This window comes from Nicotiana attenuata, unplaced genomic scaffold (assembly GCF_001879085.1).
Source record: "Nicotiana attenuata strain UT unplaced genomic scaffold, NIATTr2, whole genome shotgun sequence".
Taxonomy (NCBI): Eukaryota; Viridiplantae; Streptophyta; class Magnoliopsida; order Solanales; family Solanaceae; genus Nicotiana; species Nicotiana attenuata.
This window is the reverse complement of record NW_017670296.1, coordinates 265,709-331,360: the sequence shown is the minus strand read 5'-3', so window position 1 is coordinate 331,360 and position 65,652 is coordinate 265,709. Positions and strand designations below refer to the sequence as shown.

Sequence of the window (65,652 nt, the reverse complement as noted above, 5' to 3'; positions counted from 1 at the left end):
CCCCTTGGATTGGAAAATAACTAATCGTTGCTACCTAGTAGACTCTAATGGATTTCGGAGTAGATCTTGATAATCATAATTCACCTAAGTTAATTTGAAAGAGTTTCAGGCAACAAATTTGAAACATACCAAGTAGTATAAAACAATCCTATCATCGTTGTGATCCATGCAACAACCAACTAGAGGTGAAACCAGAAATTTTAATAAGATGCTAAAGATTTAATATATATATATATATATATATATATATATATATATATATATATATGCATAAAAAATAATTTTTGACCTATATATACGCTATAATTTTCTGTGTATACAATATAATTTTCCAAACGAAGTGTATTCAATTGACCATCCTTCCGTCTATATGGCTGCCGCCATTGCGTTCAACTAGAATCTTGTCTAACATAACTCTTCGGCTCACTGCACTTGATGCTTGGCAAACCTTAAAAGTCATTTTAACATCAATCTACTACAATTTCAAGTACTACATGTAATATTAAAAACTTCACTTTCAAAATGTTGAAAAAAGGGCAACCTGTCAATTCATGCTTGAATGGCTAATCAAGACGAGAATTGTCACGACCCGGATTTCCCACCTTCGGGAGTCTTGATGGCGCCTACTCGTAAAAGCTAGGCAAGCCACACATTTAGAATCCATAATACTTTTGTTTTAAATCTATGTTTACCAATTAAACTAACAGGAGATAAATAATAAAACAACAGCGGAATTCATAATTTAGCGGAAGACTTAAACGGAGTAAACCAAAATAATAAGGAAAATTCACATATGCCTCTACTCAGGACTGGTGTCACAACATTCACGGACCGTCTAAGATTTCTACAAATAAGTGTTTGAAAGAAAAGAACATAGTCTGTCTCGAGTACAAATGACAACAGAACATAAAAACTGAAAGAGGAGACGTCGGGCCTGCGAACGCCAACAGGGCTACCTCGGAGTCTCGGACTGAAGGATAGCTCCCAATCTACTGCAGATGACCAAATGCTACTCCGGAACCTGGATCTGTGCAAAAGAGCACAGAGTGTAGTATCAGCACAACCGACCCCATGTGCTGGTAGGTGCCTAGCCTAACCTCGGCGAAGTAGTGACGAGGCTAGACTAGACTACCACATAAACCTATACAATTATATAATATACAACGGAAATAAAGCAGAAATAAACAAGTACGGATGAGAGGGGGAAACATGTTGCGGGGAGATAACAGTCCCGAATAAAGTATCAAGTAAGGAAAGGAACAAATAGCTACAATGTCAACAAGAAGCAGAAATCAAACAAGTGCACGGCATCACCCTTCGTGCTTTTACTCTCGTCCTCACCAAGCAATAATATAATGAAAACGTGCACGGTATCACCCTTCGTGCTTTTACTCTCTTTCCTCACTAAAGCAATTAGAATAATATAATGTGCACGGCATCACCCTTCGTGCTTTTACTCTCTTTCCTCACATATAATCAATAAAATGGGCACGGAATGGTACATCGTGCGGCACGGCATCACCCTTCGTGCTTTACACTCTTTCCTCACCAAAGCAAACAATGCACGACATCACCCTCCGTGCTTTAACACTCATCCTCACCCAAACAACAATCACAAACAAGGGCAAGGGAAAATAAACAAGAACATATAGGAATCCCGGCAAGGGAGCAACAATTAAATAATTAAATCCCGGCAAGGGAACAACAATTAAGTAATTAATCCCGGCAAGGGAACATTTCAATAACTCTTTCTCTATCTTTCAATTTTACTTCATAACTCGCTTTACCACTTGAGCCAATGCTCCAAAGGGTTCAATCATCTCATATACTTTCACAATTCACAATATAACTCGAGCCAATGCTCCAAGATGTTCAAAGGTCTTAATTCTTTCCACAAACCTTTTCACAACAACTAAAAATCATCACCAAAGCATGAAGAATACAATGAAATCAAGATATTCACAATATAAAGACTCACGATCATGCTAGACACCAACGTATAGATACTCGTCACCATGCCTATACGTCATACTCAACAATTTTCGCATAGCAAATAGGACTCAACTCCTAATCCCTCAAGCTAAGGTTAGACCAAACGCTTACCTCGATGCCTTGAACACAACTCAAGTCTCAATTATAGCTTTACCCCTCGATTCCACCGTCAATTCGCTCGTATCTAATCACAAATGACTTAATTACATTAATAAACACTAAATGAATCAACCCCAATGCATGAAAATGAGCTTTCCAAAGTTTTACCCAAAAAGTCAAAAATCGCCCCCGGGCCCACGTGGTCAAAACCCGAGGTTCGAACCAAAATCCGATTACCCATTCCCCCAAGAACTCAAATATATAATTTGTTTTGAAATCGGACCTCAAATTGAGGTCCAAATCTCCAATTTTTGAAAAACCTAGGTTCTACCCAAAACACCCAATTTTCCCCATGAAAATCTTTGATTTTAAGTTGAAATCATGTTAAAAGATGTTAAGAAGTGAAGAAAATGAGTTAGAAATCACTTACCAACGTTTTGGAGAAGAAAGGTTGTTTGAAAAATCGCCTCTTATGTTTTTAGGATTTTGAAAAGTGAAAAATGACTGAAAATCCCGTTTATTTATACCCCTCTGAGACTCCCAGTGCGGACCGCATTAAATGGACCGCGGCTGCACAGGCTTACCTGAAGACCTGCAGTTCAGCACCCTGTGCGGACCGCACAAAGCCGACTGCGGCCACACAGCCTTCACCGCGCCCCGCACAAAGGCGACCGCGGCCGCGCTGGCCCCTCCGCGGTCGCGCGCGGTTTCTCGCGGACCCCGTTAGAGGGTTCAGAGACCTGCAACTCCTGAACCTGCAACATCTGATTTTCTAAGCCTAAGGCATCCCGGAACCCACTCGAAACTCATCCGAGCCCTCGGGGCTCCAAACCAAATATGCACACAACCTCAAAACATCCTACGGACTTATTCGTGCGATCAAATCGCCAAAATAACATCATAAACATTGAATTAAACCTCAAAATCCATGAATTCTTTCAAACTTCAGAAAACATCAAATTTCCCAATTTAGGTCTGAATCACGTCAAACGACGTCCGTTTCTTACCAAACTTCACAGGAAGGACGTAAAACATATATAAGACCTGTACCGGGCGCCGGAACCAAAATACGGGCCCGATACCATCGCTTTCTAATCAGATTTCATTTTCAATTTCCTTAAACAATTTCAGAAAACAATTTTTACTAAAAAATTCATTTCTCGGGCTTGGGACCTCGGAATTCGATTCCGAGCATACGCCCACGTCCCATATTTTCCTGCGGACCCTCCGGGACTGTCAAATCACAGGTCTGGGTCCGTTTACCCAAAACGTTGACCAAGGTCAAATTTATTTACTTTAGCATCAAAATTTAGCATTTTTCACAAAATTTCATATTTAAGCTTTCCGGCTACACGCCCGGACTGCGCATGCAAATTGAGGGGACTCTAAATGAGGTTTTTAAGGCCTCGAAGTCATAGAATTTAGTTAAAAATAGGTGATGACCCTTTTGGGTCGTCACATTCTCCACCTCTAAAACAACCGTTCGTCCTCGAACGGACAGAAGAAAGAAGTACCTGAGTCGGGGAAAAGATGAGGATAAGGGCTCCGCATGTCGGACTCGGAGTCGCAGTTCGATGCTTCAGGAGGCTGACCTCTCCATTGAACACGAACAGAAGGGAAACTCTTGGATCTTAACTGACGAACCTGCCGGTCTAGAATAGCTACCGGCTCCTCCTCATAAGACAGGTCCTTGTCCAACTGGACAGTGCTGAAATCTAACACGTGGGCTGGATCGCCGTGATACCTCCAAAGCATGGACACATGAAACACTGGATGCACGACTGATAAGCTCGGCGGCAATGCAAGTCTATAAGCCACCTCTCCCACTCGATCAAGGATCTCAAACGGACCAATGAACCTAGGGCTAAGCTTGCCCTTCTTCCCAAATCTCATCACGCCCATCATAGGCGACACTCGGAGCAATACCCGCTCACCGACCATGAATGCCATATCTCGAACCTTGCGGTCTGCATAGCTCTTTTGCCTGGACTGAGCTGAACGAAGTCTATCCTGAATGATCTTGACCTTGTCAAGGCTTCCTTAACCATATCCGTACCTATCAACCGAGCCTCTCCCGGCCAAACCATCCGATCGGAGATCGGCATCGCCTACCATATAAAGCCTCATAAGGAGCCATCTGGATGCTCGACTGGTAATTGTTGTTGTAGGCAAACTCCGCTAAAGGCAAGAACTGATCCCACGAACCTCCAAAGTCAATAACACAAGCTCGGAGCATATCCTCCAAAATCTGAATAGTCCGCTCGGACTGACTGTCCGTCTGGGGATGAAATGCTGTGCTCAACTCAACCCGTGTGCCCAACTCTCGCTGAACTGCTCTCCAGAAACGCGAGGTAAACTGCGTGCCTCGGTCTAAAATGAAGATACTGGCACACCATGAAGGCGAACAATCTCCCAGATATAGATGTCAGCTAACCTCTCGGATGAATAGGAGACTGCCACAGGAATGAAATGCGCTGACTTGGTCAGCCTATCAACAATGACCCAAACTGCATCGAACTTCTTCCGGGTCAACGGAAGTCCAGTAACAAAGTCCATAGTGATCCTCTCCCACTTCCACTCGGGAAGCTCAATCCTCTGAAATAAACCACCAGGCCTCTGATGCTCATACTTAACTTGCTGACAATTCAAACAACGAGCCACATATGCTACGATATCCTTCTTCATTCTACGCCACCAATAATGCTGCCGCAAATCCTGATACATCTTCGCGGCGCCCGGATGAATAGAGTATCGGGAGCTATGGGCCTCCTCCAAAATCAACTCTCGAAGTCCATCCACATTGGGCACACAAACTCGCCCCTGCAATCTCAAGACTCCATCAGCATCCAATGTAACCTGCTTGGCACCTCCTCGCTACACCGTGTCTCTAAGGACACACAAATGGGGATCATCAAACTGCCGATCACGGATACGCCCCAATAATGAAGAACGAGCGACCGTGCAAGCTAATACTCGGCTAGGCTCAGAAATATCCAACCTCACAAATCGATTGGCCAAAGCCTGAACATCCAAAGCAAGCGGCCTCTCACCGACCGGAATGTAAGCAAGACTGCCCATACTGGCTGACTTCCTACTCAAAGCATCGGCCACCACATTTGCCTTCCCCGGATGATATAAAATGGTGACATCATAATCCTTCAACAACTCCAACCACCTCCTCTGCCTCAAATTCAACTCCTTTTGCTTGAACAAATACTGAAAACTCTTGTGATCCGTGAACACCTCACATGCCACGCCATACAGATAATGCCTCCAAATCTTCAATGCGTGAACTATGGCTGCCAACTCCAAATCATGAATCGGATAGTTCTTCTCATGAATCTTTAACTGCCTCGAAGCATAGGCAATGACCTTGCCATCCTGCATCAACATTAGCCCAACACGGGAAGCATCACAATAGACTATATAAGGCCCTGAACCTGTGGGCAAAACTAACACCGGTGCCGTAGTCAGAGCTGTCTTGAGCTTCTGAAAGCTCGCCTCACACTCATCCGACCATCTGAACTGGGCACCTTTCTGGGTCAATCTGGTCATCGGGGCTGCAATAGATGAAAACCCCTCCACGAACCGACGATAGTAACCTGCCAACCCCAAGAAACTCCGAATCTCTGTAGCTGATGCTGGTCTAGGCCAGTTCTTGACTGCCTCAATCTTCTTTGGGTCCACCTGAATACCCTCTGCTGATACGACATGACCTAGAAATGCAACTGAACTCAACCAGAATTCACACTTCGAGAACTTAGCATATAACCGACTATCCCTCAGAGTCTGAAGAACCACTCTAAGGTATTGCTCGTGCTCCTCCTGGCTGCGGGAATATATCAATATATCATCAATGAAGACTATCATGAACGAGTCCAAATAAGGCCTGAACACTCAGTTCATCAAGTCCATGAAAGTTGCTGGGGCATTTGTCAACCCGAATGACATAACCAAGAACTCATAATGCCCGTACCGAGTGCGGAAAGCTGTCTTAGGGATGTCGGATGCCCTAATCCTCAACTGATGGTAGCCCGATCGCAAGTCAATCTTTGAAAATACCCTGGCACCCTGAACCTGGTCAAACAAATCATCAATCCTCGGCAACGGATACTTATTCTTGATTGTAACCTTGTTCAATTGCCGGTAATCAATACACATTCTCATTTTGACACATCCTTCTTCTTGACAAATAACACCGGCGCACCCCAAGGCGAAACACTGGTCTAATGAAACCCTTCTCAAGCAAATCCTGTAGCTGCTCTTATAACTCTTTCAACTCAGGCGGCGCCATACGATACAGCGGGATAGAAATGGGCTGAGTGTCCGGAGCCAAATCAATGCAGAAATCAATATCCCTGTCCGGTGGCATACCCGACAGCTCTGAAGGGAAAACATCAGGAAATTCACGAACAGCGGGCACAGAATCAATAGAAGGAACCTCAGGGGCTGAGCCGAGCCCTCGGGGCTCCAAACCAAATATGCACGCAACCTCAAAAACATCCTACGGACTTATTCGTGCGATCAAATCGCCAAAATAACATCATAACATTGAATTAAACCTCAAAATCCATGAATTCTTTCAAACTTCATAAAACATCAAATATTCCAATTTAGGTCCGAGTCACGTCAAACGACGTCCGTTTTCAACCAAATTTCACAGGAAGGACTTAAAACATAAATAAGACCTGTACCGGGCGCCGCAACCAAAATACGGGCCCGATACCATCGCTTTCTAATCAGATTTCATTTCCAATTTCCTTAAACAATTTCAAAAAACAATTTTACTAAAAAATTCATTTCTCGGGCTTGGGACCTCGGAATTCAATTCCGGGCATACGCCCACGTCCCATATTTTCCTACGGACCCTCCTGGACCGTCAAATCGCGGGTCTAGGTCCGTTTACCCAAAACGTTGACCAAGGTCAAGCTTATTTATTTTAACATCAAAACTTAGCATTTTCACAGAATTTCATATTTAAGCTTTCCGGCTACGTTCCCGGACTGTGCACGCAAATCGAGGCGACTCAAAATGAGGTTTTCAAGGCCTCAGAGACACAAAATTCAATTAAAAATAGGTGATGACCCTTTTGGGTCGTCACAAGTATGTTGATGTCCAGTCCTATCCCATGGTAATCCAATCAATCTATTCAAAAATAGCTAGATTTACAACTGGTCATTCAAAAATAGCCCAGTTTCAAAAGTAATAGAAATTTAGCCACTGTTCATGTAAAGATAAATCTGAGCGAAAACACTGTTCAAAACTCGGAAAATACGCCAGTATATTATGCTGGAGTTCCAGCGTAAGTATACTTTAACTCCAGCATATTATATTGGAGTTCCAGGATAAGTATGCTGGAACTCCAGCATAATATGATGGAGTTCTAGCATAAGTACACTAGAGCTCCAGCATAATATACTGGAGTTCCAGCAAGTATACCGGTCCAGCATAATATACTGGAGTTTGGAGCACCGGTGCTCCAGTCTCCAGTATATTATACTGGAGCCAGCAAAGTATACCGGTGCAGCATAATATGCTGGAGTTCATACACAGGTGCACCGAACTCCAGTATATTATGCTGGACCGGTCTCTGTTGCAGCAAAATAGTGGCTATTTTTCATTGACTTGGTAAACGCTGGCTATTTCTGAATGACCAGTCCGAAAACTGGCTATACCGTGCCATTTTGACGTTTTTCTCCCTACACACTATGCTCTTACTTTGGACCAACTCGAGGCCTAGTTGTTAGATTGTTTCCTGTCACAAAGGATAAAATAGGCTGCGGAAAGGGTAAAGAATGTTTAAATATCCAGAAGAAGAAGATGTCCGAAGAGTGAAGGTGGAACATGACAGTTCCTGTATACAAGAACAAGTTGATATCCAAAATTACAATAACTATCGGGATATCAAGCTCTTAGCCATACTATGAAAGTCTGAAAGAGAGTGGTTGAGCTAAGGGTAAGGAGGAGTGTGTCTATTTCTGAGAACCAGTTTGGGTTTATGTCGGGGCATTCGACTACAGGAGCCATCCACCTTGTTAGGAGATTGATGGAGCAGTATAGGGAAAGAAAGAAGGACTTGCATATGGTGTTCATCGACTTAGAAAAGGCGTATGATAAAGTTCTGAGGGAGGTTCTGTGGAGATGTTTGGAGGCTAGAGGTGTACATGTTGCCTATGTTAGGTTGATTAAGGACATGTATGATGGAGTAAAGACCCAAGTGAGGACGGTGGGTGGGGACTCGGACCATTTTTCGGTTATGAAAGTTGCATCAAGGTTCGGCACTCAGCCCTTTTTTGTTTGCTCTGGCAATGAATGTACTGACGCGCCATATCTAAGGGGAGGTGCCGTGGTGCATGCTATTTGCAGATGATATTCTATTGATTGACAAGACGCGAGACGGTGTGAAGGCGCAATTAGAGGTATGGAGGCAGACCCTGGAATCTAAAGGTTTCAAGTTGAGCAGAACCAAGACAAAATACTTGGAGTGTAAGTTCAGTTGCGAGACTCAATGAGGGAAAGAGGAGGTGAGGTGGGACTCGCAGGTCATCCCTAGGAGAGGAAGTTTTAAGTACCTTGGGTCGATTATTCAGGGGGATGGGGAGATTGATAAAGATGTCACACATCGTATTGGGGCGGGATGGATGAAATAGAGACTCACTTCCGGTGTTTTGTGTGACAAAAAGGTGCCACCGAAACTTAGGTTAAGTTCTACAGAGTGGTGGTCATCCCAACGATGTTGTATGGGCCTGAGTGTTGGCCAGTCAAGGTCGTTCATGTTCAGAAGATGAAGGTAGCAGAGATGGGGATGTTGAGATGGATGCGAGGGCACACCAGGTTAGATAGGATCAGAAATGAAGTTATTCATGACAAGGTGGGTGTGGCCCCTATTGAGGACAAGATGTTGACATTGGAGGGCCTACGGAGAGGTAGAGGTAGGCCAAAGATGAGGTGGGGAGAGGTGATTAGGCAAGACATGGCGCAGCTTCATCTGACCGAGGACATAACCCTTGATAGGAAGATATAGACGTCAAGGATTAGGGTAGTAGAGTAGGTATTCTAGAGTGTTCATAACAGTAGTATTGGCTCGCAATCTTACTTTCTATTGGTGGTAAATTTTTTTGACTAACCGTTGTTTTCTTTCATTGTTGATCACCTTACTATCTTATTGTTTTTATTCTGCTTTTGTATTGCTTTTTGATACTATCCCTTCTTGTCTATATTTCATTAATGTGGTGCTTATGCTTTCCTGAGCCAAAGGTCTATTGGAAACAGCCTCTCTATCTTTACAAGGTAAGGGTAAGATCTGCATATACACTACCCTCCCCACACCCCACGGTGTGGGATAATACTGGGTATGTTGTTGTTGTAAGAAAGAAAGAAGAAAAGATAAACTTAGACGAGAAAGTACACAACCTCTCACAAGATTCAAGCCCTCCAAACAGACAGAAGAGACGTAAACTAGACATGAGGCAAGGGTGTGGTTCCATTTGGAGTTTAACTTTGATACGAAGAAGTATAAAATAATTTTTACACTATTAAATCTACTACAGTTCACTTTCAATAAAAACTAAAAAGTGTATCTGCCAAGCTAGGTACAAAAGAGAGAGTGAGCTCCGTTACACGAGTGCTCTCTAACATAAAATCAGAGAGCTAACAAAGTCCAAAATATGATCACTATTATGTACAGGAGACAAGTAGCTTCAGCAGAATAAATTGTAAAGACATTTAGCTTATAGGGAGTGATTTGGAGTTGCAACTCCATCAAAACATCTGCGATTTAATTTCTGTCCATACCCACACAAAGTTACTTGCAGGGACCATTTCTCAGACGTAATTTCCAACTTTTGAATACATCCCTGATAGTGTCTGGCATAACCCAGTTGAGTGCTAAAAATGAATAAAACATGTTCCATAAGTCTGCAGCCACTGAGCGATGTAGGAATAAGCTACTTTCTGAGCATTGATGGCACATATAACACCTGTTCCCAAGCTGTATGCCCCTCTTTTTGAGGTTGTTTTGAGAAAATTTGAAAGCTTTAATCGGTTTTATCTTTCAAATTAGCAGAATTGGAACTCCATGTAAGGTTCATCCTTGAATCTTGTGGCCGGATTTAGAGTTACAGGTTGAGACTGTCATGGGGTAGAAGATGGTGGCTTAACCACAACTACACAAGAACGTCGCCCTTGTGGAGCAGCATGATTATTTCTTTAAAGACAGTAGTGTTCGGGCCAGCTTGTGCACTTTGACTACTCCACCATCTCCCACCAGCATAAATACCGTGTAACTATGCAAGAAAGTTGTCTGTGTGGAGCAGCATGATCGACTAAGCAAATCTTGCTGCTCTTAATATCACCGCTCACACCAATCTATCTTTAATGAACTGCATATGAAAAATATTGTATGTGCTACTGAATCAATTACTATAAAGGCAGAAAGAAAGTAGGAAACTAATCATGGATCATTTTTTCTTTTCTCCCCTCAAACAAAGTAAATATTTTTAGGCAGATAGAGGAATTGCTTTTGCTAGTGAAACAACAAAGGACAGATCACCAGAAAGACATGAAGAAGAATGAATTGGTCGTTTAACCATGGAGTCTCAGTATTAGCCTGGCCAATGCATCCTGACTAGTCAATTGTAACCTCACTGATAAATGATAATAGATGTTTTAAAAGTTGGCAGCCAGGTAAAGACCAAACAAAATGAATGGAATTAGTTACCTCACCCATCAATTGATAAAACTGTGAAGTGTGAACAGAGTGATCCCAAGGAGCTAAGAAAATATTGAGAAACTGGGTAGAGCAGTCCAGCAGTCTACGGATAGAAGTGTTTCTATTCTGGCAAAGAGCTAATACCTTTATTTTTTAAATGGACTTTTTATTTTTTATTTTTTGAAATGGAAGAGCTAAATACCTTCATTGCTCAACTTATTAACATATACTAGATCACTTTCAACTAGAGTTTCATCATCGTAACATGTATGGTAGACAATACAGCTTTTACAACATTGACGAAAAAGATGATAAGATCATAGGACTTGCTATAAGCAAAGGAGACAAGGTCCACCTAAATAATGTTTTGCAATTACACAATGGCGGAACATCAATTCACAAACTTAAAATTCAAAATTGTACCATAGCTCTTCTCATCGCATCACAAGATTTGCATTCGTTACTCGAACGGATCATGGAAAGATAGGAAGCTCAACTTTGTTGAATGAGAAAAAGCTCACACGCCCATGCTCAACCAGACAAAATTTCAAAGGAACACCATGAGAATGTCCCTCAAGATCTTCAATCTCTTCTTTGGAAGGTGGATACTCACTGCACAAAAAAGAAAAAAAGAAGTGCATCACTCAAAATAAAGCTACTGCGACAGTTAATGTGGATCAACAAAGTCAGATAAAGGAGTGAAGAAAATTAGATGGGTCAAGAGTGAGGGATGAGGGATACAGTGGAAAATATCAAAACTACATTCCAGAATTCCATCCAATCCACCCATCCGTCTTACTCTTAAACATTCACCAATACTTAACAAATGGAATTGCTGATAGGCACTAGGCACCATTATATAATGAACCGCATTAACAAGGTACAATACCTAGCAAGACAAAGTACAAAGCAGGGATCACCAGGAGTAGACTTTCTGAATCTGCTATTAGGAGGGTAAACGTCAAAAGCCAGTCTCAATCCACCAATTTGCATATTACTGAACATTCAGTGATGAGAATGTTGTTTCTTGATTCTTCATCTCCACTTTGAGCAGTTTCCGGGGGATCTTGGCTAATAACAGAGTTTACTTTTGATCTTCTCACTGACCAAGGAATACCATGACGCCCGACTATATAACCAAGGGATTTCAACTGCTTATATGCTTCAAAATATTCTGAGGAACATCCTCTATTTCCTTCTGCAACCTTGTTGTATATGTGTTCCAAAGAAAGGGGTGTGTCATCGTTGCTGAAGAGATGTAGAGCCCCAATTTCGGCAAGATATCTACATGACAAAACCATTATCATTCTTTAAACACTGAAAATTGCAGAAGATAATTCTGAAATGAAACATAAATTTTTCATATCAAATTTATAATACAACTATAATTGTAAAATGACAAAACACCTTTAGTAGAATACTTTGTTATCTATCTTTTTATGTACTTTATCAAGTTGCTTTTACCCCCCTTTCAAGACTACTATTTCTATAATGTTAAAGCAGTAAACAAAAGTGCAATTAAAGTACACAAGCATAACTTAGAGGGGTAATGAAACTAACACTTAAAGAGTATGAGAAATCTCTGTACCAAATTAGCCTCCAAATCCAATGATGAGGCAAGATCAACAGAAAAAGTATGCCAACCCGACCTATGTCCTATACAATTTTTAATTTTTGCAGCCTATCAAAACGAAAGAAATAATACCTCTTTCAAGGTTCATTAAGATACTAAAGAACAGTACTTGCTTGCTTTTTTTCTCAGCCAAACAGATCTGAAATTTGAATTCTGACCAAATATGCTTAAAAAAAACCGTATTTGTCCCCGGTCCTTAATTTCTCATGGTCTATTCTCAATTATGTTTGACTCTACAACTACAGGAGATAACAACAAAAGAATTTTCATCACCTACAAAATCTCTTCAATGAAGCAATATATCTTGCCGTTACGAACTATCCCAGTAGTTGTCCACAATCCACCCTTCCTCTCCACGACCTCAGCCATTCCTAATTGGTCAAGCCACCGCGATGTTGAAATATCTTTCCTGAACAAAAGGATGCACATTCACATTCCTTATTCAAATTTATTTTTCATAATGAAGATAAAAATTCCAAACAGAAGAGCATGCTTCTATATCATGAGATGAAACCTGAACTGCAACTGGGGTATATCAGCGGACGCGTATGCACAGCAATGGTCATCATCATCAAGATCCTCCCCATAGCCTTCAGAATCACTCGTTCCTTCTGAAAAACTTGCCCACTTATCACTTCCCATATCTGCACTAAATTGCAAATCCCTACAGGCCTACCAGGAAAAAAAATTCAGCATAAGTAACAGTCGTCCTACCAACTAGAGACACTAACATTTGATTATTTAAAAAGGTTTTAACTTAATACATTATTACTATGTAAATAACTCCAGTAATCTCAACAAATACCAAGTAAATGTTATACTATGTGGTATAGTATAGTTGACGTCTTGATGATTGTGTATATTCTCTAAGCAATTAAAAGTTATTTACTTTAACAATAGATTGCAGAATTCCAAATGAAGTAACATATTTAAATATCTTTTAAGAAAAATAAAAAACAGAAAAAAATGTAAGCCAAATAATAAACTTTAATTAACCATAAAGAGAATGAGAGCTTATAAACTAAACTAAACTAACACGAATAATAAAAGAACAGTGTTTAAAAAGTAAAATAATAATTTCAATATGAAAAAATTAAACAATTCCAATAAACTCCTCACACAGACAAAACCTGGAGATATTTCGTGCTTGGTTAGTTTTTTGACTTTTTGGGTGATGAAATCATCAAAAAAAAAAAACGAACTTGTTTGCCTCTGAGATGTTTTTGGGATCTCACTTCTCTATGTTGCTGCTGTTATTCATTAACAATTTCAATTTTAAAACATAATAAAAATATTTAAAAAGACCAAACGAACAATAAAGAAAAAGAAAAATTAAAAAGTAAAAGAGAGCTATAACGTTTAATTCACGGTTCTAATGTTGGGAATTTGCAGCTATCCTGCCTACGCACAGAGTACTACCTAGTTTTCTATCAGTACATTGGGAATGTTGGGAGCCTTTTCTTAATCCTTTGTATTTCCCTCATACTGTTCATTCAGCTCTATAAGAGAGAGAGAAGTGACCTTTTTGTGGCGGTGGGCGGTGGCGAGGGACGGTGGAGACGAGGACTGAGAGCAGAGAAGGAAACGAGAGTGAGACCAATTGATTTCTTACAAATTGTTGTATTCTGGTTCGGATTCTAAGAAAGGAGAAGTGTACATATTATTTAATAAAATTCTAACTATCACTTTGCTTTTATTCCAATGTCAAATATGTCTTATTCATCACATTATTCTTACGCAAATACTTTTTTCTTTTTATTTTTTTCTTACAGTTATTATATTATTTATTATTTAATATTATCATACTATCATATATTTTTTATTAGCTTAATAATGAACTTAATGTCTTACTTTTTTTTGGTTAAATATCAAAACTTTTATTTAATCAGTAAAAGATAATTACAGCACCTCTAACTCCTTGGGACTAAAGAGTTAGAAAAATAGCAAAATATCAGAAACAATTATTTACAGCTTAATAGTTCCTCTACTACTTATAATATCAACCATTCATAAAGGAAAGTTATTCACTCCTTCTAAAATCTTCTTCCATTTAGTCTTCTGTTGCCCTTTGATATGAAGTTGAAGGACAATGTCATGAATTCTTCTCTTGGTATCAGTCTTTCTCCCCTGAAATCTGCGCTTGTTTCTTTCTGTCCATGTATGGTAAACTGTTGCAAACAGAAATGCCAATATGCTATTACGAGGTCTACCATTCTTTGTTCTTTCTGTCAACCATAAGACTTCCTCTTCCCAAAGTCCAATTTGATGTCTCTCTCCCAACCAGTTGAGCAACGTACTCCAGATATTCCTTGAGTATTGACATTCAAAGAATAGATGGGCCATTGTTTCTGTTTCCCCACTACTGCACAATACACAGCCATTAGCTACCTCTATCCCTTAAGCTGCCAGCCTATCCACAGTGGTGATTCTATGACGAAGCGCTAGCCATAAGATGAAGTTATGTCTAGGTATAGTTGAACCCAATATTAAGGCCTTCCAATGAACCTTTGGAAATTGAGGCCTCACTAATCTGTAAACCTTCTGAATATTGAACTGTCCCTTTCTACAGAAGTTGTTAATGTTGGCAAAGGAGTCTATACTCAGGTACCAATTTACGTCAAATACTTTCCTTACCAGCCAGCAAGCTTGACTAGGAGTGCTCATTGTAGTGAAGTCCTGCTTCTTTATATAAACTGCATGTATCCATTTGATCCAAAGCGCATCCTTTTTTGTATGTATAGCCCACATTAGTTTACAAATTGCTGCTTTGTTCCACCATATGAAATTAATGACATTTAGACCACTAGCTGAACTAGGCATACAAATTCTATCCCAGGAAATCAATGCTCTCTTTGAAAGGTTTTGACTGCCAGTCCATAGAAATGTTCTGCACATAGTAGTCACTAGTTGTATGATCTTTTTTGGCAATAGAAACACTTGTCCCTAGTATGTTGCATTTCAAATAGGACACTCTTTATCAGTTGTAGTCTTCCACTGTAAGATAGAAACTTTGATGTCCAGCACCTTATTCTGTTGGTTATCTTCTCCACTAATGGCATACACTGCTGAATTGTTAACTTTTTTGATGATAAAGGCACTCCCAAGTATTTGAATGGTAAGGCTTCCATCTTGAATTGATAATCAGCACTAATCATATCTTTGAATCCCTGAGACACTCCAGCTACATAGATAGAATTCTTGTCTAAGTTAGCTATGAGCCCAGTCACCTTTGAGAAATGGTTGAACTTATCCAGCAATAGTTGGATAGAAATCTTGTCAGTTGTGCAACACATTATCAGATCATCTACAAAACAGATATGAGTAAGGTTCAACTTGGCACATCTTGGGTGGAAATTGAAGTCAGGGATGTCTTTAAGAGTCTTCAATGTTCTACTCAGATACTCCATTACTAGTACAAACAGGTAGGGGGACATTGGATCCCCTTGTCTCAGCCCCTTCCTTGCTTGAAATCTATTAGTGAGTCCACCATTTATTAGTATAGAATAATTCACAGTAGTCACACATTCCATTATCCACTGTACCATCTTATAGGTATCCCATATTCCAGCAAGACCATACGTAAGAATGGCCATTCAACTGAATCATAAGCCTTTCTTATGTCCACTTTTATAATGCACCTAGGCGCGACTCCTTTTTTATTATACCCCTTAACCAACTCATGAGCAATAATTACATTATCCAGTATGTTTCTCCCTTCTATAACGGTTGACTGAGCTGGTCCTACTATGAAATCCACCACTGTTTTTAGCCTTGATGTAAGAATTTTGGCAATGAGCTTGTAAATGGTGGTACAGCAGGCTATTGGTCGAAATTCTTTTACAGAAGAGGGACTAGTCACCTTTGGCACCAAAATGTAATAGTAGTACTGTTGACATTCTTCAATAGTTTCCCTGTCTCAAAGAATTCCTTGACTGGCTTCATAGTTTCTTCTCGAACTATATTCCAATATTTCTTGAAAAACTCAACTGGAAAGCCATCAATGCCAGGTGCTTTATCACTTGGCATATCTTTAAGCCCCTGCACAATCTCCATATCAGATATACTCTTGACAAGAGTCTGTTGCTGTTCTCTATTCAAACAAGGTCCATTCCTGGCAATTGTAACATCAAGACAGGGCAATTCAGAAGCCCTTGTTTCTAGCAAGCCTTTAAAGAATGATATGAACTCTTATTCTACCAATAGGGGGTCAGTCAGTTTTTTCCCAAGATCATTACAAATGGTAGACACTCTATTTCTAGCCTGTCTTGCTTTCAGCTGACCATAGAAAAACTTTGTGTTAGAGTCCCCTGCTGATATCCACACTACCCTTGATTTTTGTCTATACACCTTCTCTTGGATACCTTCCCATTTCTCTAGTTGCATTAATAACTCTTTCTCCTCCAGAATCAGTGTACTATTGAATAGATCATCATCAATCTCCCTTTGCACCTTCTGCAGTTGCTCCTAAGGTTTTCAATCCTTTTTTCCACTGAGTTATAGGCTCTGTTCATCTCTTTTGCTTTGCTCCCTAGAACCTGCAGTTTCCGCCAGACTGAATACATAGTATATCCAGTAATATTTTGAGTCCACACCTTTTGAACCATCTTGCTGAATTCATCCTCCTCTAGAAGCACAGTAAGTAGCCTAAATGGCTTAGCTAAAAAGTTTCTAGTGATCTCAGTGCACAATATTATGGGTGAGTGATCAGAGACCCCATAATTATCATACACTGCCTCTATATTACTATACTTCATGAACCAGTAAGGATTCCCCAAGGCCTAATCAATGTTGCTGTAAATTCTATCAGCAGCTTCCCTTTTATTACACCATGACCATTGGCAGCCCTTTCTATTCAACAGTCCCAGACCAGTGTCCTCAACACAAGCTGGAAGTCTTCCACCTCATTCTGGCTGACAGGGTTTCTATTAATTCTATCAGTGATAGAGAGCATAGTATTAAAATCTCCTATCACAAGCCAAGCCTCCACCATAGTATTGTTAATCTGTCTTAGCTGACTCCATATTTCCTGCCTTTCTACTATTGTATTACACCCATACACAAAAGTTAACCAACAGTTAAATGTTGAGTTTTTGTCCCTAACTTCACAGTGCACCAGTTGGGCTCCAGTATGTATTATTTTAATGTCTACCTGTTGAGTCTTCCACAATATCCATATTCTTCCATTAGGAGCATGTGTATAATTTGCAAACACTTCCCATTCATTTCCAATCTTCCTTCTAACTCTTTTTTCATTCCATATTTCACTTTTGTCTCAAGGCACCCTAGCACTGTTACTTTATTTTGAAGCAAAAAGGCCTTGTGTTCTTTCTGCTTACAGGGCTTATTAAGCCCTCTAATATTCCATGAGCTAATAATCATGAAGGGTGGACAAGGGGTACTCTTCCTTCCTTAGATGCCTGGCTAGCATCCTCTCTTTCCTGAATTCTCAGTGCATTGAATCTGTTTTGATGTAGCATAGCTTCAATATTCTCCTTAGACAGACCATTCCTTATTGATGTTTTCACGTTGGGACTTTGCACCTGTTTCCCTTTTGATTTTGCTACCTGGAACTCATCATTTTCATTCTGTTTAATCCCTTTAAAAACTACTTCTTGCCTTATCACTACTGATGTTGTTGCTTTTTCATTACTTGGTTCAGACCTTACTTCTTGTTCTAGAGTTTCCATGACTGCCTTTAGCTTAGCAATCCACTTAGTGACTTGTTTCCTTCCCCTTCTATATTGTTCACCTTGCTTCTTATTTCCTACCTGACCTTTAGGAGCAGGGCCAGGTTGCTTCATTAATTCTGCTGGAGCACTACATTCCCCTGTACCATGCCCAATTTGGAGGCAGTCTTGACAAAAACATGGTTGCTAGTCATAACTCAAATTTTGCTCCCTATTTTTACCATCAGTAGTTTCTATCAGCACTGTTTCAAGCAATGGTTGAGACACATCCATTTCGATCAACATGTGTGCATATGATATCTTTGCTTCTTGAGCTGTTAATTTGTTTGTCAAATTGGATTCCTTATCGAACTTGCAATTCTTCCCAAATTCTCCACCGTCCAGTATTGTATAGGTAACCCAGGGAAGTTTACTCATACTGGAATATTGTTTGTAGTTTCGTTGCTCATTTGGAAATCTGGTTCCCATTGTTTCAAAATCATTGGCCTATTATTGAAAGTGTATAGCCCATTTCGAAGCACTAGATCTCTATCATCATCATATTCAAATTTAAAGATGAAGTAACCTTCGTCATGGAGTAATACTTGTGGAGTCGATACAAATGCCATACCCCATATACAAACTTCAACATCTCCTTGAATTGAGGGGATCCACCTATTACATATCCAATTAAGCTTGTCCTCCATTTCCTATTCTGCTCTTCCACCTCTATATAGTTCAGTCTAACTATTTTCCTTCCGTCCTTAATGATAGGAGGATAATAATTCAACTTCAATCCTTACTGTATAGATCGATTACCTTGGACAACTTTAGCTAAGGTTGGTTGTGAAGCCCCTAAACCCTTCGAGAAGGTTAATTTCCTTGCCGACGTAGCCATATCAGTCTCATTTTGTACTAGATCTGTAGGTGTCTTTACCACTGGTGCTACCGGAGCTTGAATTTCCACCGACTCCATCGATTCCTTCCTCTCCTGGCCATGCAGTATAGTTGGAGCACTACCCATTCCTTTCATCCAATGGAACAGTTGAACCGACCCTAGAGTTGGGGAATTCCCGTTCTCTGGAGCCTAGTATCATCTTCTTCTACCTTATCTTCTTCATCCGAGTTCTTCATCCTAGCTATGGAGTTCCTCTTCTTCTGTCGAGCCATCCCTACCAGCGTATGTTAGCTATCCTTGCTTAACATGCGCCGAGAGAGAATTCTTGATTCCCCCTTATTATAAAAAAAATTATTTTTTATATTCTTGAAATTTGATATATTTTTATGCTTGTATCCTCTTATTTGGAATTTATTAATCATTTAAATCTATCAATAGTATTTTTAAATATCATTTAATTATTTTATTTTATTTATTTTTAAATTAATTTAAAGTATAAGTATCCTCGCACTACCTCTATTTTTTATACATTCTCTTCCCTACTATAAAATTTAATTAGTGTTATATTAATATTTACCTATAACCAAAATAATATCATATTTTATTTTAAATTGTAACTTTGAATTAGTCTAAAATACTAATACATAAGTTCTTTGATTATTATGTTCCAAATGTATTGAGTTCTCTTATAATTATTATTGTATTAGATGCAGTTAAATTTTCTTTATTTTTTAGTTTTAAAAAACAAATTTAATTTTTAATTTCTAATTTTCATTAGTAAAATTATCTATATTAGAAATTTATTTTGTATTTTAAAATTTATTTTAATTATAGAAAAATATTTTCTTAATTGTTGTACACATGATATCTAAATGTTCTACTAATATTTTTACGATCATTTTATTTCTTTGCGTAATATTTTCAAAAAAAAATTATGAAATATAAAAAAAAAATCTCATTTCAAATTCAAATAATTCTTATTATTCTATTTTCTAAATTGGACCGCATTTTTAAAAAAATATGCTATGCTTTCAAACTTAATCTAACTGCAATCAATCCTATATTAATCATAGAAAAGTATTTCCTTAAGTGTTTGAACACATTATATCTAAATGTTATAGTAATATTTTCATTGACATTTTATTTCTTTACGTAAATTTGCTTTCTTTTTGCTTTTAAGACACAAATTTAATTTTGAATTCTCATTAGTAAAATTACCTATATTAGAAATTTATTTTATATTTTTAAAATTTTATTTTTATCATTTTTTATTTTTTTATAAATAAGACTTCAATTTCGTGGTATTATTCATAGTTTGAGCATTCTTATCATAATTTTAAGAACTTTCTAATCTCCAATTCAAATAGTCTTTCCCTTTCATTTCTAATAATAAATTATTAATAATTTCTTTAATTTTGCTATTTTTTAATCTAATATATAGTCTTATTACGTTTTATGTGGCTTTTCATTAACTTGTAACTTTATTTAATATCATTATAAACTACTATTCTTTAATATAATATAGATAATATATAATTTCTTTAATCATAAAATAAATATTTATTTTGTTTTAAAAATATTGCTCGAAATTAAATTATTTAAATTTTAATAATTTTTTTGAGGATTGTATATTTACTTTATTTTATTTTCTAAACTTATGATTTATGAATATCCTCACATTATCTCTAATTTATTTTTATTATTCAATACTTTTCTTTTTTGATTTTATCTATTAGACTTGAGTTGCGTGGACTTATCCATATTATGACCTTTCTTATCGTAATATAAAAAACTTTCTCATCTCAAATTTAAATAAGTTTTACCCTTTTTTCTCCATGATAAAAATCTGAATTTTATTTTTTCTCTATTTATTCTTGTGATGACCCAAAAGGTCATCACTTGTTTTTAAATTAAATTCTGCGTTTTGAGGCCTTTTAAATCTCTTTTAGCATCACCTCGATTTGCGTGCGCAGTCCGGGCGTAGCCGGAAAGCCTATATGTGAAAATCTGTGAAAAATGATAAATTTTGACTATAAAATGAATTAATTTGACTTCGGTCAACGTTTTGGGTAAACGGACCCGGACCCGTGATTTGACGGTCCCGGAGGGTCCGTAGGAAAATATGGGACTTGAGCGTATGCCCGGAATCGAATTCTGAGGTCCCAAGCCCGAGAAATGAATTTTTGAAAGAAATTATTTTCTGAAAAATATAAAGGTTTTTGAAAGTGAAATGTTATGTGAAACATGTGGTATCGGGCCCGTATTATGGTTCCGGAGCATGGTACAGGGTCAATATGATTTATATGTGTTGTCGGTGAAGTTTGGTAGGAAACGGGATCCATTTGACGTGATTCAGACCTTAAATGCAAAAAATTGATGTTCAAAGAAGTTTTGAGAAATTTTATTGATTTTGAGGTTTAATTCGTTATTTAAGAGGTTATTTTGGCGATTTGATCGCACGGATAAGTTCATATGATGTATTTGAGTTAGTACGTATGTTTGGTTTGCAGTCCCGAGGGCTCGGGTGAGTTTCGGATGTGTTTCGGAAGGTTTTTGAACTCATAAAAGTTGCAGGTTTTTCAGTTTCTGGTGTTCTGATATTTTCTTCTTCGCGTTCGCGGAAGGACTCTCGCAAACGCGAAGGGTTTGGTCAAGCTGAAGGAAATCTCCTTCTACGCGAACGCGAAGCTTTGGGGGCGTTTCCCTTCGCGAACGCGGTCCTGCTATCGCAAACGCGAAGGCCTTGGGCCAAGGCAGGGGGAAGGGAAGTTTGTGCATCGCGAACGCGGCCACTGGCCCGCGGACGCGAAGGCTCGAGGAGCCAAAGCTCCGTAAACGCGAGCCTGATGTCGCGAACGCGAAGGTCATAAAAGTTGGACTCATCGCGAACGCGACAGGCCTATCGCGAACGCGATGAAGGCCTGTCCAGTGATTTTTAAAATAGAAGAAAAACGGGACTTAACCAAAAATTTCATAACTTCTTCTTCCAAACCCCAAATTGGGCGATTTTTGAAAGGGGATTTCACCACCAATTCGTAGGTATGTAATCTTAGACTCGTTTTCTTCAATTTCCATTAACACCCATTAGATTTCTAGGCTTAAATCATGTCTTTAAGGGTAGAAAGTTAGGGATTTGGGTAGAGTTAGGGCTTTTTGTATATTTGGGAATTTGACCTCGTTTTGGGGTCGGATTTCAAAATAAATTATATATTCGGGCTCGTGGGTGAATGGGTGATCGGGTTTTGGTCCGAACCTCGTGTTTTGACCAAGCAGGCCTGGGGTCAATTTTTGGGTTTTTCGAAAGAATGATTGGAAAGTTATAATTAAGAATTGGAATTGGATTGTTTGACGTTTATTGATGTTATTAAGTCGATTATGTCTAGATACGATTGATTTGGAGCCAAATTTGAAAGGGAAAGCGGTGTTTGAGGCTTGAGTTGGCTGTGGAAGTTCGAGGTAAGTGTTTGGTCTAACCTTAGCTTGAGGGATTAGGAGTCGTGTCTTATTCGCTACGTGTTAATTGTGGAGTACGACGTATAGGCATGGTGACGAGTATCTATACGTCGGTGTCAAGCATGCCCGTGAGTCTTGTATCATAATTGTTATGACTCCGTTGTGGTTTATTGTGCCTCACATGTTACTATCATCATTGTTCCCTTGCCGTGATGTTTGTTTTAGTATTATTGTTCCCTTGTTGGGATGTTGTCTAAATATTATTGTTCCCTTGCCGGGATGTTGTTATATTGCTCTTGTTCCCTTGCCGGGATGTTGTTATATTGCTCTTGTTCCCTTGCCGGGATTCTTTGTGGTTGTTGTTGATTTGTAACTAGGATCGGGTGGCACGCCTACCACGAGATAAATAAAATGGGAGCGGGTGGCACGCCTGCCACGAAATAAATGAAATGGGAGCCGGCGGCTCGCCTTCCACGAGATAAATGAAATGGGAGCGGGTGGCACGCCTACCACGAGATGAATGAAATGGGAGCGGGTGGCATGCCTGCCACGAGATAAATGAAATGGGAGTGGGTGGCACGCCTGCCACGAGATATATGAAATGGGAGCGGGTGGCACGCCTGCCGCGAGATATATGAAATGGGAGCGGGTGGCACGCCTGCCACGAGATATATGAAATGGGATCGGGTTACGCGCCTGCAACGAGATACGTGAAATGGGAGCGGGTTGCACGCCTGCAACAAGATGAGAAATGAAAGTGAATTCTGTCTTTGTTTTCCTTATCCTTGTTAGTAGTTGGATTCTGGTTCCTTTATAATTCTCTTGATATTCTGTTTTACCTGATATTCCCCGAAGCATGCTTTCCCCCTCCCATCTTTACTTGTTTATTTCTATTTTACTTTCCGCTGTATATTATATAACTGCACAGGTTTATTTGGTAGTCTGGTCCTAGCCTCGTCACTACTTCGCCGAGGTTAGGCTAGGCACTTACCACCACATCGGGTCGGTTGTGCTGATACTACAATGCACTCTTTTGTGCAGATCCCGGTGTTGTGGATTTCGGACCGCAGTGAGGTTGCTGCTTCTGGTCCATCAGGCAACCCGAGGTAGTCCTGCAGGCGTCCGCAGGCCTTGGCGTCTCCCTCTAGCTATTATTTCTGTTTCTTTCTTGTATTTCCAGAGACAGTGTTGTATTATTTCTTTCAGACCTTTATTTGTAGTAATCTTAGACAGTCTGTGAAGTTGTGACACCAATCTTGGGTAGTTTTGTCATGGAATGGTATTAGCAGTATTATTAAACTTGAGATTTAAGTCTTCCGCTTGTTAGATTTTGTTGATTATTAACTGTTGGATTATAACTATTACGAATTTAAAAATGGATAAAGGTAATCTGTTCAGTAATTGGCTTGCCTAGCTCGCACTAGTAGGCGCCATCACGACTCCCGAGGGTGGAAAATTCGGGTCGTGACAATTCTTTATTTTTACTATTATATTATTCAATACCTAATATTATTACTTTGTCATGTGGCTTTTTATTAGCTTGTTTGAATTTAATATCTATTTTTACACACTCATTTTAATATAATATAGATAAAATTAAAAAACTTTATCATCTCAAATTCAAATAATTCTTATCATTCTAGTTTCTAAATTGGATCGCATTTAAAAAAATAATGTTATGCTTTCAAACTTTTTTTTTTGGTCGAAAGAAAGAATTTTATTTCAACCAGTAATCACAATTTACATCACCTGTACTATTGGACTCTAGTATCAGGTCTCAAGACTGAACCAATAAACAAAAAAACTCTACAACCAAGTTGCTTACTAAGATCTCAAAACAATTCTGGATCTTTATCCTATCCTAGTTGCTATGGATTACAAGTAGGATAACTATTTAGTGTATTCAATATAGGTGTCCATTTACAATTCTTCTGTCCTGATATATGCACCTGCCTAGCAATTTCTTTTGCTCTATCTTGAACCTCTCTTCTCTGGCCTTGAAATCTTCTTTCATTTCTTTCCATCCAGATGTTGTATACTACTGCTGCAAACACCACTCCTAGCAAAGTTTTCTTTGGATTTCTGTTGTTTACACTGGTAGTTAGCCATTGCACTTCAACTTCCCATTCTTCAATCTTCCTCTTGTATCTCAACCATTCTTGTATTCCTGTCCATAAACTTTGTGAATATGGACATTCAAAGTACAAGTGATCATGTATCTCTTCTATGTCTCCTCCACACAGTACACAAGATTGATTCACCTGTATTCCCCATCTTGCTAGTCTGTCAACTGTGGCCAATCTTCTTTGCATTGCCATCCACAAAATGAATTGTTGCTTTGGTAGTATTCCAGTTAGCATGATTAGAGACTTCCGGTGGACTTTGAGATATCTTGGAGTAGCATGGATATAGGCCTTCTGAATGCTGAATTTCCCATTCTTAACAAAAGAATCAATTGTTGGTATGTCATTTGCCCACCATTCCCTTGCTGTAAACAATTTCCTTACTAGCCAACTAGCCTGCTTAGGGACTTCCATTGTATTAATGTTCTTCTGTTTTATGTAGTGGCAGTGTATCCATCTAATCCAGAGCTTATCTTTTTTAGCCATTATAGCCCAAAGGAGTTTAGTCAGAGCAGCTTTGTTCCATCTCTCATAATTGATAATATTTAGACCCCCAGTAGCTTTTGGTTTGCACAATGTTTCCCATGCTATAGGAGCTCTGTGGGAATTCTCATGACTCCCAATCCATAAGTAGTTCCTGCATATTCCATTGACAAGTTTGATAACTTTCTTAGGAATAAGAAATACTTGGGCCCAATAGGTCTGCATTTCAAACAGGACACTCTTAATGAGTTGTACTCTTCCAGCATAGGACAAGAATTTTGATGTCCAGCTTCTTATCCTTTCCACAATCTTCTCCACTAATGGCATGCACTGGTGAATAGTAATCTTCTTTGAGGACAAAGGGACTCCCAAGTACTTGAATGGGATGCTGCCTGCTGATAGCTTAAGTTCTGATAACATTTTGTTCTTGAATTCCATAGACACACCTGCTATGTATAGTGAGCTCTTTTCTAAGTTTGCTTGTAAGCCTGATACTTTGGAGAAGTGATCAAAGACTTCCATCAGTAGCTTCATTGAGATCTCATCTGCTCTGCAACACATCAATAAATCATCTGCAAAACAGATATGTATGACTTGCAGTCTAGCACATTTAGGATGAAAGTTGAAGTCTGGATTCTGTGCTAGTGTCTTCAGGGCTCTGTTAAGATACTCCATTGCTATTACAAACAGGTATGGGGACATAGGGTCCCCCTGCCTTAGCCCTTTTTTTGCTGCAAATCTGTCAGTTAATCCTCCATTCAAAAGTAGAGTATAGCTGACTGTGGATACACACTCCATAATTAGTGCAACCATCTTGTAAGGTATCCCAAATTCCAGTAGTATTGCTTTCAAAAAACTCCATTCAACTGAGTCGTATGCTTTTCTGATATCCACCTTGATCATACATCTTGGAGAGACTACTTTTTCAGAGTACCCTTTAATCAACTCATGGGCTATTATGACATTGTCGAGGATGTTCCTCCCTTCTATAAAAGCAGATTGAGCTGGTCCAACCAAAATATCCACAATTAGTTTGAGCCTATTTGTCAGTATCTTAGCAATAATCTTATACATTGTTGAGCAACAAGCAATTGGCTTAAAACTCCTTCACATAGCTAGGATTTTTCACCTTAGGGATCAATGTAACAGTAGTGGAGTTGATTTCTTTCAACAGTCTGCCAGTTTGAAAGAATTGTTGTACTGCTTCTGTGACCTCCTCTCCAATGATTGGCCAATATTCTTTAAAGAACTCAGCCGGGTAACCATCCAGCCCTGGTGCCTTGTCATTAGGCAAATGCTTTACAGTTTGCCAGATCTCCTCTGCTGTTACTGCCTGTAGTAGTTGCTGCTACTGATTTAGTGTTAGACAAGGACCATTTTGTGCTATATTAACATCTTTCTTTTCCTTTTATGCTTCATTTGTTCCTCTTCTTGCTGATTAGCTTGTTGACATTCTCCAGTGTCATGCCCAAATTTGTTACAATCTAAACAGAAACTTGGTTTCCACTCATATTCAACACTTTGCATCCAGCTTCTATCTGGTGTCTCAATACAAATCTCATTAGGCAATGGTTGAGTAATGTCCATATCAACGAGCACTCTAGCATAGGACACCCTTTCACATTCTGCTGTAAGTCTATCAGTGCAAATAGGTTTGCCTAGTAGGCTAGCAATCCTACCTAGGTTTTCCTCAGCCCAGCACTGTATTGGTAATCCAGGCAGATTGATCCAAATTGGAACAATTCTCATAGATTCATCCTTCATCTGAAAATTTGGATCCCAATCCTTTAACACCATAGACCTACTGTTGAATGGTATGGGCCATTTTGCTTTATAAGGTTTTTGTCTTCCAGATATTCAAATTTAAAGATGAAATACCCGTCATCATGCAGCAACACTGTTGGAGTTGTGACTGTATTCCATACGCCATAGACAAATTTGAGAATCTCCTTGAATGACGGATTTCCCCCTAGAACATAGACTATCAAAGCTGTTTTTCCACTTCTGGGTCTATTTCTCTATCTCCGTTAGGTTTAATTTGGCCAATTTCACTCCGTCTTTGACTGTCGGAGGGTAATGCTGTATTGTGGGCCGGTCTGGGACCGGGCCCGCGGTCTTAACGGGCTAAACGGTCCCGGCGGGCCGGTCCTGGTGGGCCGGTCCCTGATGGTGTAGAAAGCCCGTGGCGGGCTGGTCCCTTGCATGAGGCCCACGAGACCGGGACCGCTAAGCCCGGGACCGGCAGGCTGTCCTGGGCCGGTTCAACCGGGCCTAACGGTCCTAACGGGCTCCAACGGCTCTTTTTTAAAAAAAAAAATTTTTTTTTTTTGAAAAAGACCAACGGTCAGATTTTAAAATCTAGCCGTTGGCCTTTAATTTTCAACCGTTTGGAACTTTAAAAAATAGCCATTTGGCCCCCAAACTTTATTTTAACCCCAAACTTTATATAATTACACTTTTTCCCAATTCTCAACTATAAATACCCCTCATTCTTTCATTTTTACTCACCAATTCATCAATCTATCTCAATCTCTCTCAATCTATATCTAATTTCTCTTCTATAATTGCTTATTTTATTATTGCAATTTCGTGAAAAATTGTGAAGTTGGTGAATTGAAGTATTCAAGTCTTCAAGTCTTCAACGATTTTCAATTTTCAAGAAGTTGTTCGGCAATTCGGTAAACTCGTTCCAACTCTTAAGTTTTAAGAATATATTTTTGTGTGTTTAGTTTGCATAATTGTAATTAATATGACATTTTCTTTGAAAAAAATATTTGGTTGTAAGGGAAAAGCTAAAATTGGTGAAAGTAGTCTCCAACCTACTACCCTTCCCCCGGCTCCCCGACCCAGACCTATTACCCGTCCTGCTGCTCCTATTATTCTTGATAGTGATAACCCTTGTTTTCAATTTTCCGATAGTGAATTTTGCCATAATGTTGCACCAGGTGAACAATTAAATGAAGAAGTTATGAATGCTCTTTATCCTAAGCAAACTATCTTAGAAAATGATGAGGAAAATGAGGATGTAGATGAAACCCAACCGGATTTAGATGATTCACCTAAGGCTGTTTGGTGGGCCGGTCTGGGACCGGGACCGGACCGGGCCCGCGGTCCTAACGGGCTAAACGGTCCCGGCGGGCCGGTCCTGGTGGGCCGGTCCCTGATGGTGTAGAAAGCCCGTGGCGGGCTGGTCCCTTGCATGAGGCCCACGAGACCGGGACCGCTAAGCCCGGGACCGGCAGGCTGTCCTGGGCCGGTTCAACCGGGCCTAACGGTCCTAACGGGCTCCAACGGCTAATTTTTAAAAAAAAAATTTTTTTTTTAAAAAAAACTTAAGCCAACGGTCAGATTTNAAGGAGGCATATAAAGTATTAAAGTGTTTGACGAAAATGTAAAATAACTAATCAATAGTAAAACTAAATTGGCATGCATAATAAATTATTAGACGTATTTATGCTTCATGTTGTACTTTGTTATTAATTTATTATGCATGCCAATTTAGTTTTACTATTGTTTTGTTATTTTACATTTTCGTCAAATACTTTAATAATTAGATTTCTATATTATATATACCACATATATTTATATAGCCATGCATAAGAGCAATTTATATATATACATACACATATGGTTTACAAGAAATTGCCCTAAATAAAAAAAATTAAAAAAAAAGGCCCGGAAATAAAAAAAGCCCGTTAGGCCCGCTAAGCCCACGAGCCCGGCCCATTTAGCCCAGGACCATATGGGCTTAGGCCCGTCACGGGCTGGTCCTACCCGTTGAGCCTACGAAGCCCGGGACCGCGAAGCCCGGGACCGCTAAGCCCAGGCCCGTTTAGCCCATTTAGGCTCGGGCCCGGGACCACATACAGCCTTAGATTCACCTACTAGTCCTGTTAATAACCCAACTGATGCCCCGCCCGACCCACCTGTAGAAACCCCTACTTTTAATAGACAACCTTCTAAACGCCTAGAAACATCAATAGTTTGGAATTTTTTTACTCAAGTAAGAGAACAAAATAAGGCTAAGTGTAAAACTTGTGGGAAATTGCTGGCGCATAAATATACTGGAGACCGTAGCGGTTTGTAGTTTGGCTAGGCACATACAAACACACCCTAGAGATAAAGTTAAATATTTACAAATGAAAGCGCAGCAAGAGGGGACAAGTGTAGATACTGCGGTTAACCCTAGTACAGGTTCAAATCTAGTTCAACCAGGAATTAACACTGTGACCGGTAGTATTTTATATTACGATCCTAATAAAGATCGTGAAGAATTAGCAAAGATGGTTACAGTTATGTGCTTACCATATACTTTTTCTTCTAACCCTAATTTTGTGCATTATATTAGAAAAGTTTTTAATCCTACTTATAAAGGTTGGCCTCGCGCAACAGTTAAGAGCGATATTTATAAATATAAACATGAATATGAACAATATTTGCGATTTACTCATATAACTAATCGGATTTCTATTACTACTGATATTGGTAGAAGTAATAATGACTGTGATTATCTAGCTGTTACAAGTCATTGGATAGACGAGGAGTGGATAATGCAAAAACGCATTATTGCGTACAGAATAATTAATTCACGTCACACAGGTAAGTTTATTGCTAACACCGTTGCAGATATTTGTAGATATTTTTGCATTAGAGATAAAATAATGGCAATTTCTATGGATAATGCTTCTATAACACTAGTGCTATAGGCATACTTACAACAACACTAAATCCTGCATTTAGTAATTGTTTCCATGTGAGATGTATTTGTCACATTTACCATTTAATCGTCGGTGATGGTATGAGAATTTTAAATTTAGAAATTGAAAAGGTTAGAATGGCTCTTAATTGGCTTTTTTATTTAAACCGTAGAAGTAGACTTAGAGAGTATTTTAAAAAATGTGATGAATTTGGCCTTAGAGAAAGAAAGGTTCCTAAACCTTGTCCAACTAGATGGAATTATATGTACGAAAGTTTAGTAGTTGCATATGAATATAGAAACTCAATTAATGCAACGTTTAATGCTCGTGTTGGTGGTGAGGATGATGATGAAATCCTTACAAATCAAGATTGGACGAATGTAAAAATTCTTATAGATTTTTTAGAACATTTTCAAATTGCTACAAATACATTTTCTGGACAATCAGCACTATGTGATTTGTTTGTTGAATTTTCGGAGGGTGGGGAAATTTATAAACTTGCTATAAATGCAATGAAAGAAAAGTTTAAAAAATATTTTTTCCCTATCCCCCCTATTTATGGTGTTGCTGCAATGTTAAATCCTACAATGAAATTAGGAGGTCCTCACTTTTGGTACTCAAATATTTATAAGGCTTTAGATCTTTCAGTTGAGGAATTTTCTACACTTGCAGAGGCAAAAGCCTCAATTAAAATAAATGCTCAAACAATTTATAATGCTTACCAACTTGCGTTAGATCATGCTAGGCCAAATGTTCCAACCCCTACTTCGTCTAGTTCACAATCATCTAAAAGAGCTGCGGGCCTAAAAGCACTTAAATATTGGACGGAGTTTAGGGGTTATCAAGGTGATAATTTTGATGAGACTTCACATCTAAATGAGCTTCAAGTTTATTTGTCGCAGGGACTTGAAAAGGAGAATCCAGACGGCACCTTTGATCTTTTGGAATGGTGGAAGACAAGGGAAAAACATTTTCCGGTTCTTGCAAGGATGGCTCGGGATATTTTATCTATTCAAGCTTCAACAGTTGCATCAGAGAGCGCTTTCAGTCAAGCAAGACTTCAAATAGGTGATCATAGAGCGTCTATGAGGGAGAGCTTGGAAAAATCAGTACTATTCAGAGATTGGATCCGCTCGGAAAGAAGAAACTTTGGACTTGCAGAATCACAACCGGAGATAGACGAAGCTTATGAAGAAATGATAGCGGAACTTGCGGAGGATGCTGCTTCGCCCGGAAGCGGTGATGAACAAGCTTCTTTTCCGCCACCACCAACGGAACCTCCTCCGAACCTTGAAGGATTTATGAGATTTGTTAGAGATACAATGTAGATTATGGTGTAACTTGTACTTTGGCATATCTTCTTTAGTTTTTTTTCCTTTTAATGGTGGTATTAGTACCTTGTTGTGCTCATTCCATTGGGGGGAAGAAGACCAAGAAAGATATGCCATTTTTGGTAATAAAAATTATAAGACATGCCCTTGAATATCTCTTCGCGATATTTTTTGTCTTTAACTTGCAATTATTTATAAGCTATAATATATATACATAACATACAATATATACTACAAGAAAATATATAAGGGAATATATATACATAACATACAATATATACTACAACAAAATATATAAGGGAATATATATACATAACATACAATATATAGTACACTATACTAGTATACTATACTAGTATACTATATATATTATATTTACATGAAGAAGTAGTACTATATATACTACAAAACAAGATTTTTCAAAATGAGGGCCCCACCCCCAATGACCACCAACGGTCATATTAATTGCACAAATAGCCGTTTTTTTTCCAATTTACAAAACTAACCTTCTCTAACACTATAAGTACCCCCTCCCTCTTCTTCATTTCAATACTCAATACTCATTTCTCAATCTAAATTTCTCTCAATCTCTCAATCTCCAATTTTCAAGACTTCAAGTCTCAATCTCAATTTTCAAGTTAAATCATGCCTCGTTCGGAAAGAGTGCGCTTATTTGTTTCGCAATACTATGAAGTGCTTGAAGAAAATGAAGAAGGCCAAATATTAAAGTGCAAGAACTGTGGAAGAGTCTTAAATTTTCGTTCAGGGTGTACCACAGGCATTTTAAGGAGGCATATAAAGTATTGTGTTGAGGGTATTTATCCGCAAATTCGTCTTTAAGATTTTTCAATAATTTGTGTTATTTTAAAATTATTAGACGTATTTATGCTTCATGTTGTATTTTGTTATTAATTTATTATGCATGCCAATTTAGTTTTACTATTGATTTGTTATTTTACATTTTCGTCAAACACTTTAATAATTAGATTTCAATATTATATATACCACATATATTTATATAGCCATGCATAAGAGCAATTTATATATATACATACACATATGGTTTACAAGAAATTGCCCTAAATAAAAAAAATTTAAAAAAAAAGCCCGGAAATAAAAAAAGCCCGTTAAGGCCCGCTAAGCCCACGAGCCCGGCCCATTTAGCCCAGGACCATATGGGCTTAGGCCCGTCACGGGCTGGTCCTACCCGTTGAGCCCACGAAGCCCGGGACCGCGAAGCCTGGGACCGCCAGAGCCCGGGACCGCTAAGCCCAGGCCCGTTTAGCCCGGCCCGTTTACCCCGGCCCGTTTAGCCCATTTAGGCCCGGGCCCGGCCCACCATACAGCCTTATCGGAGGGTAGAACTTAAGTTGCATTCCTTGTGTTTGAGCTCTGTTAGTTTTCACTACTTCAGCCATGGTCTTCTTTGCTTGAGATCCAGCTGAGTATGTTAGTTTTCGAGCTGCCGTAGTCATACCTACTGCCATAGGTTGCAAAACTTCCTTCTCCACCGCCGGTGGAACCGCTTGCATGACCGTCGGAGCACTGCCCATACCTAGTAGCCAATGTAACAGTTGAATTGGGGCTAATTTTTGCGGAATTCCATTTTCTGGTGTAATTAGTCGGTCAATTGGAGGAGTTGGTTGTGAAGGTTGGTTATGGTGGTTCCGGTGAGCCATCTATCGACGCTTGTTAGCTTCCTTGCTCAACAATCGCCGGTGTTTCTCTCTCTATTTTCTCTTTCTACATCATTTCCCCCATTCGTTATGCTTTCAAACTTAATCTAACTGTACTCAATTCAAATATTAATCATAGAAAAATATTTTCTTAATTGTTTGAACATATTATATATAAATGTTGTAGTAATATTTACGTATAAAATATTCATTTGCCCGATTTATCAATATTAATATGACTTTATTATTCTTGTTATTAAAATATTTCTATTGATATTTAATTTTTTTCTTACCATATAAATAATTTGTATACTTTATGTAAGATCTTATTTTGCTGCTTGAATTTTTTTAATTTTTAAAGTCAATAAATCTTTAATATCTTAAGTAAAGTTTAGTTTCATTTTATATTTTAACTCACTCCAAAGTATAAATAGTCATAGGTTATCCCAATTACGTCTTTCTATATTTTTTTTATTTTTTTCTATTATAGTTTTTAGTTAATTTTTTTACCTCCATATTTCTCGCTAATATAAAAGAAAATCTATGAATGGATCAATACATAGATATAGATATAGGTACAAATATACATATAAATATAAATATAGATATAAATATAAATATAGATATATAAATTAGATTTGTCTAAGATTTATTTAGATTATGTATAAGATTCATTAAACTACTTCCATAATTATGTTTCCATCAGTAATTTTTAATTATTAATGTTCTCCTAAAATTGCCTAGTGGCTTTATTTTAACTTGCCACTTGGCTTAACCACAACGCATACTACCCTCATTTTAATACAATATAGATTGGAATAATATTTAGACGAAAATACCCTTAAATTAAACAAGGGGTTTTCTCCTTCAACTCATTAGCTCGATGTGCAGATATTAAACAGAAAAGGATCAAAAATACCCTTATACTGTACAAAAAATAATTTACAATTACCCTCACTATTCTTTCACGCCCCAACCTTGGGAGGCGCGACCGACGCTCGATCGAGTGAACCCAACCGAGCAAGCCTTATCACACACTTCCTACCCCACTCTTCATGAATAAGATAACCTTGTTCCCCTTTTATTTAGGCAAGGAAAGGTAGTATATTCTACAGTGATAGCTCGTTCCATATTACAAGCTTACACCATAGTTAAATTAATTTTCGGAATTCCCATAAGTTACAATTTGTAGAAAGCAAGAGTTTATAATTACAACATAGTTCATGAGCCCCACAACACCCATACATGACCCACACATATGTCTACGGATCCTCTAAGGATACAAAAGATGAGTACGACAATGCCGGCAACAAGGCCCCGGCTATACCTCAAAATGGAAATCCACAACAACAAAAGATATACAATACAACCCCTTGAAGGAGGAAGGGGCTCACCAAGACTTTGAGGAGAAGGTAACCTGCTACATGCGATCGGCACTATCCGCAATGGAGCCACCTACATTCATTTAAAAATATAGCGCCCCCGGCAAAAGGGACGTTAGAACCATGGAATAGTACTAGTATGTATAACTAAACACCATTTTACTAGAAAGAACTATCAAACAAGAACAAGAAAATCACAAGAGTAATTCAAAGGTTTTAACCGGACACCACATCATCACATAAATGAACCATACAATCTTCCACATAATTTCCATAACTCGATCTGGGGCATTTCTTCCATATACTCATCACTATTCTCAACACCACCGCTATCTTGGCGGAGTCCGATCACAACCCGATCGGCTAGGTCGCCTCATTCGAGACATGTACCTCGGTCATCAATTCATTTCCCTTTTTCCGAAATTCAACATTTTGCACATCACCACCATGTGTGCGGCATGGTATCCGACCACGGCCCAATCGGCTAGGCCGCCTTACCTAGGCGTTGTTCCTTTCTCATTATTCATCTCATTTGATTCTTTACTTCACATATATCATATCCATTCATTGGCACTTAGGGCCACAATTATCACATCTTTTCCATTTTCAATGTCCATCTAGCAATTTGAGATCATAGGCACACACAGAAGCAATTCAAGTGGCAACACAAGTAGGATTTCACATAGTTAGCACGACAATCTCGGTTTTAATCTTGGCTTATAGCCCAGGCATGTCAACACATGATTTGTATTCTTCACACATCTTTAAATATCAAGGATAGTTTATCACACACGTTAAGGCACATTCTTCATGTTGATATATATATATATATATATATATATATATATAATTGCAAACCAATTCAAATGAGATAATAATCGGTACATCAACAAGTTCTAGTCTTACCACATTTGCGTAAACGCCAACAGAGCTCAATTTCTAATAAAAGGGGGGTTTTAGCCATACATACCTCAATATATCTTTCCTTAATCCTTACAAAATTCCGGAACTCTTAGCACTTCGATCTATTGTGCAACAATTACAAATTGAACAGAGAATTAGAGACGAGATTGAGATTCTAGCTTGGTTCGAGCATATCATCAAACACTAAAGGTGCATTGTGATCTTAGCCCCTTTTTGTGAGGAATTTCTATCATTTTATACTCCCAATTGCCTTCTTTTTAGTTTTCTACCTTCCAATATCCTATGGTTTGATATGCATGCAAGAATTTTATTCTTATACTCATTAATTACTTCACTACTGACCCCTTATAGCTAAGTATAGAAATAAGAGCTGAGGTGATGAATCTTACCTCTTGGGAATGAGAATTTAGGTGTCTTCACTTGATTTTTCTTCAATGTTTTAGCAAGTTTCAAGGAGTAATTTGATGGGACACACTTTTCCTCTCTAAGACCCTCTCTCTCTCTCTCTCTCTAAAAGCCTCAGAAGATATGCTTAAAATGAGCTATAATACCGAATATATCGATAGGGGGGTCGGGTATAAAAATTAGAAAATTGGAGCCCCGAGTCAGGTTAGTGGAAATGCGGCCTGCAGAATGGACCGCAAAAGTGCTCCCAAAATCTGATCATTCTGTATGGGTTTGCGGCAGAAATGCGGTCCGCATACCTGTTCTGCGGTCGCATAATGCACCGCAGAACTGCCCTTTACAAAATTCCAAGATGATTATGCGACGACTAAGCGGTCCGCATATCAGTTATGCGATTGCATAATGGACCGCATTTTTGACCTCAAATTTGACTAACATACTGACTCACTTTGCGGTAGAAATGCGGTAGGCATACTTGATTTGCAACTGCATTCTGGACCGCATAATAGCACTTTTCTGGAAAACTTTAATTCTTGATTTTTAAATGCTTAGATCAGTACAAAGGGTCCGAACCGCGGTTCCTAACACATATTCATAACTTGGCACTACGAGTTTCTAAGTTTTGAGCACAAGTTTTCACGGGGCCTTACATCCTCCCCACTTAAAATCATTCGTCCTCGAATGACGATCAAGGGTCACTTATTTGGAGTTCTTTATGCAATCTTCTGCCTTTTACAACCTAAAGCCTATTAATAGTTTCCAAATTTGGCTAACTCCCTAAATTTTCAAAAATTTCGCCAAAGTTTCCTTTGTGTCTAGGCCTATCCACCTGTCAGAGAGCCCCAAAATCACATCCTAATAGCATATACATGTTTCTTAACATAACATGACTTGTACTGTACAACACAAACCATGGCCACATAGGCAAAATATATAACCAAAATGGGACAGTTTTTCATTGATTAAATCACAAGATAAGAATTCGTAGGAATCAAATGCATAAAAAGCTATTACATGACTATTCAAACAAATGCGGGTACTTCTTTTTCATTTCATCCTCGGCTTCCCAAGTGGCTTCCTCAACTTGCTAATTCCGCCATAACACTTTCACGGATGCAATTTCCTTATTTCGCAATTTCCGAACTTGCCTATCAAGAATGGCAACTGGAACTTCTTCATACGACAGTTATTCATTGACTTCAATAGTCTCAGCTGGCACAATAGTGGACGGGTCTCCCACTACCTTCTTCAACATAGACACATGAAAGACCGGGTGTACCAATGACATTTCGGGTGGCAGATCGAGCTTGTATTCCACCTGACCAATCCTCTGAATAATTCTGTATGGTCCGACATACCTCGGACTCAACTTTCCCTTTTTCCCAAACTGCATGATACCCTTCATAGGGGAAACCTTCAAAAATACCCAATCATCTTCCTTGAACTCCAAATCTCTGCGACGAACATCCGAGTAAGACTTTTGGCGACTTTGAGAAATTTTCAACCTTTCCTTAATAATCTTGACATTTTCCATGGCCTGCTGCATGAGGTCCGACCCTATCAATTCTGCTTCTCCAACCTCGAACCACCCAATGGGAGACCTGCATCTCCTACCATACAATGCCTCAAATGGTGCCATCTGGATGCTAGCATGGAAGCTGTTGTTGTAGGCAAATTCTAGGAGCGGCAAATGGTCATCCCAGCTACCTTTGAAATCAAGAGTACAAGCACGCAACATATCCTCAAGCGTCTGAATAGTCCGCTCTGCTTGCCCATCAGTTTGAGGGTGAAAAGCTGTGCTAAGATTTACCTGCGTACCCAAACCTTGCTGAAACTTCTTCCAAAAGTTGGCTGTGAACTGAGCCCCTCGATCTGATATGATTGAGACTGGTGTGCCATGTAACCTGACTATTTCCTTGATATACAACTAAGCATACTATTCCACTGTGTCGGTAGCTTTAACTGGCAAGAAGTGCGCTGATTTCGTGAGTCGATCCACGATTACCCAAATTGAGTCAAACTTGCGCGGAGTGCGCGGCAACCCCACCACAAAGTCCATGTTAATCATTTCCCATTTCCACATCGTAATTTCTATGCTTTGAGCCAATCCACCGGGCCTTTGATGTTCGGCCTTCACTTGCTGACAATTTGGACATTTTGCCACAAAGTCCGCCACCTCCCTCTTCATGTTGTTCCACCAATAAATCTCCTTGAGATCATGATACGTTTTCATAGAACCCGGGTGCACGGAATACCTGGATGTGTGAGCTTCTGCCATGATCCTTTCCCGAACACCGTCGATATCTGGAANTACTCTGAACTCTGGCACTGCACTCTTCAGTAAGTGCAACTGTTTCGAACTCTGCATATCTTCGTTTGTTTGCCAAAATATCTCTGAGATACCTTGCATACTTAGGCACTTCCTGCAAAATTTCCACCAAAGGCAAATTCACACTCACTTGGCTCAAAATATCTAGGAATTTCTTATACTTAGCATCATCTTTTTGCTTATGTAGTCTTTGTGGAAACGGAGGTGGTGGCCTAGTCTCAATTACTGGCTCGGGTCCTTTATCATCTTTCTCATTCCCCTCAACTAGCTTGGGAACTAATTCTCCTTCAGGATGAGCTGTATTCTTCTTTTTCTTTGGAACTTCTTCTAATGCTCTTCCATTTCTCAAGGTAACTGCATTGACTTGAGCTTTAGGATTGGGCTCAGTATCACTAGGAAGAGCCCCTACTAGTCTGGTAGCTTGGGCTCTGGCAAGTTGGCCCACGTGGTGCTCCAAATTTCTCAGTGCTGTGGCTTGATCCTGCTGATCAACCATTATTTTCTGATTGAAAGTTTGTTGATCTGCTATTAATTTCTGATTGAAGGCTTGCTGATCTGCTATTAATTTCTGATTGAGGGCTTGCTGGTCGACCATCAATTTCTTCATCATCTCCTCAAGGCTAGCTTGTTGTTCATCCTGAGGTGGTCTGGATTGTTGTTGAGGTGCTTGAGGCCGGTATTAATTCTGATTGCCTTGATTTCCATCCCAGGAGAAGTTTGGGTGATTCCTCCTGTTGGGGTTGTAAGTGTCCCCATACTGATTTGTTTGGCCTCGATTTGCATTACCCACAAAATATACAAACTCTGGATTTGCTGGGCATAGATTGCTCATGTGACCCTCGCCACATACTTCACAAAATATTTGAACTTGTTGCACTGGCTGGGCTTGTTGCTTGTTAATGATCATGGTCAGCTGATTAACTTTGATTAACTTTGATTGACTTGGTTTGTCAGCGTAGAGACCTGTGCTGACAATGCTGAGACAACATCTAATTCGAGAACCCCTGGTGATTTTTGTACCATGTTTCTACCCATCTCTCCTTGCCAATCCGGATTGCTTTTGGAGAATTTGTTCAATAATGCATAAATTTCATTAAAGCTTTTCTCCAATACTTGTCCTCCAGCTGCAGCATCTACTACAATTTGTGTTTGGGGATGGAGCCCTTCTATGAAAGTGCGAACTAACACTTCATTCGTCTGATTGTGATGAGGACAGTCTCTGAGTAGCCCCTTGAACCTTTCCCAAGCTGAGTATAACGATTTTCCTGCTTTCTGTTTGAAGGCAACTATCTCACTTCTGATCTTTGTAGTTTTTCCTGAAGGGAAGAACCTTGCCAGAAATTTTCTTGCCAAATCATTCCATGATGTAATGGAATTAGCTGGTTCTGCCTTTAGCCATCGCTTAGCTTCGCCCAACAGTGGGAATGGAAAAAGTTTGAGCCTCACATAATCTGGAGTGACCCCGTTAGTGATATAAGTGTCACTAATCTCCAAGAAGTTCAGAATATGTTATTGTGGATCCTCATGCGGAAGACCCATAAACTGCCCGTTTGCATGAAGTAGCTGGATCATGCTCTGTTTCAGCTCAAAGTGCCCAGTGATCCTGGGCTTCACTATGCTGGAGGTAACATTAGCAATACTGGGCATTGCTACCTCCTGAAAAGCCATATGTTGCTCCTCTGCCATGTCCACAGGAAATTGAACAAGTGCCTGAATATTATTCGTGTCCCTTGCTTCCCTCAACCTCCTGTGAAATGTTCTCTCAGGTTCAGGATCAAAGCCTTGAAGTTGGTCCTGGCTTCTGACCCTACGCATTCAATCAAAGTTCCTGAGATCTGAGCAACAATCAAGTAACGTTAGACTAGACGAAATAAACAATTAAAGTAGAAACTAGCAAGTAGTTAATATTCAAGTCCCCGGCAACGGCGCCAAAAACTTATTGCTCCCAAACGCACACGCAAGTATACGTGGTCGACAAGTAATATAATGCTAAGTCGAGTGTCGAACCCACAGAGACTTGTGTAAACTACTCACTAAATCACTAAAAATTATTATTCAATCTAGCTAAAAGCAAAGTCCAATAATATGATTATACTATACTACGATTCTAAATAATAACTAAATTATCAAGTAACGAGTTGATTGTTGTGTATTCAGTAGAGACAAGTATTCTAGGGTTGTGATCGATTCACCATTTGTATTGTGTTCTTATTAACTCTCCCCTTCATATAATTCACTCATGGTTGCTAATTAATCGATAAATGCTCTCATAGCCTTCTCCCGAAGTACTACTCACCTATTCTCAATAGATTAACGCCTATATTCCTATGAAATCAATCTATTAAGAACACATTAAGATTACGATATTTAATTAAGCACGGTGACTAGGTATATTCCTATCCTAACCACAAATCCGCTCCCCCTAAGGGTTAAGATCATGCTCTCTTCAATTCTTCTCTAATCTAAACACGGCTTTCCCAAGCATAGCATAGATAGTAAATAGAACCTAACTGCTGGCCAGACAATTAAGCAATTAAACACAGAATTGAAGAAACAACCATATGTTGGTGAATTATAATCAAGGTTAAGTTAATATCAAACAACAATATTCATGGCTAAATCACAACCCTAGAACAATGGGTGTTTAGCCACTCATGATGTAATCAAACAATTGCATAATTGTTGAATCAATTGAAAATACTAGAAAAAGATAAAGAAAACTGAGAATTCTCCGCTTCCTCACGATCCCGTGTGTGTTTTTACTCCAAAGTGGCATCTCTCCCCTCAAAAATAGGTTTAGTCTTGCTTTTATACGTGCTGGGTAGGTCTAGGGCCGAAATAACCTTGTCCCGGGCGAAATAGGACACATTTCACGTCACCAGCGCCCAGCCTGGCGCCAGGCGCCCTCCACGGTGCCCCATTATTTGTGCACACTGTTTTCAGCGCCACGGGTGGCACCAGGCGCTGCCTGTGGTGCCCAAATTCGCACCTTGACCGGTTTCGTTTATTTTGGCTCAAATCTCGCTCGTTTCGCCCCCAATTACTCCCGAATCATTCCTACACATAAAAATACATCAAATTAACATAAATCAACACATTTAACATCCCAAATTTACGAAACAAAAGTAAAATATGAGGCGATATACATAGAAATATATATGCTTTAAGCTAAACATCACCCAACCTCGGGAGGCGCGACCGGCGCTCGATCGAGTGAACCCAGCCGAGCAAGCCTTATCACACACTTCCTACCCCACTCTTCATGAATAAGATAACCATGTTCCCTTTTTATTTAGGCAAGGAAAGGTAGTACATTCTACAGTGATAGTTCGTTCCATATTAGGTAGTACATTCTACAGTGATAGTTCGTTCCATATTACAAGCTTAAACCATAGTTAAAGTTAATTTCCGAAATTCCCATAAAGTTACAATTTATAGATAGCAGGAGTTTATAATTACAACATAGTTCATGAGTCCCACAACACCCATACATGACCCACGCATATGTCTATGGAGCCTCTAAGGATACAAAAGATGAGTACGACAATGCCGGCAACAAGGCCCCGGCTATACCTCAAAATGGAAATCCACAACAACAAAAGATATGCAATACAACCCCTTGAAGGAGGAAGGGGATCACCAAGACTTTGAGAAGAAGGTAACCTGCTACGCGCGATCGGCACTATCCGCAATGGAGCCACCTACATTCATTTAAAAATGTAGCGCCCCCGACAAAAGGGACGTTAGTACCATGAAATAGTACTAACATGTATAACTAAACACCATTTTACTAGAAAGAACTATCAATCAAGAACAAGAAAATCACAAGAGTAATTCAAAGGTTTTAACCGGACACCACATCATCACATAAATGAACCATACAATCTTCCACATAATTTCCATAACTCGATTTGGGGCATTTCTTCCATATACTCATCACTATTCTCAACACCACCGCTATCTTGAGCGGAGTCCGATCACGACCCGATCGGCTAGGTCGCCTCATTCAAGACATGTACCTCAGTCATCAATTCATTTCCCTTTTTTTGAAATTCAATATTTTGCACATCACCACCATATGTGCGACATGGTGTCCGACCACGGCCCGATCGGCTAGGCCGCCTTACCTAGGCGTTGTTCCTTTCTCATTATTCATCTCATTTGATTCTTTATTCCACATATATCATATCCATTCATTGGCACTTAGGGCCACAATTATCACATCTTTTCCATTTTCAATGTCCATCTAGCAATTTGTGATCATAGGCACATACAGAAGCAATTCAAGTGGCAAACACAAGTAGGATTTCACATAGTTAGCACGATAATCTCGGTTTTAATCTTGGCTTATAGCCTAGGCATGTCAACACATGATTTGTATTCTTCACACATCTTTAAATATCAAGGATAGTTTATTACACACGTTAAGGCACATTCTTCATGTTGATATATATATAAAATTGCAAACCAATTCATATGAAATAATAATCAGTACATCAACAAGTTCTAGTCTTACCACATTTGCGTAAACGCGAACGGAACTCAATTTCTAATAAAAGGGGTTTTTAGCCATACATAACTCAATATAGCTTTCCTTATTCCTTACAAAATTCTGAAACTCTTAGCACTTCGATCTATTGTGTAAGAATTACAAATTGAACCGAGAATTAGAGATGAGATTGAAATTCTATCTTGGTCGAGCATATCATCGAACACTAAAGGTGCATTGTGATCTTAGCCCCTTTTTGTGAGGAATTTCTATCATTTTATACTCCCAATTGCCTTCTTTTTAGTTTTCTACCTTCCAATATCCTATGGTGTGATATGCATGCAAGAATTTCATTCTTATACTCATAAATTACTTCACTACTGACCCCTTATAGCTAAGTATAGAAATAAGAGCTGAGGTGATGAATCTTACCTCTTGGGAATGAGAATTTAGGTGTCTTCACTTGATTTTTCTTCAATGTTTTAGCAAGGTTCAAGGAGTAATTTGATGGGAGACACTTTCCCTCTCTATCTCTCTAAAAGCCTCAGAAGATATGCTTAAAATGAGCTATAATACCGAATATATCGATAGGGGGTCGGGTTTAAAAATTAGAAAATTGGAGCCCCGAGTCAGGTTTGCGATCGCATTTGCAATCGCAAAGTGGAAATGCGGCCCGCAGAATGGACCGCAAAAGTGCTCCCAAAATTTGATCATTCTGTCTAGGTTTGCGCCAGAAATGCGGTCTGCATACCCGTCCTGCGGTCGCATAATGCACAGCAGAAATGCCCTTTACAAAATTCCAAGATAATTATGCGACGACTATGCGGTCCACATATCAGTTATGCGATAGCATAATGGATCGCATTTTTGACCTCAAATTTGACTAACACACTGACTCACCTTGCGATAGAAATGCGGTCCGCATACTTGATTTTCGACCGCATTCTAGACCGCATAATAGCACTTTTCTGAAAAACTTTGATTCTTGATTTTTAAATGCTTAGTTCAGTACAAAGGGTCCGAACCGCGGCGTTCCTAACACATATTCGAAACTTGGCACTACGAGCTTCTAAGTTTTGAGTACAAGTTTTCACGGGGCCTTACACTTGCGGGTGTAACCAGCTTGGGAGGAATTTGTCCAATGTCACTAGACGACGTAGCCTTTGATAGTGATTCTCCATCATTTTTTGCTTTCTTCCAATTCTTCTTTATCATTTTCTTCTCGGGTCTTTTCACCATTTTCCCCTAGTCAACTGCTTATTTGACTCCCTTTGTGAATTTGTCTTGCAACGTCTCCGCCGAGTCACAAGAATCCAACCTTCATTATCAGTTTAATCATCACGTGATTCACCTTTCTCTTGAGATCTTTCCACCGCTATTAGTTCATACGCCATAGGGAGAAGCAATGGTTTGCTCACATTGATAGGTTCAAAGTCACCAAATTTAATCATATTTGGTGATGATGCAGTTTGGATGCCATCACATTCATGTACTTCGACAAAATTGCAAAGGACAATGGGATCAAGTGAACCAAAAAGAAAAGAGACTTGATTCGAACTGTCTTTCTCATCCTCAAGCAAGATTTTTCCTTCATCGGCCAAGTACATGACTTTCTCCTTGAAGACAAAGCACTTTTCAATAGGGTGGCCAATCAACCGTTGGTACTTGCAATAATTTGGATCATTAGTCTTTCCAGCTTCGTCTAGCCGCTTCATTTCGGGTAACTCAATGAGTTTCAACTCAAGGAGTTCTTCAAAAATTGCTGGGACATCGAAGTCCAAGAATGGATATTCTTGCGCTTGCATTTCCTTCAGAGTTAACTTTCGGCCAACTTTATCCTGTAAGGACGTTGTCTTCACACTTTGCTTCTCACTCACTTTTGTAGTGACCTTTAATGGCGAGGTATTAACATTCATTGATTCCTTGCTCTCAGACTTCGGCAAAAACCTGCCTCCTTTCTTTATTTCTTGTTTATCCTTCACGTTGCGAGGTTCATAAACAGGTGGCCCTTGATTTCCACTTGAAGACATACTTAGCTCCATATCATGAGCACTCATAGCCATTTCTTCAAAAGACTAAGGCTTGATACCCTGCAGGATGTAGTGAAGTCCCCAATGCATTCCTTGGATACACATTTCTATTCCAGAAGCTTCACTAAGTCTGTCTTTGCAATTGAGGCTCGCATTCCTCCATCGATTGATGAAATCAACAACTGTTTCATCCTTCCATTGACACGTATTTGTGAGTTCAACCATACTTACATTGCGCCTTGTGCTATAGAAGTGATTGAGAAATTCATGTTCAAGTTGCTCCCAACTATCGATGAAACCAGCCTCGAGATCAGTGTACAATCAAAAGCATTTCCTTTTAAGGAACAGACGAACTGCTTGACAAGATAATCTCCATAGGTTCCGGCATTATTACAAGTTTCGACGAAGTGTGCAATGTGTTGCTTCGGATTTCCTTTACCATCAAATTGTTGAAACTTTGGGGGTTGATAACCTGCGGGCATCTTCAAACTATCAATTCTCGCAGTGTATGGCTTTGCATATGCGAGAGAAGACTTGGCAGCAATATCGTACTTATCTTTGATGGTTCCCATAATGAAGTCTTTCAATTGGTCAATGGGAATAACCCCGTCAGATGAAATCTGAAATTCTTTAGGAGCCGTTGTTTGCCTTGCAGATGAGTCTCCTTTATCTTGCATCATTGGGAGCTTTTCAGGTGCATGACTTGAATCTCCCTCCATCATGCTTTCAACTCTATTTGTTAGTTTGACAATTTGATTATCTTGATCTTGCATATGCTTCGTTAACCCTTCAATTTCCTTTGTTAAATTTGCGAGTTGTTCTTCAACAGTTGAAGTATTAGTCACCATTGCTTAGGTAACCGTCGTGGATGTTGGAGCAAAGCACAGATTTTCTCTTACACCATACTTTGAGTGGAACAACTCACGTGGAGTGCTTGGAGCAGATCCAGTGATCAAGACATCATCATCACCCTGTGTGATGAGATTCTTAGATCTAGAAGGGCTAAGTAGAGACAATGTCTTTTCAACAATTTCAGCAATGTTCGCTCCTTCTTCCAATTCAGTTAGAAAGGATCTTGCCCCCTTTGAGGATTGAAAATCAAAGATAGGAACCAATGCAGACGGCATTTGAAATGCTTTTTGTCCCAACAAGTTTGCTTTATTCCTAGTGACAGGTCCTACGCTTTCCATAGTAGCATCCAGCAAGTTTTCCACATCAGATGAAAACTTGGAATCTGTAGCCTTAGCAGTAGTAAGTTTGAAGTTGATATTCTTAGGAGCCATTTCTGTGTTCTTGAAATTTGGTAATTTGAAGAGATGAGAGGTAGAGATGGTCCCACTGGGCGTGCCAGAAAGTTGTAACAACAAATTTTCGCGTCGAGAAAAATAAATAATCAAGACTGGAAAATTGCGTAACAAATGTAGTATTTGATTTCAATAAATGAAAGTGTTACAATCTCCATGGTATTCCTCCGATTCTTCAAGATTGTAAAGTATCTTAGTGAGCTTGACTTTGATTTGATTCAAGGGCTTGTAAAGCTTGAACTTGAATTTGGGTTTGATCATGAACAAGTAATTTGATCTTGAACGCCTTGGTATTTGATTTGCCTTCATTCTTGATCTTGAACTTGAACTTGTAGCTTGAGTGCTTGAACTTGTAGCTTGTAGAGAAATTAGCAGCCTTTGATCTACGAGCTCTCTGCTTGCTTCTTGTTCTTAATTCTGGTGTCTTATAGCTTTATGAAGACCTCTATTTATAGCTGTAGGGAGTGATGTGGCTCTGCGAATTGATTGGTTCGTGAACTGACCAATACCATCCAGACACTTGGCATGATTTAATTGGCCCATTTATTTGGCTTGGATTGCCACATTACTTGACACATGGCATGATTTCATTGGCTCATTTATTTGTTTTGGATTGACATAACTTGACACATGGCATGATTTCATTGGCTCACTTATTTGGCTTGGATTGCCACGTCACTTGACACGTCGCATTATATTATTGGCTTGTTCTTTTGACTTGGATTGCCACATCACTTGACATGTGGCATGAGCCTGAGCTTTAAGAAAGGGCTAATAGCCATTTGGACCTTGGGCTAATGAAGTGGGCTTATCATTTAATCCGTAGTCCAATTAAATGGATTAGCCCAACACATATATTTGATTTAAATAAGTAGCCCAATTTACTAGCCACAATATTTGTTTGGACTAATGTCTTGAATTTAATATGGTCCAAATTATTTTATGGATTTAAATCCAACAAAATTTAAATGCTTACAGCATACAAGACACAATATATATTAAGTGCCCTAACATTTAAAAGTTACATTTATATATAAATAACTAATTAAGTATAAAAACCAACATATAACCATAAGTTGAATAAGAGAAAATAGAACTCGAATCTCTCCAAATAATAGGTTGACACAACAGAATCCTTAACAATATCATGTGACACCTTCTCTCATAAAGTAATACTTACTTTAATGAAAATTTACCAAAGGAATGTTCGACTTCTTACAGCCGTGTCTATGTGCGTCATAGATAATTGCTTTAACATTCAATCTAAGAGCCCGTTTGGACATAAAAAAAATTCTTTTTTTTCAAAATTTTTTTAACTTTCTTTTTAAAATCGGCATTTATTCATAAAAATTTTAATTTTCACTTGAAGATGCATTTTGGAAATTTTTGAAAATTTGAAAAACTCCAAAAAGCTATTTTTCAAAATTTCCACTCAAATCACTCACAAAACTTCAAAAACAACCCAAAATTATATTCATGTCCAAATACAACTCTAAATTCCAAATACTATTTTCACCTAAAAAGATTTTTTCCCCTATTTTGGAATTTTACAGTTCTTATGTCCAAACGCCCACTAAGACCGTTGTTTTTTCCGTCTCCAATTTATCTCTTCAATGAGAATGAACTTGTGTTCAATGTTTGATGGGGTGAATTTTGAATTGAAAGAAGAGTTTGTTAGTTATTATCTTAAAAAGACACAACCTTAGGATGGAAAAGACACATCAGTTGCCTTCTTTTTATTTAAATATTATATAGTTGATATACTATTATTAAATTATATGTGTTGTGCCAAATTTACGTGTCTATAGACTTTTCTAACCGTTGTGACCCAATGTAGCAATTTTTCGTTTTTTTTTATCTTTTTTCTTTTTATTTTAGGAATGAGATATTCAAAATATTTAAAAGGGCAAATATGTAATTTAACTTTTAAGTTTAGGAATTTATGCTTTTAATATAATACTAGTCCCTATGTTCGTGCTTTGCACGAATATTCGTTAAATATTACAAATGTGGCACAAAGTTATACAATTAAAGTTGTTAATTCGATTAAAGAATGCAATAATATTTAATATTTTTTTGTGATGTGATGATTTACGTTAGTTGAGCCTTAATGATTCATGTATATCAAAGTAATTGTTCTTTTTATTGTGTTGCATGTTATCTTATGTCAATTATTATTAAAAATAATTCTTAATTTCACAAACATTTGAAAATATTTACTTGATTACACGAAAGGAGATCAAATTAAACAAAAAGTTAGACAAGTATACTTGCTCGTAGCAAGATACCCACAATTAATAAAACTATATCTGATGAGCGTAATATATTCAAGTATTAAGTATTATAAAAAGAGATTTTAACACTGTTAGTCTCTTTTTAAAGAACATTTATATAGATAACATTACTTTCGCTTTATTTTAAAATTAGCACATTCATTTACAATTATAGCATTTTATTTAAAGATTCTTTATGTAGCATTTAATTTTTAAAACGTAAAACACTAACCACAATTTAAGGGATTATTGAACCACATTAATTTTTCACAATATTCTCTCTCATCATTAATCTATACTTTTCATTTTCTTTGAATTTTTGCTTCGAATAGGTGCTCTAAAAAAAGTCCTATTTTTCATTATTCTCCCTTACACAATCTAAATCGATCCACATTCCATTACTATAACAATATTATTCAAAGTATTTTGATTGCAAATACGATTATACCAATATTATACTAAATACATTTCATAAAAAATAAATATAAAATATTAGCATACCATGTTATACCAAGAACAATTAAATAAATAGATTATACCACATATTTTAAGACAAAATATATAAAACTTATATACCTAAACACAATCAAATAAATAAAATATACCAAGTATTTTGATGGAAAGTGCAATTTTTTAAAATACCTGAACACAATTAAATAAACAAAATATACCATATATTTTTAGGTATAAAAATGATATGCACTTTATCTGCAACTTAATTAACATTTGCTTAGGCTAGGTATAATACTTGTATCGAATTTGAGTGTGAAAATAAAAAAATATATATAAAATAAAAAAAAAACATATATATAGAGGTTGCACAATTTATATACTGCACAATTTATTTAGAGGCTGATTTGGAAAAGAATATGGGGGAAAATTAACATGATTTATGGGCGGGAGGGAAATGATGTGTTAGCAATAAATATGATTAGGAGATGATGGCAAGAAATTTTAAGGAGATAAAATTGAAGTCCTAATTCTTTGGAGATATATTTGGGATGAAATTAAGACATTCTCAGACAATAAAGGATGCCAGTTTCTCTTAGGCTTCTACTAATGTAAATATTATACTGCCTCATTTGATATATATTTAATGATGCTAGGATTCTGTATATATTATTTTAAAATGTAATACTTATAAAAGTTCTTCTTATAAAAATAGTACATAAATCTTCATAGAAAATGCCCCAAAGGAAGTTAAATCAAAAAAAGAAAAGAGAAAGAAAAAAAGTTACCTGACTTGTAAAAGTGAGTAATCAAAACTCTTGCACTAACGTTTTCATTGAGCTCTTTTGTAGAGTCAATAAGGTAGCAAACATCTTTCTATATAAAATTAGTCTATGTTTGGTTGTTCTTTAAAAAGATTATAAATACCAAATTTTTTTTAAATTAAATATCACATTTTAGTTGATCTCAAAGTCAAATTTTGGAAGAAATCCTTAATATGTAATACAGTTCTATCCAACCAGAAATAATTAAAATTTGAATGGAGTTATGGAATTCCAAATTGTTTCGAGCTTAGTTGGTTGCCTTGTAACCTATTAAGTATAAATAGAATTGATTTACAGGAAGCTGCTTAGTTGATTACCTAATCTATCTTTGTACCCTATACAACATAGGATTCTTATTAATCCAAGGACTTAGTTTCTATCCTATATGACAGTTATATTCAATATTAAATTATTTTATGAAAGAAATATTTAACTTCAAGGGCAAAAAAGTCAGCTAAAATTTTAAAGATATTAATAATTTCTGCATAACTAAGTTCAATTCGAGATATGACACGTAAACACTTACACATCAGAATTCCAAGAATGTCCTTGGTCGGGCAGTACCAAACGAGTTTTCTTCTAGCAAAATTCCATGATATTAATGAAAAAAAGAAAGAAGAAAAAATCTGGACACAGATATCTTATCTTATTAGAAAAGCTCTGTGAAATTGTTTCTTTGGCGGTGAATGGAGCTCACCGCTGTTTGTTCGCGAAGCTTTGGACGAGGTACTCTTTACTCTCTCCTCCCTCTTTTCATAATTTAGTGTCTTCTTCACTCTCAGTGGGGTTTTCGGTTTGGTTAAGAATAGAATTTTATAAATTGGGGGATCGCTCTTCTGCGAGACGTGTTGTTTCCTGAATTGGTTTATACTTTTGTCAGTATCTTGTAAAATAGTTGCCTTATTATTTTCATTTTACACTTTATTGATGGAAATTTGGAGGTATGATAAAAGTTCATCATTGTATGAAAACAGTTAGTCCCAATAGCTGATTTTATACTGAGTGACATCTAGAGAAGAAATCACGGCTAGTGTGAGTTATGCTATATTACAATAGTTATTCGCTGATACCTTCTTCTCGGTTCCTTCTTCCATAACCAGAGCTCAGAGAAGGAAGAGATAAGAGGGCCCTATGTTAACATGGAAATTTACATGTTTGTATCATTAGTTTAATTAGAAAAATGGGTTTTGACTTGGATAAGTCCGCAAAAATGTGAATGCTAAGCTTGTTAATTAAAAATTAAGAACAATAGTGTCTAGAACAAAGACAGACGGGGAAGTCTAAATGTGTCAAACTCCAAACTACCTGCAGTTAATTACGCTCCGAAGTTTAATTGCATTGGAATGCATTTGGACTCTACTATGGGTTTCTGCTGCAAAATGTAATTTTATGTATGGATTGAAGAAGGGGTTGAAGTTCCTACTTGTCTCATTGAAAAAATGCACAATTTCTGTTGAAACACTCCTATTGTGGAAGATCATCTTGTCTAATCTTGTTGTCACATAGCTGTGTTATTTGTTTTTTTTTCAAAATGGACTGCTCTTTCTCTTAAACAGATGGGCATGCTGGCTTGCCTTCTGATCATATTGGAGTTCGTGCAAAAGTGATCTATGCTGCTGCTCCCGCAGTGGGTCATGATCAGGTAAAGTAAATCTACTTACTATATGCATTATGAAGCTAGCTTTGGGGTTCCAAGGAATCATTTACTTTATAGCATCTTTTCTTAAAGCTGTCGTGGACCCAGCTCATGCCGAACAACCTTTTATATTGCTTACCCACCAAAAGAGTTAAACTAAAGTTATTTAAGCTGTTAAAGTCTTGATTAATTGCCAACCTTGCCACCGCATATGGCTTGTGGAGCAAGGAACCTGGACTTCTATATTTAGTCTGTTATGCTTAGCAATTCTACACTTAATTATGTGCACGTGTGGGAAGCAGATAAGTGAGAACAATAGAGGCGTAGAGTGTAGTTGTTGACTTCAAAATGGCTACTTATTCTTCCAATTGTAAAGAAAATGTATGCACACGTCTACTACAAAGTCTGTCATTATTCCAACCTACTTTTGTTAGAAGCAGAAGTAATGGCCTTACTCTGGATGATAGTTTGGGGAGTGACGATTAATACTCTATGTTGCCTTTGTCAAGCTGCCAGAGAATCAAATGAACACTTTTTTTTTTGAGTGCGCTCATACTAAAAACGCTGTGACTTGAGTATTATAACATCTGTTTCTCTCTAAAAGCAGTGGAACCTGGCCAAGAGAGCTCTGATGAAATTCACAAACATTTAGCTTCCATCAATGAGAAGTAAAAACTTAGCTGTTTTCACGTTACATTTATTTTCACTCAGACAATGGGGCCAATCTTGAGCAACTCTGATGAAATTCACAAGTATTTCAAGTTAGAGTACATGTATATGTATAAGTTTTCTCACTCATAAGATTTTGATTCATCGGCACGGGCAGCAATCTTCCCACATCAATTGCAATATCCTCTTCATCAGAATCATCAGCCACTAAAAATAAAGAGTAAGAAAAAAGTTGACATAATACATATCAATAAGAATAAATTTTACCTCCATGTCCATAGAGCCAATCTTGAGCACACAACTTAGCTTCTGCAGTTTTTGGTAAGACTGAACTTTGATAGTTCAATTACTCGTCCTCCAATGCTGAACATTGGTTCAGACACAACAATACTAATAGGTATACTTAAAATATCTCGAGCCATCAGTGACAACTCAGGGTATCTAACGTACTATTAGATGTTGGGGATCTCATGTACTCCTTAAGAAATCAATGCAAATTATCTTCAATAACCTTCGTCTTTTCATTACAAGTTAAAGAATCAAGCTTTGAAAACAAAATTTCACAAACTCTAACTTGTACTGAGGATCGAGAACAACTGCCAATGATAAAACGGAGTATACTCTTGCCAGTAGTTTGAACATTTCTCTTCCATTTTCCCTGCCATGTTGATATCAGGATGTTCACTATTTTTCTCTTCCTTTATCAACAAATGGATGTTTCACACTTTACGAAAAAACAAGTTAGCTGTCGGATATTCGCTTCCCGAAAACAAAGTAGTGATTTCATCAAAAGGCTTTAGGAATTTGGCAATTGTTTCTGCCTTATCCCAATCCATTTCTGAAGGACAATATTTCAAATCTGCACCAACTGGTTTGAAGTCAAAAAAAGCCCGACGATATGGAATAACACTCTCAAGCTTAAGAAAAGTATAGTTCCATCTCGTCGGCACATCTTGACGCACTTTCTCAATCAACTTCAATCCAAGATTTTTGATACAGTCTACAACCTTTATATCCTTTACTCAAAACCTTTCACTTATTTAATACTCTCTTTTATGTTAAAGATTGCAACATCTATTGACTTTAGACTTGCTTTAACAATCAGATTTAAAATGTGATTTGCACAACGAATATGGACAAAGTTCCCCTTACACACAAAGAATCCATCGAGTTCATGTACTTTTTGAAACTATCCACAATTTTCTCATTATAAGTTGCACTATCTAAGGTTATCGTCCATTCCTATTTTCCTTGGCGATGGACGCATTAACGAGGCACATTCAAGGTGAGGTGTCATGGTGTATGTTATTTGCTGATGACATTAGTTTTAATTGATGAGATGCTGGGTGGTGTTAACGAGAGACTGGAGGTTTGGAGGCAGGCCCTAAAGTCTAAGGGTTTCAAGTTGAGCAGGACCAAGACGGAATACTTGGAGTGCAAGTTCAGCAACGGTACCCAGGAAGGGGATATGGAGGTGAGGCTTGATACGCAAGTCATCCCCAAGAGAGGTAGTTTCAAGTATCTTGGATCTATAATACAAGGTAACAAGGAGATTGATGAAGATGTCACGCATCGTATCGGAGCAGGATGGATGAAGTGGAGGCTCGCTTTCGATGTCTTGTGTGATAAGAATGTGCTGCTGAAACTTAAAGGTAAGTTCTACAAGGTTGTAGAGAGACCGACTATGTTGTATGGAACAAAGTGTTGGCCGCTCAAGAACTCTCATACATACAAGGTAAAAGTAGCTGAGATGAGGATGTTGAGGTGGATGTGTGGGCATACGCGGTTGGATAAGATTATGAATGAAGTTATTCGGGAAAAAGTGGGAGTGGCCCTTGTGGAGGATAAGATGCGGGAGGCGAGGTTGAGATGGTTCGGGCATATTAAGAGGAGAAGTATAGAAGCCCCAGTTAGAAGTTGCGAGCGGTTAGCCTCAACGGGTAGCAGGAGGGGTAGAGGTAGGCCTAAGAAGTCTTGGGGAGAGGTTATTAGGCGGGAGAGGATGAGCTGGAGCTGACTAAGGACATGGCCCTAGACAGGAGGGTGTGGAGCTCAAAGATTAGGGTAGAAGTTCATAGGTAGTCCTCTTTGTCTTACTCAGTTCGCTAGCATTAGTGTTAGTATGATATTTTTTATCCATAGATGACTATTACCACCTAGAGTTTGACTGCATTCTTGGATTCAATCTTATTTCATCTTGCTGTTATTCCTACTTGTTGCAATTACCTTTTCTTTTTCAGTCATTCTCTAGTTGAGGGTCTATCAGAAATAACCTCTCTGCACTTCCAGGGGTAGGGGTAAGGCTGCGTACATCTTATCCTCCCCAGACCTCACTTGTGGGATACTACTGGGTTTGTTGTTGTTGATTCCCCACTCCTTCAAGAAATTAATCAATATCAGTCCAAGAATTTGGCCAGTATGTGAAGGAGGCACATGCGGAATATTGTAAAATCCAATTTGAGTCGACAAAATGAGCCGTTAGATAAAAATAACCATTTAAGGTAATTGATGTCCACAAGTCAGTAGTCAAGCATATTCATCGTGAACTACTCCTTTTTGCTTCTAATATAATTTTAAAACATCAACCTTTGAAAAACTGTGTTCCATCGTGACAGTGGGATTCAAAAAACTGTGTATTCCTCTTATCTCTTCATATTCCACAAATCTTAAAGGTAAGTTATGCCTTACTGCAACTTTGGCAATCAATTCACGGATCATTTCACTATTCACAGCTGGATAACAACATGATTATGACACATTGCTATGACGCTTAGCTCGGTGGCGCTTTAAATTCGAAGTTCCACCAATTGAATCAGCCAAATATACCCGACCACAATCTTTACACTTTGCCCTCAATCTATTATCCGGATTAATGTCAAGTGGTAACTTCAGAAAAATATTCCATACTACAGAAGTCTTCCTGCATGCACTTGGCAAGCTTATTTCAGTAGATTTTTCGACTTCATCTATATGCTCCGTTAACTATTTAAAAAAAGTAAATCAGCTCTTTGACAGCTTAGAGCAAAGCATATAGCTAGATATAAGAGCAAATATTATCTGTAAATACTTTGAGTTTTGAGCTCATAGAAACCCTAAATAAGAAATAAAGAGTAGATTCAAACACTCAATTCACGAATGATAACAAAATCCACAAAAAAAATTAAATCAGCACTTTGAAAGAAAAAGAATCAAAGAGAAAGATTAAAGGAGAAGGAGAATGGAGTGGAAGAGCGAAAAATAGTAGTCTAACCTTGTGGCGTTTGAGAAATTGAGGAGGAAGGAGTGGGAGAGTGAAAGAGAGTAGTCTGTCTCACCTTGGTCGTTTGAGAAATCGATAGATAAAGAGCGTGTGTTTTGTTTATCTGACCCATTGGGTTGGGCTATGTGTTAACCTGTTGGGTTACACTCTTTTTTACACATTTGGGCCCCATATTTCGGCGGGTCATTATGGGTCCAACCCATTTTGATCCATTGACTTTTTTATTACTGATCAAACCCGTTCAACCTTGGGCGGGTTACAATTTTTTGGGTCAAAATTGCCACCCCTATGTGCACCCAGTGTTTCCAGCTTCTTCTTATATTTGATTGATGTTTCCCTTCTTAGCTATGTCATGTTTTTGGTGCCTGTTTTCCTACTCAATATCTGCCTATTCTGCAATCACTTCTGCAATCACTGAGAAATATGTTTTATAGTGCAGGTTGTGCCTCTAATGCATCATGTTCATTTCTTGCTTTCAAGCAAATTGTTTGGAAGAGAATGTGTTCCTCTTTGGACCAGACGTGGTTTGGGACGACTTCCTGAAAGGTATTTAAGTGATTGGTAATATTTTTCGTTTTGCATGCTTCCACTGATGTAAAGATAAATGTGTTTCATAGTTTCTTAGTATGTCGTGTGACTTCCATGGTTATTGCATGGTTAATGGTACAAGGGAAGCTGCAGCAGTTCAAGAAAAAATTTATTTTTCTCGAAAATTGATTGTGCTATATCTTAGTGCACCTTCCCCAGAATGGAATTCTAACTTTTATTCCAAGTTACACTATGCCCTCCTATACTATGACTTGGTCATGCAAAGCGGCACTTACTATAGACACCTCCAATTAGTTTCGATGGTCTTACACTTCTTCACGACCATAGCAGCCAGATAAGAACCAAGTAATCAAGTAAAATAACAGTATAAGAAAACATACACTCTTTATAAGGGTGTAATCATATTGCTTGCTTGCTTTGCTCACCCATGCTTCCCTCTTTCTGCAGGGCAAGAGCTGGACGCTGCTATGCTGTATCATTAGGTGCAAATGCAAGTCAACTCCCTTCAAAGATTCTGACAGTGCCATGGCTAACTTTTTCTCCTTCTTTCTTAATTAGGAATTGGAGATGCTGCAGTTTCTACTTCTGAATTTGAAGATTTTTCTGTTACCACGAGCGGTGTCAATGGTTCTAACGAATTGAAGGTGAGAATTTAAGTTCATGGAAAAGTTGTTAATTTGATTACTTGGTCTATTCATCCATGATATGTATAGAGACAATAGTCTGTGCAGAAGAAAGCTTGTAAAGGTTTGTCTATAATTTGAAAGTGTCCTCTGATTAGAATTATTTTAACGCAAACGACACTATTCATAAGGAATTTGTTTTACCTCAGTAAGGCAACCATAAAGGGAAACCATGAAGGGAAGGTGTAAATCATCCTTACTACGATCTTAAGCTTTTTAACACTTGGACTTATGGTTCTTTGCAGATAAGTGTTAATGTCTCGGGTGCCAAAACTGAAGAGATCTTTGGCAAGGTGTTTTCAAGAATGGTTGAAGATGCTCAACCTATTCCAGGGTTTCGAAGAGTAAAAGGAGGTGATGCATTGAATAAATTTCTATATAAGTTACATTAATCTCAAAAGCCATCAAGCAGTGGTAGATTCTCTTCCCTGATATTTTGGTTACTTAAAGATACTTCTAATTGGCTTCCTTTGTTCCCTTTTTATGTCTGCATTTTTTAAAACTGGTGACCTACTAACTGATTTTTTGCATTGCTCATCTGCATCTCGTTTGAACAACTTGGAATCTGTCAGGAAAAACTCCCAATGTAAGTTTCCTTAGTCCTTTATCTGTTTTGCTGTTGTTCTACATTTATGAATAACATCGATGGAAAAATATATTAAGCATGACCCCAGGACTTGATCTGATAGGAGTTTGAACAGAAATTCATTGTCCATTTTCTCTCCATTTTCCCGAGTTTCGAAGTCCGCAGTCGTTCCTAACGGTCGGCCCCAGACAGATTTCTCGGTCTTCAAAAAAAAAAAAGAATTCTTATAGTACAATTTTTTTTGTCAGTTGTAATTTTTTTTGCGGAGAAAAAGAAAAAGATACTGAGTGGGGACTACTGTATCTGGCTTGTCTTATGAATCGATTATGGTTCTCTGGCCAGACGTACTATATTTATGCGTATTTTCCATGTCTTGACAGATACCAAGAGATATTCTTATTGAGATTCTTGGATACTCAAAAGTTTACAAGCAAGTTATCAAGAAAATAATCAACTCTACCATCAGCGAATATGTAGAAAAGGTAGACCCCCCCTCCCCCCTCCCCCTCCCTATGCATCTCAGTCATTTTGTCTCTTCATATTCACACCCTTCTTTCATATCTCAAAGACTTGGATAGATACAGAATTATCAAATGCTATGGGTGCATTTAACCATGTTATGGTGGTTACAATAAGTTATCTCCCCTGTTGACAGATAAATTAATACTTAGCTTCAACTTTTGAATTCTAAACATAGTTGATTCTTTACCGTTTCTAGCTTCTAAATAACATGTCAAATATTTGAATGACCACGTCAGACTTATTTAACTATTGCAGTCCTCTCAAGATTTTTACAGCGCACCTCAAAATATTATTCAAAAGGTTCTTCAAGGGAATGGCTAGAAGTATATTTAGACTTCTAAACATTTTAAAATATTTTTTGATTCTCATTTCTTGAATTTACAGAACTGTATGAGAAATTTACTACTGGAGTCAGTTCTCAAGGCATTTGCTAATTTTGTTCCATCTCACCTTTTCTGAGTTTAGAACATCTAGAAAGTTCTTGTTAAGTATTTGTGATTTTTTACGGGTTCCATCATGATTAGAGTTATTTCTCAATCATGAGTAAATATCTATGTTCATATGCAAATAGTTATTGAGAGCTTCTAAAAGGGATACCTTGATAGTAAAGGAAATGCTTTCTGTTGCAGCTACAAACTAATGTGATTAACCTACCTCTTTTATCAACTTGATGCACAAATAACTTTTCGGTCGATCCGCATTTACTTGTTTAATATTGAAAGAATGTGAATTATGCAAACCATGAGTTAGGAGAAAATGTGAATTATGCAAACCATGAGTTAGGAGAAATGAAATCCCATTTTGACGACTTGTCGGAACCGACGCATCAACTGAAACTTCAATGCCTCAGCAGCTTATTTTTTTCGTTAAAAGGGAAGAACTTGTACAATTCATTGACTTTTTTTATTCGCAGAGATTTTATTGCTGTAGCCTGTAGATCCCTGCAGATTCTATTGCACCGTTTATTCTCTTGCATGTGACCTTTTTGCTTATCTGTATAGTTTGTCCTTGCACCCGAAGCACTGGAGTGATCCTTCCTTCCCAAAAAAAGTCAATTAGTTTGGGCTGGCATAGGCATAAAAGATTTGATTAAATGAATGCCACCTTGGCAGTTTTCAAACAAATCCAATGTTGGGCCAAGCTTGCCAGATAAATCAAAAACTTTTCATTCAACTTATTCTTTCAATTGAAATTGAGATTTTTGCCTATCTTATTTTATTTTGAGATCCGCCCCCCGGCTGGGAGGCATCTACCTCATCCCGATCACAGGTGCCTCCTGTTTTATTATCAATACAAATCCTTTTACTGATCTAAAAATGACTTAACAAGAAATCAAGGAACAATTTACTATCCTTTTAATGATCCAGTATAGGCGGTTAATGCTCCCCTCACCCCTCCGTACACACACAAGAGAGTGAAGGGAAACAGTAATAAGAAGAGGGGTTGGGGGAAGAGAAGACCCAGGCCTAATAAACATTAATATGCATGTGGTGGAAGAAACCCAATTTTGTTATGGCCCTCGCTGTAGCTCCTAGCTGAGTTATAGAGGTCAAAGTGGACTCTATTTGAAGTTCAGAAAACAGTAGTAGGTATTTATTATTTCAGGGGATGGGATTAAGACTTGGGGGAGAAGAGGAGAGGTTGGGATTTATCAGGAATTAGGCTGAAAGGCAAACAGGATACATCATTCATCATGTTCATTTTCTTTGCTGAGTCAAACTATATGTATGAAGTTTCTTCTGATTGTCCCACTCTCTTTGCTTTCAACATGTTGCCTGAATGTGTAGTTATCTGAAAAAGAGGCAAAAGTTTGTTTCTTGAATGTGAATTGCTTTGCCTTTATGCTTTTGCAAACCAATTGCAGGATGGTCTAACAGTTTTGAAAGATTTACTAATTGAGCAAAGTTTTGAAGATCTTGAAGCAATATTTGAACCTGGTGAGCCATTCACATTCAGTGCAATTGTTCAGCGTCGAGATCCTAAGTAAACTGATTATACATTCACCATTCTCTGGAACAAATAGCAGTGGCTTTCAGATTATAGACTGTTGCAGAAAAAGTTTGTGGAAGGTTTTCTTCTCTCCTTTCTTTTTTCAAGAAAAGTGTAGGTGGAAGGAAAGAACAAGGATTTTTCTGATAATGGATTTGAAATGGAATTTTTATTGTATATGAATGAGGATTCGATTTAAATTTGTAGTTAGAGTGAATTGCCAACACATGAAAAAGCAGCATGTGAAAGCACTCAATAGCGTGGCCTAGTGGTCAATGAAGTGGGTGTAAATTTTGGTGACAGAGAAAAAATGCTAGGTAATTTCTTCCTATCCGTCTAAGACTTAGGTGGGGAGTTATTCGGTACGGGTGACAAGTATCCGATGGAATAGTTGAAGTGTGTGCATTGGTTTGGCCACTACCTACATCTGCAATTCAAATTGGAGCCTTTGCAAGTTATACTTTCATGTAATTAAAGTTGAAAGAATAAAATAGAAAGTTTGTATATTTGCCGTTGGATTATCATGATCAAAGGCATATCAGTCTAATCCACTGAATTGTTCAAATTCGGGTAACCTCTTCTAACATCCAAAAAATTATATTCGTTGTTTCCATAAGGGATTGGTCTTTAAATATTGTTGCCTTTTTGACTTTGTTGCAAAAATAGGCTTCTTCTTCACCAAGAACAGAACACCATAGTTCTTCAATATTGGAAGTTTGAAATTATTGTTTGAGGTTGAAAACTTTAAGTTAATGATTGATTATTGTTAAATTGTTCGAATATTGATAATCTGTCTTGAATTTTTACTTCAAACATTGATATAGTAATTTATTTTTGAAAATATCAAAAACTCTGTTGTGGTCCTTAGAAAGTGTTAAGAAGATAAAGTAGGTCTTCTTGATTTGGTGTTATTGGCTAAATTAGTGATTGGGGATCGCTTGTATTGATATTTAGAGGTTTTGTTTCAAATTTGAGATCATTTGGAGCAGATTTGGGATAATTTGATTGAAATTTGAATTGCAATTTCGTAGAGAACTTTGTTAAACAATACGAAAATTATGTCATCGGGTGGACTTGGATGAATTTAAGAGATTGGTCAACTGCAGATAGCATAGACTCATGTCAATCTGGTAGAGTTTGGTGAAGAATTGAAGAAGTACAAAATTATGTCAATTGGGTAGAGTTTTTGAACAATCAAACGAATAAGTTGAATGCATAAATTCTATCAATCACGTAGAATTTGTGAAAATTAACAATTTAAGTAGAGTAAATATAGCATAAATTCTATCAATTTGATAAAAAATCCATAACAAGTAATAAATGTTTGTGGGCTAGGGGTGATTTTCTAGATTCATTTAAAAACAAAGACAATATCTAAAGACCAGCTGCTTAGTGCCACTTTTGTCCATCACCCTTTAACATCGTCCTTCAGAGCAATTTATATAAGGCATTATGAGATTATTTTTTCTCTCAAGAAAGGAAAACCTAATAAAAACTGTAAAAAGTAAAGCTAAAAGATGTCATGACCCAAAATCCCAATCGCGGGATATGATGACGCCTAACACCGCTTGCTAGACAAGTCAATACATAATAGAAAATACGAGAGAAATGAAACTGCCAATCAACAATAAAATGATAACATAGTGAAATATAATTTAGAAGTATACATGATAAGTCTATGGTCAACTCTAACGTTCAACCATCCCAAGATGTGGAGTCACAAGTACATGAGCTACTAGAGTTTAGTAAATACCCCGTCTTGAAAGAAATACAATACTTTCTGGAAAGTAAAAACAATACAATAAAATGGAAGATGGCTCTAAGGCATGCGAACGGTATGCAACTCTACATTGAGTCGTCTATCTGGTATCCGCTAAGCACCTCTCGGGACTCAGCTGGTACCAATACCCGAATCTGAACAAGAAGTACAGAAGTAAAGTATGAGTACAACCGACCCAATGTGTCCCCGACGAGGTATTGACGAGGCTAAGACAAGACACCTATAAATAATTTGTGCAGTTAAATATCAAGAAATAACAAGATGGCAAGTAAAGCATCTTACATTCTCCTGTAGTACAACAATCAGTTCCGGAGATGAACTCGATAATTTTGCGTGCTTGAAAAATCTCGACTCTTTCCTACATGCAATGCCCAATCTTGAGCAGATCCATGCACTTATCAAGCACTATGGACCAACAGTGTATCTCCATCTCCATCCCGATGTTATTTATTTGCCCTCCTCAGTTCCGTGGTTCTTCATTAATGGAGCTCTCCTCTACAAAGTGGGAGGAATAGCGGTATAGCCATCAACTCTAAAGGCTCAAACTTGCCTGCAGGTGGAGAAAACGCCGGTGAATATTGGCTGATTTTCCAAATAAGGATGATGCCAATCGAACCAATGTCAAATGTGGGAACATGCAGAGTGCAGAGCTCTCATGTTAAACCAGCTGTAGGAGGAACCTTCACGGATATTGCAATATGGATATTCTGCTCTTTCGATGGACCGACTTCCCTCAAGATTGGGTTGTTGAGTTTTGCTTTGAATAAAGTAGGAGAGCATGCTGGTGATTGGGAGCCTAAGTAATATGATATTTATAATCCATCGACAGGATGGGTTTCATTTGGTTCTCTTTGGGATGATAAATGACCTACTTAACTCACTGGTTAGAGTACTGCTTTCATACAGCGGGAGTCATTGGTTCAAATCCAATAGTAGGTAAAACTTATTAGATACCAGAGTCAATGGTATCTAATAAGGTTTACGATCCACCCTTAGTGATATTGATTTTTTGATTTTGTATCTTTTCTATTTCATTTTTGAATTTGAATTTTGCGGCGAAGCCACATGGTCACGACCACCCTTAAAAAGTTGCCCTGTGATTTCTCGGAGCATAGTAGTGTGAATGGCTAGACGCCTGCAACTTGGAGTTCATCGAGGGAAACAAGTCAGTTGTATATGCATCAAAAAATGGCCACGTGAGTTTCCCACATCCCGGTTGTTATATTCATTGAGTTATTTCCAACTGAACTATATGGTGAAGTAGGGCCAACAGGACCAAAGGAAAATGACAATTGGTTGGGAGATGAAAGATGGTAGTGGTTAGGCAATGTGTTTGGAATCCTATTACTGAATTGGTCCAATCTCCACCATTTCTTGCATATATTGGATGTGAGAAAGCTGCTAATAGCTATACTACAGCAAGGAATTCAATTGAAAAATCTTTCTTTGGCAGCTCTCTCAAATATCTTAAAGTATGGTTCATATTGATAGATTGTCCAATTCTATGTAAAGTGTAACAGCGACCATACATTCGCATGATTAGTGTCGTTTTCACAGTAGTCAATTTAAAGACCTACAAACTAATTAAGATCCATCCTTAAGTTAAATCAGCACCCTAAAGGTTGTATAGAATATAAAACATGCACAATTAAATAGACATGCTCTGTTCTGGATATACTTAAAGAAGCCAGCAGTAATCTTGAACAAAATGATATAGGCATCACATCCTGTAATTGCATAAACTGTTAAGGGAAAAGAGGGGTTTTCTTCTTCTTTGCAAAACGAAAAGCACTACAACCAAAAGAGACATTTCTCCTCTATGTAGTCTGTTTAGTATCGAGATTTACAGAAGGATTGACAAAATGTAAGCTAGGGTTCATAGATTTGAGAGAATGTTCGAGAAAAATATTTTCTATATCCGAGAAGTGTCAATCTGCACAACAAATGAGACCTGACTCGGTGGACCAACTAATTCAAACTAATGGACTCAATACAAACGTGGGCCTAGGTTACAAGAAAGGCCCAAATAGTCAACCTTTATCTAATGTACGAACAACCCCCCTCAAGTTGGAGGGTAATAAAACCCTCAACTTGCGAAGATGAAAATGATGAGCAGGCCCAAGAAATGCCTTGGTAAGTATATGAGCAACCTGAGCATCACTAAAGACATGGCCCAAGCTGATATGCCCATCACCAATTTTACCTCTGACGAAATGACAGTCCAGCATTATATGCTTACTCCGCTCATGAAATACTGGGTTGCGTGCAATGTGCAAGGCTACCTGGTTGTCACAATACAAAGGGAAGGAAGAAGAAGAAGGAAGACCAAAATCAGACAACAGCCTTGAAAGCCAAGTGACCTTAGCTGCAGCTTTACTCAAGGCCCTGTACTCAGCTTCAGCAGAGGAAAGAGAGACCACAGGCTGTTTCTTGGATTTCCAGCTCACTAAACAATCACCAAGGAAAACACAGAAACCAGTCACAGATCTTCGACTATCATCACAAGAAGCCCAATCATATCACAATAGACCTTCAATGAAAGATCGGGTGAATTACTGAAGAAAAGACCAAACTCAGAAGTGCCCTTCAAATACCTCAATAGGTGTAAAGCAGCCTGCACATGGGGAACACAAGGAGCCTGTAAAAACTGGCTAATATGTTGAACTGCAAAGCTAATATTAGGCCTTGTATGGGTTAAAAATTTCAACTTACCCACCAAGCACCTATACTCTTCAGGCTTGGGCAAAGGCTCACCAGGCCTTGTATGGGTCAAGAATTTCAACTTACCCGCCAAGCACCTATACTCTTCAGGCTTGGGCAAAGGCTCACCAACAGAAGCATTCAGTTTCTCATTAATAGCGATAGGACAAACAACAACAGAAGAAGCAAAGAATCCAATAAGTCATGAACAAACTTCTTTTGATGAAGAAGAACCCCAAAATCAGAATAGAGAACCCCAATCCCCAGAACATAAATAAGAGAACCAAGGTCTTTGATTTTGAACTGTTCATGCAGAAAATCTTTTAAGGAGGAAATCTCAGAAAAAATCAGTCTTAGTAAGGATGATATCATCCACATCCACAACTAAATGACCAAAGAAGCCCCAGAACCCCCTACTAAACAGGGAGTAATCATTTAAAGAATGAATATATCCTCTAGAACAAAGGGCCTGAGACGGTTTAGCATACCATTGTCTGGAGTCTCAAACCATAGAGGGACTTAAGTAGCTTGCAAATCAAAGGAGGAGAAGAAGAACAAGAACAAGAAGGAGGAATAGACAAACCAGGAGGCACTATCATAAAGACCTCCTCATCAAGATTGTCACGACCCAAACCGATGGGCCGCGACGGGTGCTCGAGTCCTACCTGTCGAACATCCTTAAGCATGCGTCTCAAGATATAAACATGAATAACATACGTGAGGGAAACCTATTCAAAAGGCATATGTACATATACATGCGGAATATATTGGGCGAGCTGCCAAGGCTACTATAGACAACTATATATCCAAAATTGGAAGCAGACAAGGCCACATACTATTCAACTATACATAACTGTCTACAGACCTCTAATAGAAAATACAAATGTACAAGGACGGGCATGGGCCACGTTATATGTATACAAGCATATCGTACCAAAATCAAAAGCAGCTCCGGATCAAGTGGAGCACGTTGGCTGATCAAGAATCCTAAGAGGGGGGACCGTCAGCTTGCCTACCTACACCTGCGGGCATGAAACGCAGGCCCCGGGAAATAGGGCGTCAGTACTAATAATGTACTGAGTATGTAAGGCATGAAAATCAGTACATAAGAGACATAGATGAAACATGGAATAAGGAATTCCGCCTGTAAGTCTAAATAACTTTGCAAATCCTAAAACAGTTATAATATCATGCGCGTGCGTGTAAATGTCGTGTCATGCATAGGTATAGGTGTACATAACATCATCAAGCCTCTGAGGGCATCCCATCATATCATTTCAGCAACTGTGGGCAAAATCGTCAACATATACCAACTGATTAGGTGGTGGTGCGTGTATAACGTCGTAACCTTTTCCCATATCCTATATATATATATACATATAAATACGCGTATATAACGCCATCTGGTGGTCAATGTACATGTATAAATGAATGAAATGAATGAAAATATGATAATAGTCTCAATATTCCTTTCGGATAAACTTTATCAACTGCGTATTATTCTGAGACCCATGAACAGAAGATATAATAATATATCCCGTGGGGAATCAAGAACATAGAGACCCCTAGTATTTCTATGAATAGAGTCGTTTATGAGAGCTGCACGGTTGCTCGTTTCTTTTTGTATCATTTGGATCATGCCAAAAAGAAAGAAGGGATAACCTTAACATACCTGGAGTAGGAAAAATCCGTATGATATTCTCGAAAAAGGTTGCACCGTACTCCCTTAGAATCACAAAATCTCACGTTATTAATGTGCTAAGAAATCTCGTTGGTTGAAGAAATCACGTTGTACTGCTTTTGTAGGAATTTGTAGGAAATTGGTAAGAAATCACGTTGCTAATGTGCAAAAGCTCACGTCTGATTGTAGTGTTGTTTGTATTGAAAGTCTTAGAGTTGAAGTGTCTTGTATTTAATATATTAGGTGGCTTAGAATTGAAGTGTCTTGTAATTAACATATTAGGTTGCCACCAAATAAAAAATGACTAAGAGTCATTTGATTAGGAAGTGGCTTGCTACCACGTAGGGGTGGGGAGGGGGATTTTAATCTTTATCCACTAATTAATTAATTAATTAGGTAATATTTTGTTACCCGGTAATTAACCAAT

General features: G+C 38.2%; 2 protein-coding genes and 1 pseudogene across 5 annotated transcripts; 2 read left to right on the top strand and 1 right to left on the bottom strand.

Moving 5' to 3' along the window:
* Nucleotides 1-9,575: 9,575 nt before the first annotated feature.
* LOC109237421 lies at nucleotides 9,576-14,077 on the bottom strand. 4 transcript variants are annotated; one of them, XR_002069630.1, is made up of 6 exons: nucleotides 13,956-14,077; nucleotides 12,949-13,106; nucleotides 12,708-12,843; nucleotides 11,691-12,085; nucleotides 11,225-11,413; nucleotides 9,576-10,472 (listed from the first exon to the last, which is right to left on the bottom strand). XR_002069630.1 is itself a non-coding variant. In XM_019403726.1 (6 exons), exons 2-4 carry the CDS (start codon nucleotides 13,074-13,076, stop codon nucleotides 11,776-11,778), a joined length of 570 nt encoding a protein of 189 aa, XP_019259271.1. In that variant the 5' UTR covers nucleotides 13,077-13,106; nucleotides 13,956-14,077; the 3' UTR covers nucleotides 9,576-10,472; nucleotides 11,225-11,413; nucleotides 11,691-11,775. The 4 variants fall into 4 exon arrangements, 3 of the variants coding, with proteins under 3 accessions (XP_019259271.1, XP_019259273.1, XP_019259272.1); XM_019403726.1 differs by having other exon boundaries at nucleotides 12,712-12,843; XM_019403728.1 differs by having other exon boundaries at nucleotides 12,712-12,843; nucleotides 12,949-13,098.
* A 35,694-nt stretch (nucleotides 14,078-49,771) lies between these two features.
* Nucleotides 49,772-59,631, top strand: LOC109237420. Its single transcript, XM_019403724.1, has 9 exons — nucleotides 49,772-49,897; nucleotides 50,728-50,813; nucleotides 55,175-55,281; nucleotides 55,732-55,766; nucleotides 55,843-55,928; nucleotides 56,213-56,321; nucleotides 56,540-56,553; nucleotides 56,934-57,035; nucleotides 58,940-59,631. Exons 1-9 carry the CDS (start codon nucleotides 49,858-49,860, stop codon nucleotides 59,060-59,062), a joined length of 702 nt encoding a protein of 233 aa, XP_019259269.1. The 5' UTR covers nucleotides 49,772-49,857; the 3' UTR covers nucleotides 59,063-59,631.
* Nucleotides 59,632-61,076: 1,445 nt separating this feature from the next.
* LOC109237414 lies at nucleotides 61,077-61,857 on the top strand (annotated as a pseudogene).
* Nucleotides 61,858-65,652: the final 3,795 nt, after the last annotated feature.

What these genes read in the sequence shown, in the direction of transcription:
- LOC109237421 (XM_019403726.1), bottom strand. Translation starts at nt 13,076, where the DNA reads ATGGGAAGTGATAAGTGGGCAAGTTTTTCAGAAGGAACGAGTGATTCT. An exon ending in ATACCCCAGTTGCAGTTCAG is followed by an intron (nt 12,844 to 12,948) that starts GTTTCATCTCAT and finishes CCTTTTGTTCAG; the next exon opens with GAAAGATATTTCAACATCGC. An exon ending in TGCTTCATTGAAGAGATTTT is followed by an intron (nt 12,086 to 12,711) that starts GTAGGTGATGAA and finishes TTTGTCATGTAG; the next exon opens with ATATCTTGCCGAAATTGGGG.
- LOC109237420 (XM_019403724.1), top strand. Translation starts at nt 49,858, where the DNA reads ATGGAGCTCACCGCTGTTTGTTCGCGAAGCTTTGGACGAG. An exon ending in TTCGCGAAGCTTTGGACGAG is followed by an intron (nt 49,898 to 50,727) that starts GTACTCTTTACT and finishes TCTCTTAAACAG; the next exon opens with ATGGGCATGCTGGCTTGCCT. An exon ending in TTGGGACGACTTCCTGAAAG is followed by an intron (nt 55,282 to 55,731) that starts GTATTTAAGTGA and finishes CTCTTTCTGCAG; the next exon opens with GGCAAGAGCTGGACGCTGCT.